Raw genomic sequence first — 64,869 nt, 5'->3', positions numbered from 1 at the left:
TTCAAAGTATAGCAGAACGAATAAGAATAATCAAATTGGGCAGAAAGATAAAAGGTTTCTCCAATCTGAAAGGAAAGGAAAATACTTTAGTATCGTGTTTTATGATCATCCTAATGATTGTGGAACCATGTCACAATTGATCCTCTAAAGACACCTTAGTGCACTTGTATGGCTAAGAAGAGGAACTGGTAATTGTTGAAATGGTTAAATCAAGAAGATGAATCATAATTCATTCCAAAATCAAGATTATAAGTCATAATCTAGTTGCATCAAGTTGTGCATTGAGTAACAAGTTCTAAGTAGGTTTATAACACATCATGACATGTGAAGTAGAAATGTTTTACTTTTGCACATTTGAAAAATTGGTAGTTGTGATGTTTTGGATAAAACAAAGACCAAATAAGACCAATTACATGAAGTGTTTTCTTGATAAGATCTCACACTCTTGAATATTTGATTGTCAAGGAATGTTTCTTGACAAGATAATCTTATATGTCAAGAGGTTAGTGGGAGTCTAAATGGTATTGAATAGTTTCAAGTACTAATCAAGAATAAACCTATTAGTTATCACTAGCACACGACTTGATGTTGATAACCTATCGTGTTGACATATTCTTGTTTCTGTGCCTATTCAAGTTGGTTTGACTGTGCATGTGAGTTCTATGAGTTCTCATTTGAAAGAGTAAGGCAAAGCACCTTGATCAATGGAAAGTACATTGATTTGTATGGGTGAGCCGCTCAATAACGTGGAAGTAATGGTAGACCCTTGTGCTACTAGATGGCAAGAAATTAAGATTAAATAAGTTCAGTCCATATGAGTTTGAATTTTTTATAGACCTTGTCTTATGATAATGGTTGGAAATGATAGATTTATATGGATAGGAACACATACACCATAAAATCTAAGTGGCGTAAGGTTTCTCTCCACTTCATGAAAATGATTGTGAGGAAACGCTTTCACTAGTAGATTTTAAAGGATTAGAGTTAGCAGTTGTGATAATTGTGTTCTCAAAATCGAGTATGATTATGGCATCCCTTTTCATATTTCGAATTGTGAGAAATGGAAAATAGCTTGAACATTCGGGACTTATAGCTATAAGTTTCTGAAAGGTTTAAACACACACTTGTGCTATTTAATCTAAAAGGTGTATGAGCTTGAGAAGTCTAGGCAAGGACTTATCGAAGCACCACGTATCAATAATCTAAACTTTGGTAAGAAAGTCAATAAGTATTGATTTCTAGAAGTCCAGCTGATTTCTGGGTACATGTCAAGGCTAATGAGAGCATAAGGATTGTGCTAAAGTGAGCATAATGGTTGTGCTAGAAAGGGTATAATTGTTAAGCTAGTGGGAGATCAGCTATTATACTAAGTATTGCAAGGTTGTAATACTATTTATAGGAAAAAAAGGTTACAAGTTTGCAAAGTTGTAAGTTTGGATATTGTTTCGCTATAGAAAGTTATAGGGAGAGGATACTCATACTTCATTTCGAATCTAAAGGCTTAGATTGAAATTTTAATAGAACTTAGTCATGGAAATATATGAATGTTATTTTGAATTGATTCAATATAAGGAAATTATATATATGGAAGTATTATACCAAGAGAATAATAAAGTATCATGTCTTTATGTAAGACATTATGTATCAAATCCCATATACTTGGTATATAGGATTGATTACGTATGCTATAATATTAATTTGTTCTAATTTTCCAAATGCATAGGGTGTTAAGAGGGAAAATGGACTAGAACGAGATATGACTAAAGTTGTTAAACAATTGTCAAGGACAATCTGAGGTTCGCCAATGATTGGTTGCTTAAGGACAGTTGGAATTATAGTAATGGATGGACCATGTTGACATTATTATGAATAGATAGGAATTTATTAAGAATGAATTGTCATATGGCAAATATGGAAACATTTCCATAATAGGAGTTGGATATTGAGAATCTATGTGTAGGTTAGAAACTTTTAAGCAAGAAGAATGTTCAAAGGAATGTACTTTGAATTTGAGACTTCACTTCCGTGGAATTGTTTTGTTATCAATCTCCATTGGAATTTTTGTAATATCTTTGGCCAAGTCTCTGTGACTTTTGTGCATAGATATTACAAAAGGATCATTGCATATAAGTTTAGAATCTATCAGATTACAGTAAATGGCAAGAATTTGGTATTCTTATACTTACGATAAGGATTTGGAATTGTGAATTGAGCATCATTGAAATTGTGTTCAATTGATCTATTTCACAAATAAAGGACCATAGATAAACATAGTGTGCATGCTTGGAGCATGGGATAACTATTGTTTTAAATTCAAGTATAGAGTTGATTAGTCGAAACTGTATACAATGAATAAGTCAATTAATATGGTGATTAAATAATAAGTGTTTTCTTTATATTCAAAAGTTTTGAGACCATAGTTATTCAAAAGTTTTGAGACCATAGTTAATTAGATTATTCTTGTGTTTCACTTCGTATGTTTTACTTCCCGAATAATAAGATTATTCAAACATCCACAGTCAATCATACTTTGGAAGTAAGTTATGAGGAAAGACTGTCATGGATCTGACTGTAGATTGTCTAAGTGTTAAGACATAGCACAGGTTTGCTGCAGTGTTCATGAGTTCTCTTGAAATAGGATTTGAGTATTGGATTAGACCCACGCTCATCTGAATCACTTCATGGATTTTATCACGAGTAAGTATGAGACGATAATATCTTATATTCTTGAAACAGATACATATGAGTTGTAGTTTGCAATTTGGTTGCACATTGATGATATGTAAACGCACCAATAACTTGGTGTAATAAAACGTATTGTTGTGTGTGATTTGATAAGTAAATTGAGCAAACATATGAGTCGAAGTTTATCCGTTCCTTTTACCCTAAGAGGGATAAAAGCGATATATGTGGGCCCCTCGATGATTTAGTGATGACACACTAAGTGCTTGGCCAAGCCTGGACTAAGTTGATGTGTTCAATTGTAGTATGTAGTCAGTCGTCATAAATCGGAAATCGGGAAACAACATATGGACAGAGAGAATGATTATAATCCATGTCTCAGTTCATAAGATATCTTGTAGACTGAAGGAATATTTGATCCCTTATCTAAAGGACGCGTTACTGATAAGATCAGAGTTCGACAGCGGCTTTTGAAAGCTACGATTACTAATCAGATTCTGAAGTCGTACTTGCAATAATAGTTATTAGACTTATCCAAGTGGGAGATTGTTGGATTAGGTGTCTAAGCCCATAACTATAATTTGTATGTACTTGACTTGATTATGAGCATGGTCCTTTTGGGTTGCCTTCACTCATTCAACTTGATCAGATGACAAGTGGAGAGAGAGTAGGATTTATTATATGAATAATAAATTGGTACTTAAAATGGTTTTATTAATATATTACAAGATTAATATATTATTTGGAAATCATATTATTAATTAGTGATTAATCAATAATTAATTTAATATTAATTTTGGGATTAAAGGAACTGATTAATAATTGAGGGACTGTTGTGCAAATCATTGATAGTTGCATAACTGGGTTGATGGACTCCATAAAGTGAAGTGGAAGAAATTATGGGTAAGCCCATGATTTCGTCCAAGGGGTCTAAGGAAGCATTCCATGGGCTGCTTGTTGCCTAAGCAAGGTATTAGGGTTTCCACCAGAAAACCCAAGCAGCCACAGCTATATAAGGAACCCTCTTTATGTGATTTTTGGCCTATGTATGTCTTCTAAGAATTGCTTGGCCGATTTCCACCTCTCTCCAAGTTATCCTTGTTGTGTAGAGTGTTTGTGACTCCATTAAAGGTGCAACACTCGGGGCACTAAGCTTTCAAAGGTCAAGGATTTCTTGTTATTACAATATAACAAGTAAGGTAATGTTTCGAACCCTAATTTCATATGAATTTTAATTATTGTATGCTATTCTTAGGGTTCTATGCTTTGATATTCAATTTGCATGTTTAATAGAAGAGAAAAACCTAGATCCAAAACATTAGGGTTGCATGTACACCATAGGAATGTTGTAATGCTCAAAACCCATCAGTTTTAGCATTTGAAGCTTGCATGCACGTAAAGGTTGCAACTTTACGTGGTCATCATGCCCTAGGAGGTTAGATCTACAGTTGGGAGCCTTAGTTTAGCTTAAAAGTGACTAAATGAGAAATGGAATGAAGGAACTCGACGAGTTGGATAGCCAACTCGACGAGTTGAAGAGGGTTTTCCTATTTTCTTGATTCTGCATGAACTCGACGAGTTGGTAGGGTAACTCGACGAGTGGTTAGGGTTTTTCCCGATCATCTGGACACTACATGTACACGACGAGTTTCTAGGCAACTCGGCGATTTGATCAGGTTCTTTTTCACGGTTTCTGAGTTCTGAAGGAACTCGACGAGTCGGTGGATGAACTCGATGAGTTGGGTCAACATGGACTATTGACCTTGACCGTTGACTTTGAATAGGCGTTGACTTTGACCTTGACTTGGACTTTGACCAAGGTTGACCCGTGAAGGGGTCTTGAGTAAGGAATGATATCTAAGTGTTATTTTGGTGCTGATAGCTCGGAGAGTTGAAGGACCAGCAGTTCGGGATTCGCCAGTTAGCAGCCAGAGGATTATCCGGGGGACCTCAGCAGTGCGAGGTGAGTTTCCCATTGTGTGAACGGGTTTAAGGCACCAATTTCGGCACGTATGTATGCATGTAGGATATATGTTCTGGACTAGAGTCCAATGTCGGGCGATGCCCGATGTAGGTTTATATGTTTTCGGACTTCAGTCTGATGTCGGGGCAAGCCCGAGGAATGTTTATAGGTATATTTCCGGATTACGGTCCGATGCCGGGCGGGGCCCGAGGAATGTTTATATGTGCGATTCTGTCGTCGCCGGGGAGCTCTTGGCGAGGAGACCTTAGGATAAGTTGCTAAAACAAACCGGGGGGGGATCGACCCGTTCAGTAGAATTCCGAAGAAAGACTATTGGCAGCAGGTGGAGACATTTCTTTTGCCCCTTCAAAAAAGAAAAAAAAAAGAAATGTGGGCGGGGTGGAGCTCTTGTTGGTCCACATTGTTTTATTTTTAGAAGTGAAACTCATTTTTTCGAAAGTAAACAGTCTTCAATAAAAAAAAGCTAAAAATATTGAGATTATTAAGAACACTGCTTTTCATGGAACCATATACATTAATCCCCTAATCTAATAAAAAAGTATTTTTTTTTTTTGCAGGTGGAATTCTCTTAGCCCCACCCAATTGATTTTTCCCGCTCATTTTCACGCTATGAAGTTCCCTAAATTTCCTCTACATACGGTTTCGTTTTATCTCACAAACATTTATAAGTCAGCCACTTTTAGAGGAAGCTAGGGTTTTGAAACGAAATCATCTCCAAATCAATTCCTACAAACTAGGGCGGCACGCTTCCTTCTTCAACTTCTTAGTGTCTCTGAGACACAATCCACAAACATCAAGATTATGGTCTCTTCATCCGTCTATTAGAAGTGAACGTGTTTATGGTGTTGTTGTATTTTTTTATTCAACCGAAAGATGTAACAATGTAAGATGCTTTGTTTTATGTGTTTTATCTGATACTAAAGCCGATAATGAAATTTCTACATCTGATTTTGAATTTTTCGAGCGTCATAGGATGCCCTCAGGCTTATGGAGATGTGTTTGAGGAATCCATATCATATTTGGAAACTTCAGAGGTGACGAACTTAATCACCTATTCTTGAAGGTAGATTTTCTCTTAAACCCTAATCTTCTTCCCACTAAATGATTAATGTTTCTTTTTTCTTCCTGTTCCTTTCCTCCTGTTCCTCTCATTCTCTTGGTGAAGGGTTATCGATATCACTGTGCTTCGCCATCATGGAACCCGTCGCCATTGCGTCGCTGCCTCACCAGCAGTCAGCCATCTCATTGAAGGCCCATCACCACAACATCACATCAGCTTTTTTGTGTTGTTCTAAGTCCCAAATCCATGAATGAAGAGATCAAGGTCATGAGAAATTGGTAACCTAACCTCCGATAGTTCATCTTTTCACTACTTTACTTTTGAACTTTTGCTTGGGAATTTCAGTTGAATGGGTACATTCAAAAACATACTTTTTGCTTAATATATGATGATTTTTTTTAAATAGCAATTTGAAGTAGTTTACAAAATCAGTATGTTCTAATGTATATTGACTTGAATTCCTCTTACAAAATCAAAATTTAATGGACTAAGGGAGGGCGAGGGGTTAGATTTGTACATATATATGAGCTCATGTCAGATGCCTAAAACCTGTTTGTTGAAATGCTTCAAAGAAGTTCATATCCACGAATGCATTAATTGGTGCATATGCTATTATTAGTTGCAAGTTGTATCATATCTTCTTCTTCTTTGAAATTTGGCTTCTTGGTTTTACTTTCTCATTTATTTTTAAATCTTTTTATTTCGCACCCGAGTTTCATGGAGAGGAAGAGGTTGGAATCGATGATGCAAGTGAAAATGAAGAGTGTTACACCACTTCCGACCCAACTTTGTGGTATTTGTATTCTAGTACTTTAATTATCCGTATAGTGCAAAGGGAATTGGTTATTTGAAATAATCAATTTTCCTAGCTATTGTTGTGTTAATATGATTGTACAAAAAATAAAGTTGGCATCTGTACTTTACAGGAAACATGATTCATTGATGTTGTAGAGGTATGCCTGTTTTTCTATCTTTTCATTTCAAGTCTTTAACAATCAAGATACATGTTACATACTATTTAGAAATTTCATTTTGCCTATTTTTGATAGTTTTAGTGTCTATGCATTTTTTTATCATCACTCTGGATTATTGTCGAGTCAAGATCTAACTTCAGTTTTTTCTTGGTTTCTTGGTCATGTTTACATGATAAGGCAATAAAACATGTGCTTGAGCTTATCTCTAGCTGGTTTAAGAGTAAGATCCAAAAACCATGTGCTTTGATATCATCTTTATGTATATGTAAAAAGAAAAATAAATGAAAATTTTATAACATAAATGCAGAAAAATTATCCTCTTCCCGTTCTTGAATGAAAAATTGTCATTTTGTGTTATTTGGCTCTTTGCTTTCACTATGTTAAGTGTAAACTGTTATGTCTTGATAAAATGACCATTTTACCCCTGCTATATATTTGGGTTAATGATATTGTAAAGCAATAATAATAACAATTTTTAATGATAATAATCATAACTAAAAGAGTAAATTATGCTTTTTTGTCCCGGGGTTAGCTGATTTTTGCTATTTTTGTCCTAAAAAGTTTCTCTTGCATTTTTGGTAAAATGACCATTTTGTAATTATTTTTTTGTCCCTGTTCAAAAGTTCAAAATAATATGACTATATTTTTGGGACCAAATTGAAAAAGTCATCTATATTCCAGGACAAAAAATAATCATTTTACTTGGAGCATTGACGAAAAACTCAAATAATAAGGATCAAAATTGCAAGAGAAAACTTTTTGGGACCAAAAATCAACTATACTCATAACTCATTGACAAAAGTGTCATTTACTCCAAATAGAAATATAAAATGGAGGATAAATCGGTCACTTTATCTGTACTCACCAGTTTCTAATTCACAGAGTTAAAGTGAGGGACCAAAACCTTGAAATAAGGACCAAAAATGAAAACAAATTCATTTTTAAACCCAAAACAAAAGAACATTATAAACCACAAGGACTATTTTTTGCATTTTACTCATTATTTTGTATAAAGAAAATTCAAACAATGTTTTTGACTTTTAACATTGTCGTTTACAGTGCTTTCCTATTCCTATTGGTTTGGTTGAAAACAGTAGCAGATGCAACAAGAATGAGAAAGATGAAAAGGTTAGTACTTAATAGTCATTTTAATATATATATATATATATATATATATATATATATATATATATATATATTATTTTTTTATTTTTGACAATTAATTACTACATCTTAATTTTTTAAGATTCTTCCAAATGGGAGTGCTTAGATTCCCGTGTTTCTGGGATTGTCATTATTAGCAATGTAATAGTCTAGGTTAAACTTTGTAGCCCATTTTGAAATAATAAAAATGTATTATTTGAGTATTATGTGTTTTATGCATAATTGCTTAATTGTGTGGCTTAAATGAATTAAGAATAAAAATAAGCGTGAAAATAAAATGTTAGATAAACCCGATATCGATACATGAAGACGTAGTGGTCGTTACGAGGTTTCCGAAAATATAAAGAATGTCGAAATCCGAGTTATAACGAAGAAGTTATGACCTGTCGAAGTTTCGCGACAGATCCGGTACGACACTGCGGGACGTAATTAGTGAATTTACGTTAGAGCGACATTTAGCGTTAGTGATCTAAACGAAAGTCATAGATAATGTTAAACCGAGAGCGTGCATGAAAAAAAGCCCAAATCTGACTTCGTATGAGGAAGTTATGATTTTTCTAAGTTTCAGCTTAACAGTAGACAGTCCGAAGTTCGATTATGAGATCGAGTGATATTTAGCCAAAACTTTCTAAATGAGAATCGAAGATCTCATCGATAGTAGTCCAACGGCGGAAAGACAGACGAAAAGGGACGTCAGACGAAGGAGTTATGATTTTCTAACGGAGTTTTCCTGTTCCGGCCTACTAAAAATAATATAATAAAAATATAATAAAAATAAATTCAAAATTAGTCGACGGATTCTAAACGAGAGTTGTAGAGCATAATCTCACCTACGCGTGTATATAAAGAACGTCGAAAACGGAGCTCGTATGCAAAAGATATGAATTTATGAAGTTCGGGGCACGAAATCTGATTCTGTGTGAGAGTTCACGACGTGAAACAGAGGTTCACGACGTGAACTCAATGATGATGTCACCTGGAGTCTTCCAGACCCCCACTTGCGATGACGCATGCAATGACGTGTATGCCCACGACGTGAAAACACTGTTCACGACGTGAAAATCGAGAAAACAGCCCTATAAATAGAGTTGAAGGGGCAGCCGAGTTTGGTTGCTCATTCTCTCATCTCTCACCCGTATTGCATCGATTTACGTGCAAAGAAATACCCCCGAAGCCCCGGTATCATCCCAAGACCCGCAGCAAGTCCCGAAGCCCCGAAGATCCCGAGAAGTAAAGTTTTCCCGAGCCAAAGCTCTGCCCGCGAGAAGCCGGTTTTTGTAAAGATCTTCCAGATCTACCAAAGAATACTACTTCTGCAAGCCGTAGTGCTGTCCGATCAATCTTCTGATCATGTGAGTGTATATTCCCTTTCTTCTAACACATAGATACGAAGTATCTCCTATAGAATACGTGTTATGTGTGTATAAATATATGTGTATATATATATTAATATCTGTTTATTTGGAATGAATCTTGGGTGAATATCTTATCAGTTTTAAATGGCATATAAATGCATATGTATATTGTTATCTACAAAATGTTGGGTAGAACTTTGGTAGATAGTTGTCGTGTGATAAACTGATGAGAGGCCTCGTTGTTGTTGTTGATCTAGTCATTCAGCAGAGTATGGATGACGACCACAGACTCTTTCTAGACTGTCCTGTGGGACGCTAGCAGGTTCATAACCTGTAGGTGTTGTGAACGATGTGTTCACCGGTGTACTCTATCCCCCTCATGGTTGCCTTTAGGACATCTATTGTTGAGGAAACCCCTTTGCAGTAATGTCCGTCCCGATGAAATTCCTAGATTAGGTCTCTTGAGATAGATGTTGTTTTAGGGACGTAAAGTGAGGATAACGGGAATGGGTAATCGGGTTATTGTTGATTGGTGAATTGAATATAATTATTTATTGTGGGTTGAAAGCCCTATATGCTCACCAGGCTCCCAAGCCTGACCCACTCAATTTATTTGCATTACAGGTAGTGGCGCGAGGGCATAAGATGGATGAATCATCAAGTTGTTTTGTTTATAAGCCTGTTGTTATATATAACTGTTGTATGGCTTGTAATTTGACGTTTATGCTTTTTGGTCTGTATCGGAACATGACATCCCGAGTTTTGATATCTAATGAAAATACATTTCTTTATGGAATGCTTTGGTAAATATTATTTTATCATGTTTTGTTTTTGGGAACGAATTCCGCAACTCTTTTAAATCAAAAAGATTTACTCTGAAATTATTTTTAAAGCATAAATGAAACCGGTCTTTTCTGGCCGTGATTTTGGGAATGTCACACCAAGCATGGGATATTCCTTTTGATCTCTTCATATTCTCACCGGATAAACACAAGGAATAATTTGCAGCCCTACAAAATACTTTATTGGTTTTGGAACCTAAGGGCATTTTAGTCCATTACTGCGATTAAATATGGTGTAAGTGCATCTGCACCAGTTTTTTTCTTTCCTTTTGGTACAAAAGAGTTAGTGTATTTCCTAATTTGTGCATATATGTGGAATTATGGAAAGATTGATGATTACTTATGTACTTGAAGTGTAAAGTCTAATATTTGCCTCCTATTTATTAATCATTTGAAGGTGGTTTGCGGAATATGATTTGAATCTTTTTTCTTTGATCATCAATTTCATCTGTAAAGTACCTAAGCTAACAAATGGCTTTATTTTTTGTAAGAAATAAATCTTGGATTTCGTGTTAAGATAGAACAAACATAAAATAGAGAAAGGGATCATGGTTGACATGTTCATCTGTAGTGTTACTCCTTAAGTTATCTTTTGGGATAATCCTACAGTATTTTAGGTAACAAAGTGGGTGATTGAAGATAATATATTATTTAAAAACAAATGGAATTTTAGAAGTTATTCATATGATTTCATCCATGTCTTTATCTAACATTTTACTTTAACATTTTTTTTTTAAATTATAGCATTGGACTTTGGATAGTATATCCAATCGTAGCATTCTACCATTGAGTTTATTTCTTATTAACCAATTATACTTGATGAAAATTTTGCATAGTTTAGCTAATACTACTTGCATTTTTTCATAATACAATTTTCTTTTACTGGAATCATTATATTCACGATCAAATATTATGGATGGTTTACAAATAAATTAGTTAACTTAGTTATTATATCATAACAAAATTTGATCTTTGAATGGATGGTCTCTACAGTAAAATGGTCAAATCATTAGTTTGTTTTTGGTCAAAAGTGGTTGACAATTTGGTTGTTAAAAGAGTAATAATACTTTGCAAAGTATATGAGGTACTTTCAAATTATACTAATATTTTGTTAAATGTTGGACATTCGTGTTCACTGATTTAAATTTAAATACATAAACAAATAAAATATGATTTTATTTTGTATGTAAATAATTGTTTGTAAATTTATAGTCTTTATGTTATTTTTTTTAAATAATCAATACAATATTCTTAACAAAATTTATATCTTTTTAATTTAATAAAATTTAATAAATATTTGATATTTTATATCTATTTTGAATTATAATATTGTTTTTCTTTTTGACCAAGGGTTATAACCTAGTTGGCTAATAAGTCTGAAATTTTCAAAAGCTGCAATAAAAGTCAACCACCAAAATAATAATAATTAAAGGGATAGGATGACTGAAAGTGGGGGTAAGAATAAAAATACCCTTTGAGAAACCTTGTTTAAGAATTGTTAATATTTATATTTTCTATTATTTTTTACTCAAATTGAGTGGCTAGTAATTATTATTATTACTAAGGGGTCGTTTGATAACCGGGTTAGAACTGACTGAGTTAGAAGCTGATTAAGTTAGAAGTTTGACTGAGTTAACTTCTGACTGAAACTTGATGTTTGATTTTGCATCTGACTGACTGTGCAAAAAGACTATATTACCCTCAAACAATATTTTTTCTAATAATTCATTTATGATTAACAATTTAATTTATAACATTGTCGTGTAATTTACAAAGTGATGTAATTTATAACCATTCTTCAAAAAAAAAAAGATGCATATAAAAATATAACACAATGACAAAATGATGCAATTTACAATTATTCTTCAAAAATATAACACTAGGATCATAAACAAATGATGTTATTTCACCTCTTTAGTACATCTTTTCGTCAATCTAATGCCAACTTTCCGTAATTATATGTTAATAATACCAGATCCTTATAAGGTACAGTGACACTTTGTTTATGATGGAAAGGTCTTGGCTTAACATCACTTATTTCTTGTTCTTGATCAGATGCTTTTGTTGATGCATTTTCAAACATGTGTGCTACATGAGTTAGGTAAAACATGAATCTTTTCAAGAAAAAATAAACATGAAACAACAACTGTTTCAATTTGAAATTGCCTCTCCATAGAATCAACAATATATTCCAATGAATCAGTAAGGGACACCAACAATATTTGTTTTTTGTCATCACAAATCAAAATCTCCTACAAAAAGAGGGAAACATGGATCTTTATCGTCAACTGTGAAATTGGAATAGCCAAGAAAAAAGCGAACCTATATGATTGGCCTTAATTTCATCAATAGAGCATTAATTTCCAATTCAACCTTATGGGATTCAATATCAACAATATGGTTATCTCCATGATACAAAATAGAACAGATCGTTCGAATGGACGCATACTGGAATCGAGGGTTGAAGAAGAAAGCCCTCACCTGAAAAAATTAAAGGAAACGATTAATTAACATCAGAGGGAAGTTATGAGTTCATGGCTCTGTCATTGAAAGCAAGCCAATTGAAATCTCAGCAAAAACTCATCAATATATCAGCAAAAACTGAGAAAGAAACTCAAAAAAAAATTCATACCAAAGGAAAATGTCATATGGAATCGAGAAATCAAGAACGAGAAGGAAGGAAGGAAGAAACAGGTACCTGTTCGTCAGAAGTAGCTGCTCTGGTTTCTTCATGGGGGGAAGAAATCGACTGGAGTGATAGGCGATAATTGTCTCGGTTTCTCTATCTCTTTAATGGAGGCATGCGAAAATAATAAGGGAAAATGAGTTTTCTTCTTTTTTGTTCCCGGTCCATCGATTGGAAAGCAAGGACCGAATTTGATGATATTCTTGGACCGAGTCCACATGTTGGACCGAGTCCTTTACTCTCTAATCCCTATCAAACATGTCGATTGGCTTTTTCTGGACTCAATCCCACTTTGGACCCAGTTATACACTATATCAAACGACCCCTAAGCGCGGGTCACAAATAACCGCTCCCTCATTTTGAGCCCTTGGATCTCTTCAACTTTTGATCTCAGCCGCATAAACTCCCTATTTTACAGTTATTTTTTTTACAGTTTCTTGCTTCCTCCGCTTCTTCCCACGTTCGCCTAACCCCATTCTCCTTCAACCGGCCACCATCCGTTTTATTGGCGATCGACTAAGGGGGTGTTTGACATTGCTTATTAGCTTATAACTTATTTAACTTATTAGCTTATAAGTTAATAAGTAAGTATATGATAATTTATGAAAAAATGATTTATTATGGTGTGGAACCTAATAACGAGTTGTTTTAAAAAGCTTAGCGAAACACCCCTTAACTACCGGTGATCGGTGATCGGGATAACTTCCCACGTTCCCCTGTTCTTTCGGAACTCTCTATATATAAATAGAGCTCTATCGACATTTGGAGCAAACATCTACGTTCCCGTTCAGTTCCAGGTTCACAGTGGGAGGTTGTATTCTTCCATACCCGTTTGTGGAAGTTTCCTTCAAACTTCAACATTGGATGATTTCTAGAATACCATTCTACACATGTGGTTTTAATTTGTCAAGAATGGGTGGTAGCATGTTTGTCAAGAATGGATGGTAGCATGTTTGTCAAGCTTGGATGGTAATAGACAATTGAATTCATACATTCATTTGCCTATAAAAGGAAATGAAACCAAGCTTATTAAAAACACCACACCTCAAACTACATCTTCATTTTTCTCTCATATTCATACAAATATATATTTGATATATTTGTTTTTCTTTCCTCTATCTCTGTAAACACTGAATATTATAGTAAATTGGTTCTCGGCTTCCTCCGCCCGTGGTTTTTCCCGATTTGGGTTTCCACATAAATATCGCGTGTTTTTTCTTTTTATCGTTCGATTTATTCTTGGTTGATTATTCAAATAGTTTTATATTCCGTTGAATCGCTATCGTGATATTTGGGTTTTATACTTCGATCTTGAAGTTATCGATTATTTATTGTAGTCGATTTGTCTACAATTGGTATCAGAGATATCCGGGTTTTCCGATAACGATTCATAAAAAACTATTTTCAACCATGTCATCGATGAAGTACGATATTCCTTTACTTGACAGAAACACAAGATTCCCTCTCTGGCAAGTAAAGATGAAAGATGTGTTGATCCAAATGGATCTCCACAAAGCACTATTAGGAATGGAGAAAATGCCGGCAACTTGGTCGACTGAGGAAAAGGAGATGAAAGATCTGAAGGCGTCATCGCAGATCCGTCTGCATCTTTCTAACGACGTTCTCTAAGATGTGTTGAAAGAGACATCCGCAGCGGCTCTCTGGCTAAAACTCGAGCAGCTACTTATGACGAAAAGCTTGCCCAACAAGCTACACTTGAAGCAACGACTTTTTAACCTAAAGATGGGTGAAGGTAGTTCTTTGTCTGATCACCTCTCTACCTTTAAAGAGCTTGTAGGAAATCTGGAGAATATGGACGTCAAATACGAAGATGAAGACTTGGCGTTATTTTTATTATCTTCTCTCCCAGACTCCTACGATCACTTTCGTGACACCATTATCTATTCTCGGGACACTCTTGTCCTTGACGAGGTAATGACTGCTCTTGATTCAAAGGAAAAGATGAAGCAGATAGTTGGGAACAGTAGCAGCGATTCTAAAGCCGAAGGTCTCAACATCAGAGGGAGACCTAACGAGAGAGGTAGCTCTTCACAAAACCGATCTAGATCTAAGTCCAAAGCCAATCGCAAGTATTGCAATTATTGCCACAAGAAGGGACATCTGATCGATGAATGTTTCAAGTTAAAGAACAAGGAGAAAGCAAAGGCAATCGTAAAGGGAAAAACAACCAATAACACCGTTGAAGCCGATGTTGCCGAAACTGGTTCCGATGGCGAGCTTCTATCCGTTTCAGACTACGGTTTAATGACCACGAGTGAGTGGGTACTTGATTCAGCGTGTACTTTTCATATGAGCTCCAACCGAAGCGTTTTTCATTCATATGAAAAGGTTAACGAAGGCCACGTTCTAATGGGTAACGACACTTCGTGTCGTATTATTGGACGGGGTACACTCAGGTTCCGCATGTTCGATGGCGTTGTTCGAACGATTCAAGATGTGAAGCACGTATCCGGTCTTAGGCGAAATTTACTAAGTCTCGGTACTTTCGAGAAGAAAGGTTACGAGTTTGTTGGCAAAGACGGGAAACTCCATATTTTCAAGGAAGGTTCTGTGGTCATCCGAGGAATTAGAAAATCCGCAAACCTTTACATTATGGATGGGCAAGTTATCTCCGGCGAAGTCTCGGTATGTTCTAAATCCCTCTCCAACGTTGATCGCTCTCGTCTATGGCACCTCAGGCTCGCTCACATGTCATACCATGGTATGAATGAACTAAGTCGAAGGGGGTTGCTCGGGGAGCACAAATCAATCGAACTTGAATTTTGTGAAGATTGTGTATTTGGAAAGCAGAAGCGAGTGAGTTTTATCGGTGGCAAACATACGACGAAAGGGCCACTTGACTACATATACTCTGATTTATGGGGACCAGCGAAGGTTACATCGAAAGGTGGAGCCTCTTATATGCTCACGATCATTGACGATTTCTCAAGAAAGGTATGGTCGTTCTTCTTGAAGTCAAAGGGAGAAGTATTCCAAACTTTTAGAGATTGGAAAGTATTGGTTGAAAAGCAATCAGGTTTTAAAGTGAAATACCTTCGTACTGATAATGGACTGGAATTTTGTTCTGAAGAATTCAACTCCTATTGCCGTAGGGAAGGAATTACGAGGCATCGCACCGTAGTTCATACACCACAGCAAAACGGCGTAGCGGAACGTATGAACCGCACCATCATGGAGAAGGTCTGATGCATGCTATCTCATTCGAAGTTGCCGAAGTCTTTTTGGGCCGAGGCCGCTTCAACCGCATGCTACATTATCAACTGTTCCCCTTCTCGTGCTATTCAAAAGAAGACCCCATTTGAGTTTTGGTCCGGCCAACCTGCTGATTACACGAAATTGATTCCATTTGGATGTCCAGCATATGCCCGAGTTGATAACGGTAAATTGGAACCGAGGGCAATTAAATGCGTCTTTCTCGGATATCCGACAGGTGTTAAAGGGTTCAAATTATGGAGCCCGGAGCTAAGCAAGGTTTTGACATCTAAAGATGTGACCTTCGATGAAAAAGCCATGCTTCATCCTGTCTCCAACATTCAGACCAGAGAAAATGAAAATTCGGAAAAAGACAAAGTTCGAGTGGAGGTGGAGTTTCCTTTAAATTCATCTTTCGAGGACCAGTCTCATGAAGGTGTCGAGGTTTCTCAACCCTCGAATAATCAACATTCCTCTTCTCATGAGCCAGCCGAAGCTCCAAGCCAACCTCACAGTCCCTCCATTGCAAGAGATAGACCTCGCAGACAAATTGTACCTCCAAAGAGATATGTTCAAGCCAATTCGGTCGCTTATGCACTTACAGTTGCCAATGAAGTTGAGTCTGTTCTGGAGCCCACAAGCTATAACGAGGCCATTCAATCCAAACATTCTAATAAGTGGATGGTTGCCATGCACGAGGAGATGGAATCTCTTCAGAAAAATGGCACATGGGATCTCGTTCCAGCTCCAAAGGGTAAGAAGACAGTTAAGTGCAAATGGGTCTACAAGTTGAAGGAGGCTATCCACCCTGGTGACAAACCAAGATATAAAGCTCGTTTGGTAGCCAAAGGCTACAGTCAAATCCCAGGTATCGATTATACCGACATTTTCTCTCCGGTTGTGAAACACACGTCAATACGTGTCTTGTTGGGATTAGTTGCCTCTCATGACTATGAATTAGAGCAACTTGATGTTACTACAGCATTCTTAAATGGTGTGCTTGAGGAAGAGATATATATGCAACAACCTGAAGGTTTTGTAGCTCCTGGCAAGGAAAGCTACATGTGCAAATTGAAGAAGTCTCTTTATGGCCTCAAGCAATCTCCTCGACAATGGTATAAAAGGTTTGACTCATTTATGACCAGTCACAAGCTGAAAAGGTGCACCTACGACAGCTGCGTTTACTACAAAAAGTGTGACGATGGTTCAATGGTCTATCTACTTTTATACGTGGATGACATGTTAATTGCAGCGAAGAATATAAAGGAGATTCAAAAGATAAAAGACCAGTTGAATGCTGAGTTCGATATGAAGGACTTGGGTGCTGCGAAGAAAATTCTAGGAATGGAAATAGTGTGAGACCGTAGTGCAAGAACTCTATACCTTTCTCAACAAAGCTACATTGAGAAGGTTCTGCACCGTTTCAATATGCATGACGCAAAAGAAGTCAGCACTCCTTTCGCAGCCCACTTCAAGCTATCATCCGCCTTAAGTCCTACCACCAAAGAAGATATAGCATACATGGCAAAGGTACCATACTCCAGCGCTGTAGGATCTCTTATGTATGCTATGATTTGTACACGTCCAGATTTGTCATATGCGGTAAGCATGGTGAGCAGATACATGGCGAATCCAGGAAAGGAGCATTGGGTTGCTGTTAAATGGATTTTTCGCTACTTGCGAGGTACTTCCTCTTTATGTCTGCGGTTTGGAAAAACCGATAATGGAGTAGTTGGTTATGTGGATTCCGATTATGCAAAGGACTTGGATAAAAGACGATCGATTACAGGGTACGTGTTTACTTTGGGTGATTGCGCAGTTAGCTGGAAAGCGCAGTTACAATCTACTGTAGCGTTATCCACCACTGAAGCCGAATACATGTCTGCTACGGAAGCAGTGAAGGAAGCCCTCTGGTTGAAACGGTTGATAGGTGAGCTTTCAAACAAGTTATCTGTTAACACTGTTTTTTGTGACAATCAAAGTGCAATATTTCTGACGAAGGATCAAATGTTCTATGATCGAACGAAGCATATTGATGTTCGTTATCACTTCATCAGAGATGTTATTGCTAAAGGCGATATTACAGTAAACAAGATCAGCACCAATTATAATCCTGCTGATATGTTCACTAAAAGTCTTCCAATAGCCAAATTCAAAGCATGTTTGGATTTGGTGGGTGTTTCAGATCGCATTTGAGCCTGATAGGCTCGTGGTGGAGGAAGTATATTTACTTTTCGAAATCAATTTTTTCTCATATGGTGTTTGCAGATTCTTATAGAGATTTGGAGTATGATGAGCTGTTGATAAACTATTTTGCATGATCATTGTGCAAGTTAAAGTTTTTTCATCCTGTCTCATTTGAATTCAAGGTGGAGATTGTGGAAGTTTCCTTCAAACTTCAACATTGGATGATTTCTAGAATACCATTCTACACATGTGGTTTTAATTTGTCAAGAATGGGTGGTAGCATGTTTGTCAAGAATGGATGGTAGCATGTTTGTCAAGCTTGGATGGTAATAGACAATTGAATTCATACATTCATTTGCCTATAAAAGGAAATGAAACCAAGCTTATTAAAAACACCACACCTCAAATTACATCTTCATTTTTCTCTCATATTCATACAAATATATATTTGATATATTTGTTTTTCTTTCCTCTATCTCTGTAAACACTGAATATTATAGTAAATTGGTTCTCGGCTTCCTCCGCCCGTGGTTTTTCCCGATTTGGGTTTCCACGTAAATATCGCGTGTTTTTTCTTTTTATCGTTCGATTTATTCTTGGTTGATTATTCAAATAGTTTTATATTCCGTTGAATCGCTATCGTGATATTTGGGTTTTATACTTCGATCTTGAAGTTATCGATTATTTATTGTAGTCGATTTCTCTACACCGTTCAATCGTCTTCTCAACCACCTTCTAAGAGTTTGTAGTTCTCCTTCACCCCACTGAAGACTTCGACCGCTGCTCGTGTTTTTTCATGCCTTCTTCGCTTCATCTTCTTCTTTTCCGTATATAATGATCGGAAGATGTTCAATGTTTCTACGTTTAAACAATTTGTTGAATTGTTTCATTTGATGTCAACAGTTATGGAAAATGATATTATATCACCATAATTTTGTGTGATAATGGAAGATGATATCGAAAGGATATGCCCAATAATGCCTTACGCTTCCATTCATGAATTCAGAAGGACTTCAACGGCAGGACAAATTAGGTGACTTATATGGGAAAGTGATATTCAAGGCTTCGAGTTGTGGGCTTGGAATGGAAAAGAGAAAGCATTTTCCTTCACTAGGGTGTCTTTTCTTCAAGCGTAGGTTCAAAGCTCAACAATTTGTTTGTCCATTTCATTCAAATCAATCCATGGGGTCAGCTTTCAAGGTACCTACTACTTTTCTTCGTCATTACGTCTATTGATGTTGTATACTTCAATTTTAGATTACTTGTATGTAATCGGTCGTTTTACCCTACGTTCCCCTTCTGTAAAATTAAGAATCTTTTCAATTTCAATTGGACCTAAGCTAATCAAATGGAAATCCGGGGAGATAATAGAAAGATTTTCAGTTTTATAATGCATTCTATTTTGAGTTTCTGTTCCAATTTCATGTTTTGATCGATTCTTTCAAAAGGTGTGAGAACATTGTCGAGGACTGAGGAGTATTGTAGCAGAGCAATCCTGGCAAACCCTAATGATGGTAAGTCTTTATCAATGTATGTTGATTTGATATGGGAGACACAAAAGGATCGAATTTTGGTTGTTAAACTAATTTTTGTTCATTTGATCATCACACAGTTATGTAATTGCTTCATATGATCAGTTTCTTTAGGATGCTAATGAAGAAGATATAGAAGAAGTTTCCAATATGAATTTATTATCACCAAGTATCTTCTAGGAAGGTTCACAGAGATTTCCAATAAGAATGTATCATCACCAAGTATTTTCCTAAATTATAACTTTAGTAAGAGAGATCTTAATTAGTAACTTTCGGACTAAGTCAGACAAATCTGTAACAGGTGAGAAGATTATGACTCTAGGTGGCTTTATGGCTTTTAATTACAACATTGTTCTCACAAGGTCATTTTTCACCTACCAACTGTCGTCTAAGTGCATAAATTTGCATTGCATGGTTTAGATGCAGTAGTGAAACTGCACTTTCGGTATTATTGATAGTTGGCTCACTTGGTTAACTAAAGATAAGGGCTATGTTTTTGCGATTTTGAATGAAGGGTATTTTTGTCCTTTTTGGAAAATAACAGATTGTTGTGATTTATATGTGTATTGCTGCAAGAAGGATAGGGACTTCATACATAAGGATATCGGTTTGAGTGTAATTCTTCAATTTGTTGGATTCTTAGTTGCTACCTGGTGTTCTTTTGGAAATTAGAATTTGAGTTATGCTACTATATTAATTAGCGAAGGGATTGACAAAAAGATCAATTGATTACTTTTATCTTTGGTTGATAATGGGTACTACTCTAATAAATTCTCTAAAGGGAAATTTGAATGTTTGGAGCTTAATCAGAGTCGAATGTTTATTTTAAGGATGAAGGGGCAATTTGGTCAAAATCTGTTTTGGTTGACTTTCAAACAATTTTTATTTTTTTTGGATACTTGGAGTTTGAATAGCATGGATATGGCTTGGTCTAGCAATTGCATCTTTGTAATTGGACCAATTTCTTCCGAAGATGATATAGTGAAATTTTAATTGAAGGGTATTTATGTCAACATGGGAAAATTAAGGAAGGAAAGTTTTTTTTTTTTCTGGATCTGATTCGATTTTCATTTGCAAAGGAGGCTTTATATATATATATATATATATATATATATATATATATATATATATATATATATATATATATATATATATATATATATAGGGAAGGGTTATTTGGAAAAACAAAAAAACCCTAAAAATCATAAAAATGTATAAAAAAAATACCTAGACATTACAAAACTTTTTTTTGAATTTTTTTATCAAAAAATCGCAGCCTTTTTGACAATTTCGCTGAAAAAAAAATAAAAAATCAATTTTTTTTTTTTTTTTGTAAATTTTTTTTTTCAAAAAACTTTTCAGCGATTTTATGTTAAAAGCTGCGGTTTTTTGATAAAAAAATTCAAAAAAAAGTTATGTGATCTCTAAGTATTTTTTTTATGCATTTTTATGATTTTTATGGTTTTTTTGTTTTCCATAGAACCTAAACCTATATATATATATATATATATATATATATATATATATATATAGAGAGAGAGAGAGAGAGAGAGAGAGAGAGAGCTAGGTTCAGGTATTAAAAGTAAGTATTATGTTGTTGTATGTATCAATGTGGGCCAATCAAAATTAAATTAAAAATTAAATAATTAAATAAATAAATAAGGGTAATTTAGTAATTTGTTTAGTAACTTCCAAAAATAATCCCTGTAATCATGGTATTGATTTATAACCTAAATAAATAAGGACTTTGCTTTCAATAAGTGGATCCGCTTAAAAGATTAGGGTTTTTCAACCAGTGAAGCACCATCAGTCGTTGATACTGATATGCAGCTACTACGCCTCTTTCCTCCCCACTTTCAGACCCACACAGTCGACGGACCAGTGTCGCCGGAGACATGGAAGACATTGAGGATTTGTTGGTAGGCGGTGGCGCTGTTCCACCCGGTTTCCGACTCCCCATTACCGCCGCCGTCAGAATAAATCCAATAAAAAAGAAGAAAAACAATAAACTAGAGCCATCATCTTTGCTTCAAAACTCCTCGACACATCAAGTCCTTGGCACCCAGGTTGGATTTCTCCCTATATTCGTACCCTGGGCGAGAATCGTTTGCATTTTCTGCTTCGCCTTTTTTGCTGATTTCACTCTTCTTTTGTTATCTCTCAATCTCATAGACGATTTTTTTGAAGACATTTGGATGTTCACACAACCAGGTACAATCGGGTGCAGGAATCGTTAGGGGTGTTGTCGATTGGTGGAAGGTCGAGGTCAAATCAATTAGTGTTCCTCGATCGACTGAACGATCTATCGGGAGGAGAATGGTCGTCTCCGGGGCTCGATGAGGCCGAAGACAGGAAACGGGAATCGCAGTGAGGCTGCTGTGGCTTCTGTGGGTGTAGCGAGGACTCAAGCAGCCTCTGTTATCGCCCACTGTTTTACTTTCATTTCCCCCAATTTTTCTCTGTTTATAGCCTGCATCTAGATTTTTACATCAGTTTTTTTGTAATTTCAGTCTGAAAACTAACAAATGATCGTAGATTCGTTGAATTTGTGTTAGTCGGAGGCTTGATTAACTTGAATTATGTGAAATTTCTTTATTTATAACTTGAATTCTGGGATTTTAGAAGCTATAAGGCGATTGAGAATTCACCTAGATCTGAAAGAAGATGAGACTGATTCAACAGTGTATCCAAATCGACCTGGAGAACCCGATTGCATATATTATTTAAGAACTGGAGCGTGTGGCTATGGTAATAACTGTAGGTTTAATCATCCAACTTACAATGCTCATGTAAAAAAAACAACTTTTGTTCTTGATCATAAATTTCTGTTAATTTTAATGAAATATGGATTACGAGATGGGGTTCGAGATTTCTTATCAAATCTGGATTCATATTTCAATTTATGTTTTTTTTGCCTGATTTAACACTTCATTTATGTGGACAGTGCAATATCTTGACAAGGTTGAATTCTGAAAAGGTATCAAGTATGTTTATGTAGATGATTCAATGGATGATATTGGTGGGATTCCAATTCTATTGGAATGGAATGACGAATTCCAATTCTGTTGGAATTGAATGACGAATTCCAATTCTGTTGGAATCACAGAAGTTGATGCTTGAAGAACGGACCACATTATTCTTTTAGAATGTATTAGTCGTTGTTAGATTTTGATGTTTTCTTCCCCGTTTTGATTGTTTTTTAGTTTTATTCTTTAACAATAAATGTAATTCTTAACAATTGTTACCCGTATTCTATAAGAAATAATGTATTTTTGTTTTTATTCTTCAATTGATTGTTCAAGATTTTGTTATTCTACAAGAAGTTGTTATTCTTCAAGAAGTTTTTAAAGTCATTATCAAGAAATAGATTCAAAAATATTTTTATTATTTATTGTTCAAGAATATTTTTATTTTTGAATATACTCATAAACATATTCTGTCAGAATGTCCGAATTAAAAGAATTATAATTCATAAAATCAGATTTTTTTAAATTAATAGAATCTATGATCCCTTAAAAAATGCAATTTTTCTTTATTAAATCTATATTAATTGACTAAATTACCCTTGTAATTAATTAAGATGATTTTTTTCAATTATATTTAATTCAATAATATATATTAATCACTTTCTTAAAATAAGTAAATTTGATTGGCCCACATTTATGCATACAATAACACAATAATTACTTTAAACAAAATAACCTAAGCCTATATATATATATATATATATATATATATATATATATATATATATATATATATATATTTCATGAGTTTTTTTGGTCCTCCTATTCTTGAAAGGATTATTACCAGTAAAAGGAAAAGAAAAAAAAAATAAGAAAACGAATTTTGAATGGAAGTGTAGTAAGATCATTTGGAGGTTTTTAATCACAAATCTTGGAAGACTATTCTTTCTTAAAAACCAACATGTTTGATCGTTGGAATTTGGAAGTTAAGAATTTGTTTTTTCTCTAATTTGGAAGTTAAGAATTTGTTTTTTCTCTCCTACTTGACTAAATGGCAGTTTGGGAATTATCATATATGGAAAGTGTTCAAATGCAATTCTGATATTCATCAAAGTTGGAAATCAAAAGGAACTGATGGGTTTTGATTTAACAATTTTCCTTATAAAATTGCAATGCTTATCAGTGTTATCCTGATTTTCATAAGGTTTTTTACCTTTTGAAGTGTTTTTTATGTTTTAGCAACAAATCCTTTTTTGTCTGTTTGATGATTTTTTTGTTAACTAGAGGTGTTTCTCATTTTGATCGAAGGAAGAATGAGGATAATTGGATTTCCGGGCGGAATTGCAACGGGGAAAAGTATTGTATCTGACATTTACAAAGCTAATGGATTTTCGGTCGTCGATGCATGATGACTTGGTTTCCCGGCAAGATCCTCCTCGCACAAACTTACCTTGATTGTGTTATCTTATTTCTCAATACCAGCTTCGTATTCTACAAAAAAAATAAAGAGCCTTGACCTTTGCTAATGTAACATGTACATATACTAACTTTGACTATACCCTGGTGTTTGCTTGTGCTTGGTTATATGATTGGTGTAGCAAACTAAATTGAAAAATATTTTGAGCTTTGTAGTTCCAGAAGTTAAGTCGGTCAAAGTGAGAATAAAGTTATTATAACACTTCTATTAGCCGATACAAAAGATGCAAAAGTCAATCTTGCTCCAGAAGGTGCTACTGTTGGTTAACATGAATATGATTTGGATCTTGAGCTTTTTGACAAACTTAATGTAGAGGTTAGTAACTATCTATGTATCTAATCTAATTTTGATTTTGTTTTTATTCTTTACTAAATTAATCTGGACTTTGGATATGTAGGAGAGCAAAATAAGTATAGGTGATAGAAATTTGTTTTGTTTTTATTCTTTATTAAACTGGTCAACCGTCCACCGGACGGGTCTTAAACTAGTTTGGCTACGATGATGAAAGGTGGGAAACTACATAAAGTTTCATTAACTCATTAAGCGATATTTGACAAAATGAAGGTTGTTTAGCCAATATTCAGAAATTTCAATTTTTTTACACAAAAAAATTATTTATGTAAAAGTTATTTGACAAAATGAAGGTTGAAGATGCGTCTAATGGTTTATTTACAATCAAAACATGAAATAAGAATAGAAAAGAAGACTCTTTTTTAAATATATTTGAAACATAGAGAATGTCGTGAAGAAATTCTTTCAAATAAAACAACTAAATAATGTTATTTAAAAGGTTATTTGACAAAATGAAGATTGAAGATGCGTCTAATGGTTTAGACAAAACTGCACAAATGGTCCATGTGGTATGCTCAAAATTGCCACTTTGGTCCAAAAAAGTTTGGGCTAGCGCCACAAGTCCAAAATTTTCATTTTCTTGCGTCTTTGGTCCATAGGGTTAACTTCCGTCCATTTCCCTCTGTTAAGTTATGTTTGACTAGTCAAATTGGGGGTATTTTGGTCATTCCCTATTTATGCCCCTTATTTTATATTAATAAAAGAGAGTTTGTATGTAAGCATCGCCATGCGGATAATATCAAGCCTAATTCGCATTTATAGTCCTTATAAAACGTGAGTCGATACAATTTCCCTCCTCATTGACTGAGGATCAAGAACCCTAAACTAATTACCAACCTTGATAGCTTCGATCAGGCGACTTTCTTAGTGAATGCATATACCAATGTGGCACTTAAGGTTGTCAAGCACGTCATTCGACCCAAAGGTGGTTTATGGTACGTAATTTTGTTTTTGATCATTTTCTTCGGCTGCTTTCAAGAAATCATACCTTCTGAAGCTTGTTTTTTGTTCTTGTTTTGAAGGACACCCTACATTGTTTACCATCAAGCTACATCATGGAGGTGAGTTCACAAAGTTTCCAGATGTCAACTACATTGAGGGTACTGTGACGTACGTTGATATGGTGGATATAGATGAGTTTTCTATTCACGTGATGGATGCGATTATGAAAGGGTTAGGATACTCAGTTCCTCCAGTTATCTACTATCATTTTTGAGTGCCGAAGGGAGACATGCATTTTGGGTTACAGGCCCTAGGAAATGATGATGATGTCCTCAATCTTGCCCAGTATGTAAAGGAGCATAAACTGATAAGGGTTTACACCGAACATGGTATTACTAACTTGCTTACTTACTTTATGGCTCCTAAACCTGTAAGAAAAGTTATTATTGAGCAATTAGAGGAGATTAAGGAACATCAAACCCCCCAACTGATAACCAACCCAGTGGCATGCCACAAAAATGCATACCACCTGTGATAGCAAATGGAGGTGCTCTAGCCTTGTCAATATCCCCTGAATATAATAAGAATAGGGAATTTATCAAGGACAAACCATTGTCATCATGTACTAATAAATTGGTCATGGATGATGTTGGTGGGAATAAGGATGATACAGCTAATGATATTGGCCATGGCTTTAATGAATTTGATGAGGCAGCTAGTGACTTTGATCTTGGGTTGTACCAACAGATTTTACAGTCTAATGACCAAAATGTAGATGATGAGGTTCATGAAGGTGAGGACAATACAGTTAACAAGGAAGTCTTTGAAGAAGAGTTTCATGAAAGAAATGAAATGAATGATGAGAATGTAGAGATGAGAGATATTGCAGTTGATGATGGAAGTGAAGATAAGACAAAAACTGTGAAGAAAATCATGAAAGAAGTGATGAGAGTGAGGACAGTGAGGATAGTGATTTCTGGGTGGATGAAGACAACATAATCCCTGATGTAGAAGTAGATATGAGGGATTTTTACATGAACATAGATCTTGAAGCAGAATTTCTTGAAAAAAGATTATCAAAGCAAACAGATTATGAGAGTGATGAGGGCAATGAAGAATTGGATGTTATAGATAATGATCAATGGGATTCACTCGATGAGGGTTCTGATATAGATAGGAAAAGAAGAGCTGTAAGGAATTGGGGAAGGAGACAAGGTGCTCTCAAGGTGAGGTACACAAGGTAACTTTTAGGATAGGACAAAAATATAAAAGTAAGAAGGAGTTAAAGGAGAAGATACAATTGCATGCATTATATTCTTTGTGAAAAACGACAAAATGAGGTTAAGGGCAATCTGTAAAGGAACTGTAGCCTTTAATGATGGTCATGTGGGTGAACCTACCCCTTGTCCTTGGGTGATACAAGGTTCTAGGTCAGATGTACATAGTTCTTGGTTCATAAAAACTTACAACCATGAGCATAGATGCCTCCAGACAAGAAAAGTTAGATCTGCAACCGCAAAGTTTATCTCTAAACAGATAATGGACCAGATTGAATCCAACCCAACAATCCCAGTCAGAGCTCTTCAAGAACAACTTCAAAAGGACTATCAAGTTGGATTCTCCATTCACAAGGCATTCAGGGCCAAATCTACTGCAAAAAAACTTGTCCAGGGTGATTACAAAAAGCAGTATGATGTTCTCAGAGATTACATCCTGGAGTTGCAGTCTACTAATCCAGAAACCACTGTGAAGTTAGAGTTTGATTCAGAACCCAACCCAAGTGCTACCTCAAGAAGTTTTAAAAGGATGTATGTGTGTCTGGGTGGAATGAAGAAGGGGTTTAGAGCTTGCTTGAGGGATTTTATAGGTTTTGATGGGGCATTTATGAAGGGCCCTTTCCCAGGACAAATTTTAACTGCAGTTGGGGTAGACTCCAACAATGGAATATACCCCCTAGCTTATGCCATTGTTGAGACTGAGAACACTGATAGTTGGAAGTGGTTTCTTGAGTGTATTGGAGATGATCTGGACCTATATGCAAACTCAAACTTTACATTTATTAGTGACAGACAAAAGGTTTGTAATTTGTTTGTTTATATTTGACATATTTGGATGTAGTATATTAACTATGTTTTAATTCCTTTACAGGGATTGCAGGCTGCCATTTCTCAGTTGTTCCCATGTGCTGAGCACAGGTTTTGTCTCAGGCATATACATGAGAATATGAGAAAAACATGGAGAACTAATGAGTACAAAGAGCACTTGTGGAATTGTGCTACAGCTACAATAGTCCCAGAGTTCAATCATAGGATGAAGGAATTCAGCTCATATGATATAGAAGCTTATAATTGGTTGAAGCAGATTCCCCCACAACACTGGGCAAGAAGCCATTTCATAGGTATATACTTCAATCATAGTACAAACCCCTTTTGTTGTAGTATTTCTTAGTATATGTTTGATCCTCACATTATTGTGATGTTTTCAGGTAGAGCAGTTTCAGATATGCTTCTAAATAATCTTTGTGAAGTTTTTAATAGCAAATTGATTGAGGGAAGGTACAAGCTACTTATAACCTGCTTAGAGTATATTAGGGAGTATATGATGAAAAGAATATGCAATGTCATAAAGGTGCAAAAAAAGTGTGTTGGTCCACTAACCCCATCTGCAACAAAGATCATGGAGAAGAATGTCAATTGGGCATCTCAGTACACAACTAGGTGGAATGGGTCAGAGAAATACCAAGTGCAAGGGCCATGGCAGGATCAACATGTTGTTGACATGGTTGAAAGAGTATGCAGTTGCAGGAAGTGGGAATTAACAGGACTCCCTTGTAAACATGTCATTGTAGTCCTAAATGACAAAGCATATAATGGTGAGGAAGTTGGAGAGCTGCACACTTATGCCCACAAGGTGCACTGGCTAGAAACATGGAAAACAACTTATGTGTACAAGGTAGAACCTATTAAAGGTAGAGCAATGTGGCCTATAAGTGAATGCCCAATTAAAATCATCCCTCCTCTACACCATAATCAGCCTGGAAGGCCCAAGAAGAAGAGGAGGCAATCTGTTAAGGAGGAAAGCCAGAAGAAGGGAGACAATGGTGCTAGTGGGAGTGGGAGTCAAAGCCATGTTGCTAGTGGGAGTGGAAAGCTTACAAGAAATTTTATCAAAGTAACTTGCAGCAAGTGTAAAACTAAAGGGCATAATGCTAGAACTTGCAAAGGCCAAGGGGGTAAGTGATGTGATTTTGCTGTATGTAGGGGTATAAGTGTTTTTTGGGATAATGTTATGCTTATGTGTATTGTATGTGTAGTACTTTATGTGTTTTGGGGTTTAAGAAATTTGGATGTTATTTTTGGTACTTGATAGTGTACCCCTGTGATGTATGGGAACAATTTAGACTGGATTGATGTAATGGGTTATGTTATGTTTAATGTGTTGATGTTATTCTCATGTTTAATTTGATGTTGTAGAACTTGACCAAGGTACCCTTTTAGACAAAACATACAATTGTCATTGATAATGTGTAAACCACAAACAAAATAGAATGGTCAAAATTTACATACAAAATAGAATTACCATTGACAAATTCTTGCAAAACATGTCTTACATTGCTTACATTTTAACCACAAAAGACTACTACAGAGTACTGCCCAAAAGATTACATTGCTTAAACAAGATACTACCCAAAACATTAACACACTACCCAACCATTACACTTCAATCTACTTCTTATACACCACCGAAACCATTTCACTTCAATCTAGTTCTTATAAACCAGAACAAACACAAACAACATCCAACTACATAACAGGTAACACTTGAGTCTTGTGTTTTGTGACTTCAGTTTGTTGATTGTCCTCAGCAGCCCAGGTATAATAGCTTTTGAACGTTCACACATTGGACCATCAAACCACCCAATAAATCGACATTTGGATCCCCTCAAAATTGAAGAAACAAAAGAAGATTGTAACATGTAATGGGAGATTTATGTTGAAATCCAAAAATAAAAAAAAACATTGCGTACCTCAGTAGGGCATCCCCAGAAGCGTCTCCCTGGATTTTTGTCAGTCCATGCAGTGCGAACTATGGCCATTTTACCACAAAAACAAAGCACCATTTTTGATTTTGATTTCTTGAAGAAATCGAAGACGATCGCTTTGTTGAAGAAGACGCAGCTGTGAGAACGACGACAACGAGGGATTGGGGTTCGTTCATATAGGGCTCTTTTATTAATATAAAATAAGGGGCATAAATAGGGAATGACCAAAATACCCCCAATTTGACTAGTCAAACATAACTTAACAGAGAGAGATGGACGGAAGTTAACCCTATGGACCAAAGACGCAAGAAAATGAAAACTTTGGACTTGTGGCGCTAGCCCAAACTTTTTTGGACCAAAGTGGCAATTTTGAGCATACCACAGTAGGGCTGTAAACGAACCAAACGAACACGAACGGGGCTTGTTCATGTTCGTTCGTTTAAGTTAACCGAACAAATGAACGAACACGAACGAGTTTTCTTGTTCATGTTCGTTCGTTTAACAAATTACATTGTTCATGTTCGTTCGTTTATGTTCGTGAACATGCTAATCGAACATAAACAAACGAACATAAACAAACATATATGAACATAAATGAACATATAATATTGTAATGTAATCAAACACAATTAAACATATATGAAGATAAAAGGAACTTATATGAACGAACATGAACAAACGTAAAAGAAGAACATAAACGAACGTTCACGAACATAATTGAACGAACGAGACCATTGTTCATGTTCGTTCGTTTAACTAAACGAACGAGAATTTGTGTTCATGTTCGTTCGTTTATTAATTAAACGAACATAAACAAACTTCCCGCCGAACGGTTCACGAACAGTTCGTTGAACGTTCAGTTCGTTTACAACCCTATACCACAGGGACCATTTGTGCAGTTTTGTCAATGGTTTACTTACAGTCAAAACATGAAATAAGAATGGAAAAGAAGACTCGTTTTTAAATATATTATTTGAAATAGGGATGTTATTCGGGTCGGAACCGAACCGAACCGACCCGAACCCGAATAAACCGAAAACCGAATAAGGGTAATTGTATGAACCGAAAACCGAACCAAATAAGCAATACGGGTTCGATTCGGTTCGGGTATTATTATGTTCGGTTCGGTTCCGACCCGAATAACCCAAAGAACATGTACAAGATGATTAAGGAGCCGAATAACCCAAATAACCAAAATAACATTTACAAAGAACATATATGGTTGTTTTCATTAAATCCTCTCATTCAAGGTCAACGTCTCCATTGCTTCGACTTATAGAGAAAATGTTAACTGTTAACATAACACATTCAAATTTCAATTGATAACATACATAATAGCACATTGAAAGATTGAGTAGTAGATTACCACATTCAAATTTCAATGAGTAACATACATAATAACACATTTAAAGATTGAGTAGTAGATTAAGATACAAATAATTACTTGAGTTTCTTGATTTGGAACCCAATTTTCCATGACTTGAGTGGAGTTTGATCACAATAGAAACAAGAAAACGAGGATGAGGAGATGATTTTTTTTCCAGGCGCAAGGGCTGATTTTTTTTTCTTATCGTGAATGGACTTTGAACTTTTAACTAGTGATGATCGATCAAAGATTATAGGTTATCGCAACTCGCAAGGATGAAAAAAACCTCAATCGATCAAAGAGTAATGTCGTCGATTTGGTGTAATACGCTACCGGATGATCGATATCGATTTCGTTGATTTTTTTTTGGTGTATTACGTGGGTATTTTGGGTAACGATCGATTGAACACAAGACTGAATATCGATTTCGTTGATTTTTTTTTGGTGTATTACGTGGGTATTTTGGGTAACGATTGATTGAACACAAGACCGAATAATCAATCGTATAAGGGGAAAAAATGCGACTTTTCATATTCGGTTCGGTCCTTTTGGACCGAATAAGCTCTTATTCGGGTTACCCGGACCGAATAACCCGAAAACCGAAAAAACCTTATATAGATACCCGAAAACCAAATCGAATTGTTTATTCGGGTCTAATTCGGTTCGGTTCGGTTTTCAGGCAAATTTCTCATCCCTAATTTGAAACATAGAGAATGTCGTGAAGAGATTCTTTCAAATAAGAAAACTAAAATTAAAATACAAAATCCGACCTGCCGGATTCGAACCAGCGACCTAAGGATATCAGCAAACAACTACAGTCCTCCGCTCTACCAACTGAGCTAAGGTCGGTCTTGCATGTTATACGAAACATTATTTATATACAATATTTTTATTATGAAGAAATATAGAACGGGTGTTAACGTAACTTGTACTTATAGAACGTAGCGTATAAAACCAACGGAACTTGTACTTACAAAACGGGAGTATCTATAACGATAAAATTTTATTTTATTTTTAAATAGACAAAATTACATATTTAGTCCCTGTGGTTTGCAAAAAAGACCAGCCGGTTCAAACATATTTTGTGTCGGGCCTAAACAATAAAAAGGGCCCTTACTTTTGTGTTTAGTTTGCGTGTGGTTACACTTACTCTTTTGATTATCACTACTACAGACAAAATCTTACAGCTCTTGAATATGAAACACAAATCTTGGATAATAACCAATTCTTGGATTAAATTGCAGTCGGGGAGTAATCCAATTGAATGCACACCATGTGTTCGATGAAAGTCCAATGATAATTTTCGTTCTTATATAAAAGCCAAATTATATTCAACTAAGTTTTTCTGTTTTAATCATGAATAAAAAATGATGTTGCAATTATTTCTGATTTTTTTTGTTTTGATGTACCATGTATACCAGGTAGTTCATATCAAGAAGAGATCAATTCAGTGGAGTCCAGGTTTTTAAATTTTGACTTTTGACTTTTGACTTTTCTTTCTAAATTTTTGTAGGTTGAATGATTGCGTATATGTTTTATTGGTTATCTTCAATGCAAAAGAATTTCGGTCGACCTGCTCAAATTCCAGTGGCTGATTAAGAATTGAACCAATAGTAAAAGGGTAATTTGGGTAATATATGTTTGTAGGAAGCTAAATTTGTTATCGTTAGTATTGCTATTCACGATTTGGGCAACTTTTAGCTGAATTTGGAAGATTAAGTTAGGAATCGAGTTTTATTTTTATTTTGACTTAATTTATTTATTCTTAGTGTTGTCGGTGATGTGTATGTACAAGTACAAGAAGTTACAAAATCTGTGTTTATTATGTTAGATGCTTTCCAAGTGATTACTTCGATAATCAGATTACATATCATATAGGAATTTTACATATGCTTTATAAAAAATAAATGAGCTATTTAAAAAAGATAATTAATTTTTTCTTCTTCAGAAATGACCATTTTCTTTTAGATGTCTATAGAATTGGGATTGTTTTTTTAAATTCCTTATCACTATCTAGATTGACAGCCTTCTTTTGAGATATCTTCTCAATGAAGGCTATAGGCATAGCATCATAAAGGTTACATCTTTTTCAAATTATAAAGAAATGATAATTAATAATTAATCTTTTTTATTTTCCAGCTTGCAGGTTAGATCACAGTTACATGAAGCTAAGTATAAATTTTTACTTTATTTTAAGGGATTTGAGTTTATTTATTTATTTTTCCTCTAATTTACTTAAGATGAAGGTCGATGAAGATACAAAACATGAATTTACTTTTGGCTTGGTATGGAAAACCCTACAGTAGAATCCAAATTGAACAGCCCTTTCTAAAAAAAAAGGTGTAGAAATATACAAAGATAAAGGAAACTGGCAAAACATTTGATGTTCTTAGTTTTTTTAAACTTTGATATTTGCTTCTGTTTAGTTTTGTTAACATAATTAACTTTTTATGTTCAGTTTTATTTAATTGTGTGTTTTGTGCAAAAATTGCTATCATTTGTCTTTGAAATGGGTTATATGTCCACTGACACTTTTAATCTCAGCAATTAACTCTAAAATTGCTAGCATTTTTTTTATTTATTTATCCTCACTAAATATTGTCACTAATCAATGAAAGTCCATATACAGTTGTCTGAATATATATATATATATATATATATATATATATATATATATATATATATATATATATATATATATCAATGTTGTAAAAACCGGTTTTTTAGTTAAACCGGTATGGTGGCCGGTTCCCGGTTCAACCGTTTCGACCGCTGGGTCAACCGGTTTTTATAGTTTTCTTGTTTTTTTCTATTCTTTTACACACACACACACACACACACATATATATATATATATATATATATATATATATATATATATATATATATCATGAATTTGATGTTTACAAATTCAAACATTAAAAATACATATAAAAATAAGTTGTAGATGGATCAAAATACATTAAAATAACACATAACCATAAGTTTTAGTATTTTACATCAATCCATATTTGTCAAAAATAAAATAAAATATGATACCGTAACGAAATATAATTTTAAATAAATACAAACAAATCAAAAAACTTTATAACATTTATCATATGTTTTTATTTAGAGAAAATAAATAGATATGAAAAATAAAACAAAAGTTTATTATATAAATTGTTCTTTTTCATGTGTTTTTATTCCGTTTAACCCAATGTTTTAAAAACCGGTTTTTTAGTTGAACCGGTATGGTGACCGGTTCCGGTACAACCGATTTAACCGGTTTGACCGCCGGGTGAACCGGTTTCTATATTTTCATGTTTTTTTCTATTTTTCTACACATACATACAAATATTAATTATGAATTTGATGTTTACAAGCTCAAACATTAAAAATACACATAAAAATAAGTTGTAAATGAATCCAAATACATTAAAATAACACATAACCATAAGTTTTAGTGTTTTTACATCAATCCATATATGTAAAAAAGAAAATATAATATAATACCGAAACGAAATATAGTTTTAGATGTATACAACCACATCAAAAAACTTTATTTACCATATGTTTTTATTTAGAGAAAACTAAATAGATTTGAAAAAAAAATCACCAAATTTTATTATATAAATGATTATTTTATTATATAAACTTTATTTACCATATGTTTTTATTTACCTAAGTTCTCTTTCAGTATACCAAAAATTTGAAGTAAAAAAATGTTCAAATAGAATCATTCAATTGAAATGAAAATCGGTAGAACTAAGGTTTGTAATTACCTCGTGAATTAAGCAAATTAGAAGGTTTAAGAGGCTGATTAGGGCTGGACACCATCAATTTTGTCCCCGAAGCCCTCAACTATTCAACCTCGTCGTCCATGGCCCTCCCCCGCTTCCACAGACCACTGTCGCGGCTCCACCTCCCATCAACTAATCCTTCAGCCTATTAAAGATCATCACTAGCCCAATAAAGCCAATATTACTATCTAGAAGAAGTTACTTTGTTCTAGAATGATCTAGAAGATTCTAGAATATAGTAGAAGCCTGTGGAATATTCTAGAACATACAAGAAGACTAAAGAATATTATAGAATGAGATGGAAGAGCCTAGAATGTTTTGGAACATTCTAGAAGACCGTAGAAGACACAAGAACATCTTATACTTATCTAGGACATTATAGAACATTTTAGAAACATATAGAAGTTTGTAATACATATAGAATACGATAGAAAGTTCTAGAATAGTCATGAATGTATGTGCATATAGAACCTTCCTATATGGAGGTGGAAACACTTATAAATAGGTGTGGAGCTCATTTGCTCCAAACCAATCCCAACATCCATGTATCCAAAAAAAATCCTAAAAGAAAGCAAAGTCTTGTAGTCTCTGAAATTGTATGTTCTTCTTAAGTGTCTTAATAAAAGTATTGTTGCTTCCTATATAAAGAGTCGTGTCCAACAATCTGGTATCAGAGCGAGGTTTCTTGATAATGAAAACGAGTGATTCTCTTTATATCGTGAGTAGTCTGTGACTCTACAAGTTTAGTGACGAAACTAGCTTGTTTGGTATTACCGAGGTACTGCCAACACGATGGGTGATCTCCAAGTCGTCGTAGGAATCAAGAAACTCAACAACAACAACTACAAAATGTGGGAAACATGTATGAAGTCCTATTTACAAGGACAAGATCTATGGGAGGTCATTGGCAGAAGCGAAACTATGCCGCCAGAGGAAGATGTTAATGGTGCTTTGCACAAATGGAAAATCAAAGCAAGCAAATCAATGGTTGCCTTGAAGACCACAATCGAAGAAGAGATGTTGGAGCATATTCGGGACGAGAACACACCAAAAGAAGCTTGGGACACGTTTGTGATGCTTTTCTCAAAGAAGAATGATACGAGACTACAACTTTTAGAGAACGAGCTATTATCAATCTCACAACATGACATGACGATTACTCAATATTTCCTCAAGGTCAAGTTGATATGTCGGGAGATTACTGAACTAGATCCGCAATCCGTCATTGTAGAAGCTCGAATAAAGAGGATCATCATCCATGGACTGAGGTCGGAATATAGAAGTTTCGTTACTGCTGTACAAGGATGGCTCGTTCAACCATCACTTGTAGAGTTTGAGAATTTGTTGGCCAACCAAGAAGCTATGGCTAAGAAAATGGGAGGCATCACGTTGAATAGTGAAGAGGAAGCACTCTACACAAGTAAAAGTCGGAGGAATATCAAGCCACCTTCTAAAGAAGGATACACAAATGCTGACAAAATGAAGAGTCAGCAAGGAACCTCATAACCATGGAGATCTCAAAAGACCGGCGATAAGAGTTCTCGGGGGAGGAGGGTCGAAGACAACTACAACAATTGTGGAAAGTGGGGCCACATGTCTAAGGATTGTTGGCCAAAGAAAAAATTTGTCGAAAGCAATTCGATGAATTCCAAAAAGGAAGTAGAGGATGAATGGGATGTTGAGGCACTATATGCCATAGAAGAGAATAAGACTAAAAGAGGAATGCTAATGTTCGTGGATGCCAGGGTAAATGATACACCAAGGCATTGGTAGATACCGGTGCATCTCATAATTTCCTTGCTAAAGATGAAGCTAGGAAGTTGGGTATTAAATACACCAAAAATCTAGGCCAGTTGAAAGTCGTCAACTCTTTATCCAAGCTTATCATTGGTGTTGCATATGGACTACCTCTTAAGATAGCAGAATGGGAAGGCACCATAGACTTGACAGTGGTGCATATGGATGACTATCATATGGTATTGGGAATGGATTTCCTAGACAACGTACGACCCTGGTCATTTGAGAGAGATGATACCATGTGTATCACTAAGGGTTCAATAATTCACATTGTACCCTTAAAGAGAAATAGGATTGGGTCCCGAATCCTATCAACTATGCAACTCGACAAAGGTCTCAAGAAGAGTGAGACAAAGTTTATGACAACCTTGAAGGAGGAAGTTGTTCACTCAAAGATGGATGTTCTAAAGGAGAATAAGAACATGAAATCACCAGAGTTGCATAAAAAGTCGCATCTTAGACGAAAAGTGGAACATGTTAGAATTTCGGGGTAATAAAGGCACTTGGATATTCTCAGAATTGTGATTCCACTTTCAAATCAAAGTATTTGGGTGGTACTCCCTAATCTTTGATTGGATAAGACTCAGAAGTGAATAAGAGCAGAGAATGGTTTGTATTAATTTCGTAAGTACCAAAAAACTGATCAAAAATTGGTTAAATACCCCCCTTTGTCTAAAAACTGTCATAAACAATTTTTCCAACAGTAAAAAACTGTCATAAATTTGGGTTTTCTATATGGATTAATGCAAAGCCAAAAAACCGGTCAAATATTCAAAATTTGGATTTCTGACGCATTTCCGCGCTGACTTGGCAGCTCGACCCCAACCAGGGGCTCTACCCCTTGGACCCTGCTCCCAGGGGCGCTGCCCTCGGACCCCCGTTCATTCAGGGGCTTCGCCCCTAAATGACAGTCTACTTTTAATCTTGAATAAACTTAAACAAGTGTGCACTCCGCACCTTCCTTATTTGTTTAATATTCATCAAGATTGATTTTTGGTCAACAAGTCAACCCATTACACTTAAATACAATTGGTGAAACAAATCACCAACAGAACATGTGATAGAGAAACTGGATAAGGCGGATCAGAAGAAAATCACATTGATTCGTAAGAGCGAAGTAGAATCTCCCAACCGAGTAACATCTAAAAGAGATTATCAGATCAATAAGGGATCACGTCATAACATGTTAATATTTTGAGAATTTTCCAAGGTATGTAAAAGGGAAAACCCACATGCTTACAAGTTTGCCAAAGGGAGGCATAAGAAACTATACAAGAGAGTTCAACGGGGCCAGAAACAATATTATGGTGCAACAAAAGGCAACCACAAATGTCGTTGTCAACTACAGAAACAATATATGAAGCAACGGGTGCAACAACTAAAGAAAAACAAAGCATGTTGAAGAGAAAAAGTTCTCAAGGAAGAAGTCAATATTAGACATATCAAGACTAATGACCAAGTAGCAGATAGAGTTCACAAAGGGTTGAATAGTGAAAATTTTGAGGAATTTAATTGTCAGGTCAACATGGTATGAAGAATGGGGGCTAGCGCTGAGGGGAGTGTTAAAGATCATCACTAGCCCAATAGAGCCAATATTATTATCTAGAAGAAGTTAGTTTGTTCTAGAATGATCTAGAAGATCCTAGAACATAGTAGAAGCCCGTGGAATATTCTAGAACATACAAGAAGACTCAAGAATATTATAGAATGATATGGAAGAGCCTAGAAGGTTTTGGAACATTCTAGAAGACCGTAGAAGACACAAGAACATCTTATACTTATCTAGGACATTATAGAACATTTTAGAAACATATAGAAGTTTGTAATACATATAAAATACGAAAGAAATTTCTAGAATAGTCATGAATGTATGTACATCTAGAACCTTCCTATATGGAGGTGGAAACACCTATAAACAGGTGTGGAGCTCATTTGCTCCAAACCAATCCCAGCATCCATGTATCCAAAAAAAAGCCTCAAAGAAAGCAAAGTCTTGTAGTCTCTTAAATTGTATGTTCTTCTTAAGTGTCTTAATAAAAGTATTGTTGCTTCCCATATAAAGAGTCGTGTCCAACACAACCTTTCCTCCTCGATATCTCTCTGTTTCTCTCTCATCAGTCCCGACCTCCCTCTTCATCGCGTTTGTGATTGGCGATTGAATACACAGACAATGGGTGTGTTTTTGCCTCGTCCGACATGAATATTTCCAGACGAGGGTTGCGTTATTTTTAGTTTTTCTTTTATTTTTTTAATTCAACAGAAATAACCCTTAAACTTTGCAACTTTTACCTTATTTGGTCCAATACCAAAAAATAAATTTCCTTTCATTTTCTGTTACATCTAATAGCAAAATACAATAAATATATTTAAGATATTTAAATTGAGGCTATTGCTTGTGACCACTACTTTAGGGTCACTACTTTCATTTCATTTTGTAAATCAGTGACCAATAATTTATTGTCATAGTTTTCCCATGTGATGTTCAGACGTGTTTTAATAACAAACACTACATAGTGACCACTAGTTTTGGTCACTAAGCTTCCAATACAGTGACCATTATTTTTGGTCACGAGCCCTCTAATGCAGTGACAATTAATTTTAGTTACTAATGCTTGTATGATATTGAAAAATATATTTTTAAATGTTATTATATGATTTAGTGATCAGTGAGTGACAACCATCATAAAATTGGTCATAAAATTTTTAACATTACCAAAATTTAGTGACGACTTAATATGTTGTGTGACTAAATGATGTTGTTAGTGAGCAGGTCATCACTAGAAAAGGATTTTTCTTGTAGTGTAGCCACATCATATTCATGTGGCTAATTTAGGTCTATGATTTAGACACATAAACAATGGGGGTATGTGACCATATATGTACCTATCCTCTTATACAAAATAGTGACAAACACATTCCAAAAATCAAACAAATACCATTGCAGTTGTTCACATTTACACTTTTCGACTATGGCTCGTAATTGTCAAGTTTTTTTATCAAAAAAAAAAGGCAAGGCTTTCGAAAAAATATAAAATTGTCACATGTATCGTAAATAAATTGTGGCCAAGACTAGGCAAGACTTTCACTAGTGAACTTTAGCCACTCAAATAATCGAAAGTGTGGCAGGGATGTTTTGGAAAAAGTGTGACCGTAGGTCATATGCTTATACTACTGATACTTTACTTGGTTTGCATGTTTTTAGTAGTCATGTTTCTTAACTGCAATTGGCAAATCATATAAGCTTCAGAACACATACAGCCTCTGTAAACTTCTGCATCACACTTGTCACTCTAACATTTGTCATTTCGAAAGTTCTTCATATGTAGAATATTGTCTGAGTTCATCATATGTGAAACACTTGAGATGTGTAATGAAGAATTACCCATGCTTACCAGGCATTTCACCAGAGCTCTTTCATGTACTTGTGCCACTCTGGCCTTAAAAAAGGGAAAGAAAAAAAACGTCAAAAGTTAACAGTGTTAACAAAAAAAATTACCCACAAGATTGGAAGTGAAAAAAAAAAGTTGCACCTATATCTATCCATGGGAGATAAAAATTCCATTCGTATTTAACAATGCAACATCGCTTGACTTAGATACAGGAAAGAGACAAGAAATCCATAACATTATTATATAGAAACCTAAACATTGTTGAACATAACTAGAAAACACATATTTGTTAATTTAGAAACCAAAAAAGAGGTTGCCCAATTGGAACTATGTCTGGGTTTCCTATGATGTATTAGTTTCAGCTGTGGTAAATAGTTATTATCTGGAATAACTACATATGAAGACAAAAATATGCACATATAACACTAATGAAAGGTTTGTGTAAACCAGCGTTTTGCTTAGTCATGGCAAGAAGATACTTACGAATTTTCTGGGTAAAGCCAGTCATCACAATAACGGGCTCTCAATAGTTCTGTTGCGAATTCCTTGTTCTGTGGAATATATTGCTCCAAGATTTTTAGCATATTTGATTCTGAATCCACCTCATTGCAGATGTCAAAACATGATTGGGCAATATGAACCAAAGACATTTTTCCATATTTCATAAACAAATCATCCATCTTTTGGAATTCTCTTCCATTAGAGATTGTTTTCCCTGTTATCACCTCTATGAATGCCATTGTAAAGCCCAAGAAATTGCTTTGTGGTTCACCGCGCTCTGAAAAAATATTCATTGTTCAGATGTACGAAATTGCATCACCACAATCAAAACACAATAGGGACGGGGCAGTTACCGAGCCAGAACGAAAATCAACGGGGTCCATCATACTTAAAAAATTAAACAAAGATAAAAACATTCGAAAATTTCTGAAAATTTGAGATATTTTGGACTTTTAGCAAAAATTGGTAAAAAAGATGGGATTTTCAGCCAAAGAGGGAAGGTATGTATAGGAGATATGTTAAAAGTAACTTACTAAACCCTGGATAATCATCGCGAATACCAAGTTCATAAAATGCTACACCCCAGGGATAGCCACCATGCACTAGCTTAGTAACATCATAATTTGCAAGCTTTACCGTGTAATCCTGCAAATTTATAAAGTTTGTCAAGATCGGTTCCCACATAGGATTCCTTTTGGATTTTTAAGATCATGATTGTAGATCAGATCCAGATCCTTAGATCGTATCAATAGTCAAACATGTGGAAATGGTGACAGTAGGCAGAAATCAGAGCATAGAAATACACAAAGGATACAGAACATGGAAATGTACAAAAGAAGCAGAGTTTTATAAGAAATTAAATAAATATAACGAATTATCGAGTTTTATATCAAAACCAGGATCAAGAAATGAGCAAGGACATGTACAAAACAACCTGTAACTAAAGTTTTAATTTTTTGAGTTGTTTGGTGATTCTGTTCTTGAGAATGTTCTTATTGATTCTTCATTTGATTTTTGAGGGTGTCACTAGCGTCTTTGGTGGCTAAAATTGTGTATATTTTTTACCTTACCCCTTTAGTCCTTTACAGTTCAAAAAAGTGAAATAAATAGAATAAATAGAAGGTAAATATGTTGGGTACGAATGTATTAGGTAATGACTGTTCAGATTTTGATAATATGGTACAATCGGATTGGATCCGGATCCCACGATCCTAATTAAATATGATCTTATGGCAAGCTTGATCCAAATACGATCCGGCTTGTCAAGCTCGATCCAAATACGATCCGGCTTGTTTTGAAAAGGTAGGATGGTAGGATCCATTAGGATTGGGATATTATTGACAACCTTGAAATTTATATCAAATGGAGATTGGTAAAACCAGGAAAACGAGTATTCAAGTTTAATTTAGAAAATTGCTTAGCACTGAAATATGTTATACAATTCAAGAAAGGTAGGTAATCACGCAGAGAGTTTTTTTTAAGTTCCAATGGCACAACTATATATAAATGCTTTGCAAATCAAGACATTTAATCAAAATCTCGGTTGTTATCAGCTATAAGACACAAATAAGACAATATATTACCATATGTACTTTTTGTGTATGAGATTCATTATAAAGGGAAACAACAAAACATAATTGGTCATGGATATCCAATGCGAATAATGAAAGAGCTCAACCATACCTCATCCAGCAATATCTTATCTCTGTGAAGCCGAGACTCACCAAAAACACGTCCCCCTAGTAGATCTTGTGACTTGTGCAAAAAAACAATACCCCGAGCAATTCCTACTGCTATTTTCACCTTTGCAACCAACGGAAGTGTAAATAGTGTTCCTACAACCCATGAAAAAAATTAATTAAATTTGCAGTATTTTTAGATTTGCTTTATGCAAGGATTTATTTGTGTTGCTTGCCGGTATATAGGTGATCCTCAAAGTTTCCCTTAGGCATGAATTCATATACAAGGAGGAGCTTTTTGCCTTTCAAGCAATATCCTATGAGCTTTTCAAGGTTGGGATGACGAAATTCTTTCAACATTTCCAAATCCAACTCAGACTGCATTCAACACTGATCACGTTTCACAATGGTGCTGAGTTCAATGAAACATATATATGAAATGATATAATATGATTCGTATTCAAAAGGAAGTAAATAGAAAGGGTAATCTTCAAGATTGCTAACCCATGCAAGATTTGGGAGGTAAATTCTCCGGTCTACTGTCTTAATTGAAATTGGCAATCCAGTATTAGCTTTAGAAGGGGAATATGTTCTTTTATCGATCCAACCTTTGTAAACCTGCACGAAACACATACCCTTCATGTTTCTGCCATTTCCAAAGTTCTTCGTAGCACGTCTTAAATCCAAATATCGGAACCGTTTTAGATCTGTGACCACTGATTCCTCATGTTGACAAGGCACTCCAACCTGATCGCTGCCATCCTTGTTAGTTGAAGAGCATTGATTCATGTTCATTTCAAGGCTCTTTGATGAACTTGTGCCATTTCGGTCTTAGAAAACAGAGAAAAAAAAATGTCAAATGGTAACAGAGTTACAAATAGTTACCTACAAGGTCAGAAGTGAAAAATAAAACTTGCTTGCATATCTTTTAGTGGGAAACATCAATTGTGTTCTTATTTGACAAAGCAACATCGTTCGACTAAGTTTAAAGGAACCTAAATGTTGATGAACAAAACTAGAACATACCTAACTCAAACTTTGAGAAATAAAAATAAATAAAAAAAAAAAAAGTTGAACAAATTGTAGTTATATTTGGGTATTCTAAGATGTCATATTTCTGCTATTCAAGTGCTAGTTATTATCAAAGATTAATACTATAAACACAAACGTGCACATATAATATCAATGAGAAGTTTGGGTATACCCGAGTTTTGTTTAGTTGTGGAAGCAAGAAACTTATGAATCTTCCAAGTGAATACTGTTATGCCTGGTGCCTCAGCAGAATTGTCATGTCTCCGCTGTAGTTCTAGTAAATCCTGAAGTGTGATCACAACCTCGGCCATAGTAGGTCTTTCTTTTAGAACACTAAGCAAGCAACGATATGCAATTTTTGCAAACCCTCGTAAACATTTGGACAAAACTGTCCCCTGGATATTAGAATCAACCATTTGATCAAATTTCCGTTCTTTCACACACTTTTGAGCCCATCTTACCAAACTGATATTCTCCTCAGCATTGCTTTCATCTACTGCAAGCCTCCCTGTTAGCAATTCAAACAATATAACCCCAAATGCATACACATCTGTTTTCCTTGTCAACCTTCTGGTATAGAAATACTCTGGATCTAGATACCCGAACGTGCCTTTAACACTGGCGTCAACATATGACGTTGACTGGTTTGTTGGGCCTATTTTGGACAACCCGAAATCAGAAATCATAGCTGCCCATTTCTCATCCAAAAGAATATTTGAACTCTTCACATCACGATGAATGACTACGTGTTTAGTGCCCAAACCTGTGTGAAGGTAGTCCAATCCACGGCCGGCACCTATGGCTATCTGGAGTCTTTGCATCCAATTTAAAGGAGTCTCAGCTTTGTGTAGATGATGGTAGAGGGTTCCATTAGGCATATACGCATAAACTAGGATCATCTCTTTGTTATCATCACAATAACCAATGAGAGACACCAAGTTACAGTGGCGTAGCTTTGAAAGCATCTCGATTTCTGCCCTAAACTCAGGTGCCCCCTGATTGGATTTAGAATCCAACCGTTTGATGGCCACAACATGACTAGTTTCTTCGATAGAAATACAACCTTTGTACACCTTTCCAAACCCTCCGTGTCCAATGACTAGTTCATCATCGAAGTCATTGGTTGCGGATTGAATCTCTGCAAGAGAAAATTGGCGACCTGGTTGTACTGAAGTTAATAACAACAATCTATCAGCCATAACTTTGGCAAGTTACCTAGGTCTGTAAGAAAGTTTTTGTGATAGTATAATGGGAGCTAGGATCAGATATAAAGAACCAGACGTCAACATATAGAGGAAATTCCTTAGCAACATGATGCAGGATCCACGAAGTCTTCAAGGAAAAGCATCATCATGTGAATGAAGAGACAAAATAATAAAAGAAGAGGGATTGGATGACATAATTATTAGCAGAAAAAGGCTGAATAGTGTGTGGTCCTGTTTTTTCTATTCTATCCTATTGACCATTCCATTATCAACTAATAAATTATTTTTTCCCCTAATTGCTTCGTAAACTCCATCGGAATCAACCCTAGCAACAAGATGGCCGTCCATAGATGATCCTTACCAGATCCATTCTCCACCGAATTGGTGAATCCAATCAACTTAATTGCCAACTTCAACTCTAATAATCTTAGACCATCTTTAGCCCAGTTTTAACCTCAAAAATAAACTAAAAAATTAGTTATATACTGTTTCAACCCCAACTATATTTTATATTTTATCTCAAAAGATATATTAATATATATTTGTATAAGTGGAATTAGGTATTAGTTTAGAAGTAGTTGATATATTTGTATTTGCCGGTTCAAAAAAAAAATTAGTATATTTCATTCTTATAAGAATATGGGGAGTGTGCACGGTTTGGCCGTACTCTTTGCCACATAGGCAGAGGAACGCCCCCCCCCTCCCCCTTATGCGGTTTTACCACACGTCTCCCCCTCATGGTTGTATTAGGACATTCATTGCTGAGGAAACTCCTTTGCAGTAGTGTCCGTCCTGATGAAAAATCCTAGATTAGGTCCCTTGTAATAGTTGCTGTCATAGGGACGTAAAGTGATGATAACGGGAATGGGTAATCGGGTTATTGTTGGTTGGTGAAATTAAATATAATTATTTATTGTGAGTTGAAAACCCTATATGCTCACCAGGCTCCCAAGCCTGACCCACTCAGTTTCTTTGTATTACAGGTAGTGGCGCGAGAGCATAAGTTGGAGAACTTGTGAAGATGTTTTTGTTTATAGACCTGTAGTTGTATATAACTGTGTAAGGTCTATGTTTTATTGTTTATGCTTTTGTGTCTGTATCGGAACATGACATCCCGAGTTTTGTTATATAATGAAAAATACATTTCTTTAAGAAATGCTTTGATAAACCTTATTTTATCATGTATTGTTTTGGGGACAAATTCCGCAACTCTTTTAAATCAATGGATTTACTCTTAAATTATTTTAAAAGCATAAATGAAACCGGTCTTTTCTGGCCGTGATTTTGGGGATGTCACAGATAAGTCACTAACTAGAATTGTAAGTACACGAATAACCAGAAAAGAGTGTTATCCAAAGACACTTCCAAACTCTGATTAGATGTTGGTCCTAAGATAAGTGATCAACTATTCCTTTGTGATACAAGATATCGTATGGACATGAGACATGGATTAGAATCAATCTCATAGTCCAAGATTCTATTTCTTGATTTTCGATTTATGAAGATTGAATTCAGACTACTAACTGAACACATCCATTTAGTCTAGGCTTGACCAAGCACTTCAGATGTCAGCAATAAATCATCGAGTGGTCAAAAGATATCACTTTTCCTGTTAAGGCAAAAGGAACGGAAAAACTTTGACTAAATAATCATACATTTTACTCACCAAATCATACATGAAGTTATACTTTATAACACCCAGTTACGATATGCATTGGATTAAACCAATGCACAACTTATTTGCAAAATATGACTTATATATCTTTGTTCAAAGAATAGAAGATATTATCATCTTAGAATTACTCGTGATTGAATCAATGAAGTAATCTCTAAGTGCGTGTTTAACCAATACTTAAAATCCTTATTTTCAAGTACTCATGAATATTACAACAATCCTTATGCCATGTCTAATCCCTATGGACAATCTACAAACAATTCATGGCAATCTTAAATCAATACATACTCTCAAAAGCATGACCGACTGTGGCATTTTGAATAAATTAATATTCAGGAAGTAACATGCAAAATGAAACAGGATAATAAATTAATTGTTCTATGGCATCTTACTTTTTGGTTATAAATACTTCTCTATTATTAATTCACCATAACAATTACATATTTATCTATTGTATAAATGTTTCAAGGTAATCAACTTAACAACTAAACTTGTCAACATTTCTTATGCCAATGCACTTAACATGCATCTCATGTTTTCCCTGGTCATCATTATTGTGAATGAATCATCGAAAATATATTCACTTCACAACTAGATCTCCATTCTCAAACCTTTTCTTGGATGAAGTGGAATTTCCTCCTTCTATGCATTGACCTTCTGTAATCTCAAGAATCCTTAGTTAATATGACTGCACTTTCATATAATATTTCTAATGCAATTTGTTACTCAAAACGAATCCAAGGTCAACTATGAAATTTTCTAGTCTAGGTTCACTCATTGGATACTCCACTTGCACTAATGTGGTCTTACCCACATTGTCGAATCTACCATCACTCCAACATGAAACCTTTCATGATACAAATCAAACTGAATAGCCATTTAGAATATGATTCAAAGTCATCTCCAAAATTTATGTCACTATAATTCTTCTCAATCATGTTCTCTACTGTCTACAAGCAACCATTCCTTGGTATCTTTCAATACCTCATAATGTTCTTGACATTTGTCTAGCGATTCAGTCGAGCCAATTTCTGATACACTCTCACAATACTAAAAACGTCTGAGACATCAGAATAAGCACAAATGTAACGTCCCAAAAACAATGATAAAATATTTTATTATTAAAATAATCAAATCCATCCACTATGCGTCTAGAAACCAATCACAATACGAATGTATCAAAATCATCAGAGTGAAATAATCATCGATGCAGAAATCATAAGGGGATGTTGTACAGTCGAGTCGGGTCCTTCCCTCTGGAACTAGAAGTACCTGAAAATGTTTAAGCCATAAACGGTATGCACAAATCTTAATGAGTTCCCCTAAATACCACAAACCGATAAATGGGCCCAGCCCAACATTTAATAAATGGGCCCAACCAAATGATAAATGGGACCAAACCAGCAAACAATAAATGGGCTTAACCCAGCATACAATAAATGGGCCCAACCCACTATATAATAAATGGGCCCAGCCCATCATACAATGCAAGAGTTACAAAGACAGTTAACATCCTACAATATAGTGAGAAGACTTACATGTCTCACGAAATCAGCTACCCACCGCTCACAGTCACGCTACCGGTGCTACAACACACCTATTGAATCAAACAAGGTCCAACCTTAATCCTTACTCTAAAATTGGTACATGACCAAAAGTCAACTTAAGTCAGAGTTAACACCCATATCATTCGGTCAAAGTCAGTTGTCCAAAGTTGACTTCAGAGGGTCGACATGGCGTAACCTCCTATTGGCCACATCATGGCCTAATAGAGACAAAACATTCGCGTGATACCCCATCCGCCGTGTCACGGTACCTAATCACCATGTCGTGGGGAACTGGGTCAAAACAACTTAAAGGGTTAAGCCATTTTCCATCGACCTAATGAGCTCCAAAGCTCATATCTATTTCTTCCCATGGTCTTAATGGATAAAGTTTTTGAAAGGAGCATCCATTGGATCTTTGGTTGAGTGTATGACGTTGTTTCTTAGTGGTCTAAACAAAGTACGTTACATCACTTTTTTTTGCATATTTTTTTTACTTCAACACATTGTTGGTTCTTGTTTACACATTACAAATTTTAATTTAAGTTCGTTGCTTATATGCAACATACATTACAAATTTTAATTTAAGTTGGTTGCTTATATACAACATATGTACCTCTTTCTACCATTAAGGGCACATAACTTTATATTTTACTCATATAGCAACACATTGTTGGTTGTGGTAGAAAATGTAAGTTGGTTGCTTATATGGGTAAAATATAAAGTTATGTGCCTTTAATGGTAGAAAGAGGTACGATATGTTGTTATATGGGTATAGAGTCAATGAGAAAAAAAAGATTGTGCGTATGCTAATAGGGTTCATCCATCCTAATAAAAGGAACATTTATTTAAAAAAATCCTTTTACCTTTCATCATTAAAAGACTTTATTACTGATTGGTTATGGGACTTGGTGGAAACAACAGTTTCAGAGGTGTCTTGATTTACACAAATTGGCTATGTTTCTTGACTGTATGATTTTTTGATTCTGGAACGTTGAACTTTTTTTTATATGGTTGACCTTTTTCCTAATGGTGGATAAGTGGATTCTTAATTGAAGGGAACCAAGACCACTCATTTTGTTGATTCCAACATTTGTTTGATAGTTGAGATCCAAAGGTTTTGCGTATTATCCCCCATCTAAGTGAGGTACTTCCTTTTTTCATATATTCATTTTTTTCATCCCTTCTTTAAAAAATATACTTACGAACCCCAATTTTGCATTCTTGCAACAACGTTCACAAAGGTTCTTTAATGGTATCCATGCTCTCTAATTACAAATAAAGTTCTTAACCTAAAATTTATTGCACATAGCTTACAAGAAACAAAATACGGCAACATGCTGATTCAATCTATGCATCTCACTTCAATAACAACCGGTTTTTGGGCTGATTAAACCGGTGATCTGACCGGTTCCTGGTTCAACCGGCCAGGTCTGGTTTTCAAAATAGTAGTTGTAATGATATGATAGGCTAATCATGTCGATTTTTAGGTTAGTTTATAGAATTTTATACTCTGAATGATTTTTTAGCTTTATACGACACTATGTTGTCCTGGTAGTTCTTTGAATCATTTGAGAGAAAAAATTATGCTGATCTACTTGATAATTTAGTTTTTGTTGTTGAAAAAAATGTCATAATTATCCAAGTCTTGATGAAATTATTTCAATTTTTTGTTACTTTTTGGGGCTCGAGATTTATACTATTTATCTTCTAATACAATTTTTGTTTCAATGAACTTTCTGTGTAAACGTATTTTAATTTTTTTATACTAAAATGGATTATAAATGTAAATTTAATATATTGCAAGTTTGGTTTTTGATTTTTTTTTTATAGATATATAAGCAAACTGAAAAATCACAATATAAGCTTTTATGTTGAATTATAAATAATACTTAGTCAATATAAGCAAACTGAAAAATCACAATATAAGATTTTATATATTTGGAGTTAGTCATGTGTTAATACTTAGTCAATTCACAGTTGTATATTCCTGTATTAGTTCCTAATTTAGTGCTTAGGGTTGTTGTCATATTTTGGCTATATAAGCCACGCTCCTGTACATTTTTATTCAAGCAATAAGATACACAATTCAATATACCCTATTGTTATATGGTATCAGAGCCCTAGCCGCTCTTACATGACTTAGATCCTGCTCCTTACAGCTGCTTCTCTTCATCTCAATTAGGGCTCATCAATGGCCACCAAATACACCCAAATCACCGCAACTACCCACCTAACTACCAAGCTCACATCTCACAACTATCCAGGAAAGTATTTTTATTCTAAGAACAAAGACTAAATCTTAGAATATTTAAACATATTTATTAAAACTTACTTGAAAAAAAAAAGTTTAAGAACTTCCAACTTATATTTCACACAATATGATTCTTACAAGGGAGATAGAGAGAGAAGTGTATATGCTTTTCGATGCCTCTCTATCGGAAAATAAACACACTTATTTATACAAGATTTTAAGTGGACAACTCAATTATAGAGAAAACCCACGATAAGGTAGCTGGACCACCTATTATTCAAACTTATTCACAGCTGGCTTCAATAATTCTCAGGACTGCTGTGAGGTGGGGCAGGTTTCTAGAGAAAATTTGACAAACCAGGCAAAGTAGGATAATAATTTAAACAAACAGACAAACAGCTGTAAAGTGGTCCGAACACGTTGCTTTTTAGAGTCGACAGTATCTGGCTCCACGTATATTGGTTCTCTTCGAAAGAAGGCCTAGTGTATGGAGTATAACGTCATCCCATCCGTCATCTTCAAGAATGTAACTGGTACAGTTACATTCTTCCTCTTTGTTATTGTCTCCTGTGGAATCGTCATCCCTTACGTATCCGAGGCCCGTACGATAATATTTGTGAGTTTCATATGGGCCTAGTTTTTTATTCGTGTCTTGTGATTCATCAGTCCAGTCTCCTTTAGGCTTGTATGCATGGACCGGGTTGTTTCTGAAAATGGGCTTTTCCTCTTCTTCAGTTATGCAGTTGATTGACAGGGAATTGTTAGGCCTTTGGGCTCTTTTTGCCTGATCTATGATTTCTTTTCCTTGGGCTTTGGTTTGGCTTTGGGCTTCAACTTTATTAGCTCGTATTGAGTATGTTCCAAAACGTGCTCCATACCATTCCCATCTTCCGCTATCGTCATGGGTTTCTGCTTCATACCATTGGGTTTTACAATTTTTCTCCTTTTTATGGGCTTCATGAAATTGGGCCAGATTCATGTTTGCCATGCTTTGTGGTTTTAAGGTTGAAGGACTTTCTTGAGTAAATCTTTGGGCTAAAGGGTAAGTAACTTCCTGCGGTTGGTCCTTGGTTTTGATTATGGGTTTTGGTAGTAACTTCAATTCTTCCAAAAGGCTTTGCATTTGCTTGAGTTCTTCCATCCTTTGGTCTTTACTAATTCTCTTATCCTGGATTGCTTCTTCGGCTACTTTCATTATCATCTTGGCCTCTGGCTGCTTCTCGTGATCCTGCAAACAAAAGGTTACCATTCGTGATAAGGAGTCTGCTAAAACATTTTGTTTCCCATCAATATGTTCGATATTGATTTGTACTCCAGTTCCTGTAACTGCATCTGTAAGCTTTAACCACCGGACTCTTGAGGCTTTGTTGGAATTAGTTTTGTTGTAAAAACTAATTATTGCCTTGCAATCAGTTCTGAGGGTTATTTCCTTCTTGTCTAAGTAATGGATCTTCAATTTCTCCAGTGTGTTTATGCAGGCATTGATTTCAGCGTCAATGGTGGATTGTATAGTTTTAAACCTCCCGCTGGTATAGGCGCAAACTTGTTCTTGAGACTTTGGGTCTCCTTTCTTGTTCTTCCACTTGCAAATTCCTCCCCATCCTTCCATGCATCCATCCGTTTCTAGGATTAAATAGGCTTCTTTTGGTGGGATTTGAAGGTCTGGTAACTCTTGAACTTGCCTCTTTATCTTCTTTATCAGTTCGTAATCTGAAGGTTTGAGCCTTTTGTCTCCATGCAGGCTTGTTTTTTCATATAGGGGTCCAAGTAAGATACCAAGCTTTGGGATATATCCTCTTGCGTAATTAAGAATTCCTAAGAATGATCGTAGGCCTGCTTTTGTCTTCATATTTTCTTCATTGAAATCAACAATTTTCTTAATTATGTGTGGTTGGAGTTTAAGCTTCTGCCTTCCAACGACTGCTCCGAGGAAATCTATTTCTGTTACTGCAATCTTCATTTTTGTTGGAGAGAGGACGAGGCCAAATTCTTTGCACTTTTGAACCAATATCCTTAAATGGTGTTTATGTTGCTCTTCGTTTTCTGAGAAGACCAAAATGTCGTCAATGTAAACTGCGATAAAATTTTCCGTTCCTCTAAAACATCGATCCATTTTTCGCTGGAAGATTGCTGGGGCATTTTTTAGCCCAAATGGCATAACTAGCCATTCATATAATCCTCCTGGTACCAGAAAAGCAGTCCATGGTATGGATGCTTCTTCCATTGCTACTTGATGGAATCCTGATTTTAAATCAAATTTGGAATAAATCTTGGATCTCCCGATTCTGTGTAGCAACGTGTTAATACCTGGCAGAGAGTATTGATCTTTGTACGTATTGTCATTCAATGTTCGATAATTGAAGACCATACGTTCCTTTCCTTTTATCTCTTCACCAGTTTTGGTGTCGATTGTTGTGCCTGAGTTGACTAACATGGCCATGGTCCTGTGTCTACTTGAACTGTGTCTTATAACTCCTAATTGTAGTAGAGCATCAATGTGCCTTTTGAAGGCGTCTTCCATGGCCGGTGTCACGTGCTTGAGAGGCTTGTCTTGTATTGTGATATCAGGGTTGATGATATCAATTTTGCACAACTCTCCATTCTTTCGCCAGTGTTTCAACGGTTCTTCACCAATATAGCCTTGTTGCTTAAGCTCTTGGATGACTAGGTTGAAATCTTTTGAGAGATTTAGACTAATCTCTGGTATAGCAGGTGAAGTTACATATGCTTCCTGTAACATTTGATGAGCTTCATCGTCGTACCAGTCCCATCCTTGAACTTCTTCGACTGCAGCAACCTCTGCCTGGGGGAAAGATCTTATTTTTGTAACCCTTTTGTACAAGGTTATTTCGTCCCCTTCAATTCGAATTCCTCCATTCATGGCTCTTGTGAAATTCGTTCCGATGAGCATTTGTATCCCATCACTTATGCTCATATCAAGAACATAGATCAGAGGCATTCTGAATTTATTACCTTCAATCACAAAGTAGCCAGGTTTAATTTTGTGATCTGCAGGTTGCCGTGAGTTAACACCATTGAAATAAACAGTTCGTTCAAGTGGTTCTAAGGCTTCTTGTGGTATGACTGCCTTGCTTACACAGCAAGCGGTTGCACCAGTATCTAAAATAGCATTTACTTTGAACATCTGGACGCCTTGGATTTCGAATTCAACGGTGACATTGTATAGTTTGTTTGTCACCTTTCTTACTTTGGGTTCTTCAACTGTATTCATTGAATGGTGGACTTCTGTTTCGATGAACACTTTGGCTGACTTCTGGGTTTCTAAGGGTGGGAATTGTTCATTCGAGTAAGGATTTTGAGAGTCTTGGTATGGGGTTTCTGGTTCGGGCGTGTTTATTTCTTGGAAGCATCTTATCTCTTCCTCTAAATCTTTTATCTTTTCTCTTGCCATTCTAAGCTGATCTTTAAGAATATGAACATCCATAATTCTATTATGCAGCTGATGTTCATAGTCTTTCTGCATGTTTGCTATTTCAACTCTTTGCTCCATTAGAGTTTCCTTTAAGCTTCGTATTTCATTTTGCAGTTTTAGAGTGTCAATGTCTCTATTTAAGAGCGCATGCCCTTCAGTCCTGAGTCTTTCTGCATATTCCTTGGCTTGATCTTGGAGGGCTTGTTTGAAATTCTTGTCTTTTTCTTGCAAAAGTTCTTTTAGCAACTGAACCTCTCGTTGGGTACTTTCAGCAATTCTTTCTTCTCTTTTGATTGTTATCCTTTTGCCAAGGTAATTGAAGGCACAAAGAGCACATGTTGTGAGCTTACAGTGTGAGCAATGTAACCTGGACCTATGTGTTGTAGCTATCCCACAATAATAGCACATCACATGGTTTGTCAGACCATTTTCTTCCCAATTATGCTGACAATTTTTGCTATTTTGAGGAAGTTGTTTGTCTGGCCTCCATGAGCCCACTTCCTGTGTTTGCTTTTGAATTTGTGAAGAACTTCCTGGATGGAACATAAAACATGTTTCTTCAAGTGGTGATTCATTGATTAATGTCCCAATGTTCTGATTTGTTTTTCCTTGCTCTCCTTCGGAAAAACTATAAACACTAAAATCATCATTGTCGGCTGAAATGACATCCCATTCATCACCAAGTTCCATATTTTGAAATACGGCGGCTCTAGCCATATTCCCTTTTTCACTTCTGCAGTCTCGTGCAAAGTGTCCTTCCTTTCCACAGATGTAGCACTTGCATTTGGAAATCCTGCTCCTATCATCTTTATATTTCCTCTTGAAGACCTTGATGTGGGTTTTGTGGGGTTTACCTTTGTATGTTGTTGATCTTCTGAGGCCGTATTTCTTTGTTGCTTTATAATATCCGGGGATTGGGATGTTAGAACAGAAGTCAAGTGCTCTTAATTCTTTTTGTAGGGCAGCTTCTTTGCACATTTCTGCAAAAAAGCTATGTGTGAACTTGATCGCTGGTAGGACTCCTGATCCAAGACCAGGATATTTGGCTCTAAATAATTCTTCAATTTTCTTTGATAATATTGGTGGAAGTTTGGTGAAGAATTTCTCTGTTGTGGATGGGAAGAACATCCTGCCTGATTTTGAAGCCAAAATCCTGAATTCATCAAGGAATTTCCATAGGTCTTTTGTGTGTTCACAGGTGAGTCGTTCAAGATCTCTGTAGGCTGCATCTTGTTCTTCAGTAGATCCTCGGTAGGGGTCTTCCAGAAGAATAATTTGGCGAACTTGTGAAGTAATGTTTTGTGGGTCGTCCGCTATAGCCTCTAGTGTGGTGTAGGCATCAGGGTACATGGTTCGCCATTGTTGCCACATTCTTTTTTCATTTTCTCCAAATAGATTTTCAACAAATGCAAGTTTTGCTTTGTTGTCAGGCCAATCTTGGTCGTTGAGTCTATTAATTGTTATAGACTCCCATCTGGAGATTACGTCTGCCCATAAGCCTGGATCTGCTGGTAGGATTAGTAAAACTCCTGTGCCGAGGTGGGCTGGTGGTAATGTCCACTGCTGATTATAGTATTCACCATATCCTCCTTTAAACACTCTATTGGTTCTTGGATAGTTGAACCCTGTGGGTTGCTGCTGTTGTTGCTGTCTAGCAGGTGGGTAGGTTGGGAGACCCATATTATGATCACTTGGAGGATCATATTGTCCGCTTTCTTCTGTATTTGGGAAGGCTAACTGCTCTAGGTCTCTTCTGAGCTTTCGGATTCTTGGATATTCCATAGCGTCTTCTTCGGTTGTGATGACAACTATTTTTTCTGTGTTTATCGCACCAAAGGGGTCTTTCTGATCATGTTCATCTTCGTCTTGTTCATCATCCGTCTCCCAGCCGGAAGGTATGATGTCCTCTATTGCAATTGTTTCAGAAGGGGGATCATATTTGACCAGATAGTCAAATTTTCCAGATGGCTCTCCTAGAGTATCCCAATTGTTTTGTTGAATAAATGCCCCAATAAATTCTTCTTCAGGCTCATCTTGCTCAAGGACTTCTCTATCATTATTGTCAACAGAGTATCTTCTAGGTTCTGGCCTTCGTGAGTATCTTGTGAACTTTAAGCTTTGTGATCTGTCAAGCCTGTTATTGACAGCTACTCCGATTGGAACTCTGACTGTTGCTTGAGTTGATGGTTGAAGGTGCCAAATTCTTCCCTCAAGGTCTGATATGCTTAGATTCTCGCCTGGAATTGCTATGATTCCGCTTGTTTCCAGGTGGTCTACTGCATTTTGGACTTCATATTCAAAGCCCATGTAGCTGGTGTTTGATAATCTTCCGGTGAGATTAATGGTTACCAGGAGGTTGCTTTCTCCTCCTTGCCATGCTTCATAGCCATGAGTTTGGATTGCAACTTCAATGTGGTTATGGAAATCTTCTGTGCTTATCATCATATTTGGCACCATATAGATTAACTGCGTTCCTGCAGATAAGTCTATTTCCATTGTCCCTATGATGGCTGTACTGTTTTCCCATCTAGTATCACGGAGTACTGCTAGTGCCATAGTCCCTGCTCCTCTCCTATGGAGTGCATGTATGCGGATCATAATTAATCCCATGTGTAACTCTAGAATCATCATTGTCGGCTGAAATGACATCCCATTCATCACCAAGTTCCATATTTTGAAATACGGCGGCTCTAGCCATATTCCCTTTTTCACTTCTACAGTCTCGTGCAAAGTGTCCTTCCTTTCCACAGATGTAGCACTTGCATCTGGAAATCCTGCTCCTATCATCTTTATATTTCCTCTTGAAGACCTTGATGTGGGTTTTGTGGGGTTTACCTTTGTATGTTGTTGATCTTCTGAGGCCGTATTTCTTTGTTGCTTTATAATATCCGGGGATTGGGATGTTAGAACAGAAGTCAAGTGCTCTTAATTCTTTTTGTAGGGCAGCTTCTTTGCACATTTCTTCAACAAAGCTATGTGTGAACTTGATCGCTGGTAGGACTCCTGATCCAAGACCAGGATATTTGGCTCTAAATAATTCTTCAATTTTCTTTGATAATATTGGTGGAAGTTTGGTGAAGAATTTCTCTGTTGTGGATGGGAAGAACATCCTGCCTGATTTTGAAGCCAAAATCCTGAATTCATCAAGGAATTTCCATAGGTCTTTTGTGTGTTCACAGGTGAGTCGTTCAAGATCTCTGTAGGCTGCATCTTGTTCTTCAGTAGATCCTCGGTAGGGGTCTTCCAGAAGAATAATTTGGCGAACTTGTGAAGTAATGTTTTGTGGGTCGTCCGCTATAGCCTCTAGTGTGGTGTAGGCATCAGGGTACATGGTTCGCCATTGTTGCCACATTCTTTTTTCATTTTCTCCAAATAGATTTTCAACAAATGCAAGTTTTGCTTTGTTGTCAGGCCAATCTTGGTCGTTGAGTCTATTAATTGTTATAGACTCCCATCTGGAGATTACGTCTGCCCATAAGCCTGGATCTGCTGGTAGGATTAGTAAAACTCCTGTGCCGAGGTGGGCTGGTGGTAATGTCCACTGCTGATTATAGTATTCACCATATCCTCCTTTAAACACTCTATTGGTTCTTGGATAGTTGAACCCTGTGGGTTGCTGCTGTTGTTGCTGTCTAGCAGGTGGGTAGGTTGGGAGACCCATATTATGATCACTTGGAGGATCATATTGTCCGCTTTCTTCTGTATTTGGGAAGGCTAACTGCTCTAGGTCTCTTCTGAGCTTTCGGATTCTTGGATATTCCATAGCGTCTTCTTCGGTTGTGACGGCAACTATTTTTTCTGTGTTTATCGCACCAAAGGGGTCTTTCTGATCATGTTCATCTTCGTCTTGTTCATCATCCGTCTCCCAGCCGGAAGGTATGATGTCCTCTATTGCAATTGTTTCAGAAGGGGGATCATATTTGACCAGATAGTCAAATTTTCCAGATGGCTCTCCTAGAGTATCCCAATTGTTTTGTTGAATAAATGCCCCAATAAATTCTTCTTCAGGCTCATCTTGCTCAAGGACTTCTCTATCATTATTGTCAACAGAGTATCTTCTAGGTTCTGGCCTTCGTGAGTATCTTGTGAACTTTAAGCTTTGTGATCTGTCAAGCCTGTTATTGACAGCTACTCCGATTGGAACTCTGACTGTTGCTTGAGTTGATGGTTGAAGGTGCCAAATTCTTCCCTCAAGGTCTGATATGCTTAGATTCTCGCCTGGAATTGCTATGATTCCGCTTGTTTCCAGGTGGTCTACTGCATTTTGGACTTCATATTCAAAGCCCATGTAGCTGGTGTTTGATAATCTTCCGGTGAGATTAATGGTTACCAGGAGGTTGATTTCTCCTCCTTGCCATGCTTCATAGCCATGAGTTTGGATTGCAACTTCAATGTGGTTATGGAAATCTTCTGTGCTTATCATCATATTTGGCACCATATAGATTAACTGCGTTCCTGCAGATAAGTCTATTTCCATTGTCCCTATGATGGCTGTACTGTTTTCCCATCTAGTATCACGGAGTACTGCTAGTGCCATAGTCCCTGCTCCTCTCCTATGGAGTGCATGTATGCGGATCATAATTAATCCCATGTGTACATGTTGCAACCCTGATTCTTGAAGTTGTCTGTAACTTTGATCATTACAGAGCCTTATATTTGTCTGTTGCCCTTCTGTTACCAGTATCCTTCTTTCTGAATAGTGTTGATACACTCTGTGACGAACTGTGGTTCTGTTGTTGGAGTACAGGACTTCTGCCGGAACGAGACTTGCCCTTCTGCTTCTTGAAAGTTCTAGTTGTCTTTCTGGGCTAACCATGGATTCTAAGGTTCTGTTGTACCTTGTTCCAAACGTCCTCTGAAGACTTCTTCTTGTGTTGTACTGAAGTCGTTGAATCTGTTGATATCCTCGTATCTGATCTTCTTGTGTTGGTGGTTGAGTCTGGGTTACAGATTCTCTGTTAAGAACGGCTGCCCTGTGGCTCATTTTCTCGAGTCTTTCTTGTATTCTTCTTTAAATATTATGTTGGGATCTTGGTAAAAGTATATAGGACCTTGTTTTCTTGAAGTGACTGTTTTTTCCGTAATTGAAACTTTGTCTAACCGTTTGGATAAGCTGATGATGGATTCTTCAAGGTCTGCGGGTGTTGCTTCTTTTCCACGACTGACTTCCTTTTGTAGTCTTTCAACCTTTTCTTCTATTTCTGAAAGCTTCTGGTTTTGCTTTATTACTAGATATAATAGGGTGTTGTTTTGTTTAATTATGGCTGCGTTTTGCGCTGCTACACCACTTTTGTAATCAGATGGTTTTGCAAATCCAACTGCAGGTGAATCAAAGTCTTCTGTTGCACCGACGGCTTCTTGATAGTCCGAACTAGCTCTGACACTAGTTAGGCTCATGAGGTTAAGAAGGCTCTTACTTCATGCAGAAGGCGTTCAACCTTCTGGATCTTCTGATTAAGGTCTTCCGTGAGTTTGAGTGCTTCTTTCTCAACCAATTTTGGTTGCTCGGCTATTCTTTGAACTAGATCGAGAACTTGACTTTTAGTGAGGGGTTGATATTGATGTACTTCAAACGAGATTTGCTGTAGGCTTTTTCTGGTTTCACTCTGGGTTTTTCTTATCAATTCCTCACAGGTTTCTAAACGAAGTTGTAATTCCTTTTGATTTTCAAGTATCTGATGAAAACGTTTGATGCAAACTTTTGCGTGTAAAAGTAGTTTATCATGAATACAGGAAATATTATTACTTAAAACTGGCAGCTTGACCTTTTGAGTTTCTTCAAGGTTGAGATATTCAAGGTTAGCAGTTCGGGAATGTTTATACCAATCTGCTATATCTTGTTCAAAACGATCAGTCATAGAAAATAATAACTTCTGTATTTATACTAAGGGAGTTACTATTCTTATTGGACTTGTGGATGCTAAAATTCTTTGAAAAATGTTCACGTTTCCACACATAATTCCCCCTTCTGGGTACTTGATCGCGTGTACTTTGGCTTTTACATTAGTTTTTGAAAACAGGACCCACATAAATAAGAAATCCAATAACAACCGTTTAGGATAATACAGACGATATTACTTTAAATAACCAAAGATTTTTAAACAAAACTAGAAGAAAGGTACAAATATCCTTTTCCTGCAAACCTTGAATGGGCTTTTAAGCTACCATGCTTATAAACGCTTTGTTCATAAGCTCTGATACCAAATAAAAATATTTACCAGGAAAGTATTTTTATTCTAAGAACAAAGACTAAATCTTAGAATATTCAAACATATTTATTAAAACTTACTTGAAAAAAAAAAGTTTAAGAACTTCCAACTTATATTTCACACAATATGATTCTTACAAGGGAGATAGAGAGAGAAGTGTATATGCTTTTCGATGCCTCTCTATCGGAAAATAAACACACTTATTTATACAAGATTTTAAGTGGACAACTCAATTATAGAGAAAACCCACGATAAGGTAGCTGGACCACCTATTATTCAAACTTATTCACAGCTGGCTTCAATAATTCTCAGGACTGCTGTGAGGTGGGGCAGGTTTCTAGAGAAAATTTGACAAACCAAAGCAACAAAGAAATACGGCCTCAGAAGATCAACAACATACAAAGGTAAACCCCACAAAACCCACATCAAGGTCTTCAAGAGGAAATATAAAGATGATAGGAGCAGGATTTTCAAATGCAAGTGCTACATCTGTGGAAAGGAAGGACACTTTGCACGAGACTGCAGAAGTGAAAAAGGGAATATGGCTAGAGCCGCCGTATTTCAAAATATGGAACTTGGTGATGAATGGGATGTCATTTCAGCCGACAATGATGATTCTAGTGTTTATAGTTTTTCCGAAGGAGAGCAAGGAAAAACAAATCAGAACATTGGGACATTAATCAATGAATCACCACTTGAAGAAACATGTTTTATGTTCCATCCAGGAAGTTCTTCACAAATTCAAAAGCAAACACAGGAAGTGGGCTCATGGAGGCCAGACAAACAACTTCCGACTCTAAAAAGCAATGTGTTCGGACCACTTTACAGCTGTTTGTCTGTTTGTTTAAATTATTATCCTACTTTGCCTGGTTTGTCAAATTTTCTCTAGAAACCTGCCCCACCTCACAGCAGTCCTGAGAATTATTGAAGCCAGCTGTGAATAAGTTTGAATAATAGGTGGTCCAGTTACCTTATCGTGGGTTTTCTCTATAATTGAGTTGTCCACTTAAAATCTTGTATAAATAAGTGTGTTTATTTTCCGATAGAGAGGCATCGAAAAGCATATACACTTCTCTCTCTATCTCCCTTGTAAGAATCATATTGTGTGAAATATAAGTTGGAAGTTCTTAAACTTTTTTTTTCAAGTAAGTTTTAATAAATATGTTTGAATATTCTAAGATTTAGTCTTTGTTCTTAGAATAAAAATACTTTCCTGGTAAATATTTTTATTTGGTATCAGAGCTTATGAACAAAGCGTTTATAAGCATGGTAGCTTAAAAGCCCATTCAAGGTTTGCAGGAAAAGGATATTTGTACCTTTCTTCTAGTTTTGTTTAAAAATCTTTGGTTATTTAAAGTAATATCGTCTGTATTATCCTAAACGGTTGTTATTGGATTTCTTATTTATGTGGGTCCTGTTTTCAAAAACTAATGTAAAAGCCAAAGTACACGCGATCAAGTACCCAGAAGGGGGAATTATGTGTGGAAACGTGAACATTTTTCAAAGAATTTTAGCATCCACAAGTCCAATAAGAATAGTAACTCCCTTAGTATAAATACAGAAGTTATTATTTTCTATGACTGATCGTTTTGAACAAGATATAACAGATTGGTATAAACATTCCCGAACTGCTAACCTTGAATATCTCAACCTTGAAGAAACTCAAAAGGTCAAGCTGCCAGTTTTAAGTAATAATATTTCCTGTATTCATGATAAACTACTTTTACACGCAAAAGTTTGCATCAAACGTTTTCATCAGATACTTGAAAATCAAAAGGAATTACAACTTCGTTTAGAAACCTGTGAGGAATTGATAAGAAAAACCCAGAGTGAAACCAGAAAAAGCCTACAGCAAATCTCGTTTGAAGTACATCAATATCAACCCCTCACTAAAAGTCAAGTTCTCGATCTAGTTCAAAGAATAGCCGAGCAACCAAAATTGGTTGAGAAAGAAGCACTCAAACTCACGGAAGACCTTAATCAGAAGATCCAGAAGGTTGAACGCCTTCTGCATGAAGTAAGAGCCTTCTTAACCTCATGAGCCTAGCTAGTGTCAGAGCTAGTTCGGACTATCAAGAAGCCGTCGGTGCAACAGAAGACTTTGATTCACCTGCAGTTGGATTTGCAAAACCATCTGATTACAAAAGTGGTGTAGCAGCGCAAAACGCAGCCATAATTAAACAAAACAACACCCTATTATATCTAGTAATAAAGCAAAACCAGAAGCTTTCAGAAATAGAAGAAAAGGTTGAAAGACTACAAAAGGAAGTCAGTCGTGGAAAAGAAGCAACACCCGCAGACCTTGAAGAATCCATCATCAGCTTATCCAAACGGTTAGACAAAGTTTCAATTACGGAAAAAACAGTCACTTCAAGAAAACAAGGTCCTATATACTTTTACCAAGATCCCAACATAATATTTAAAGAAGAATACAAGAAAGACTCGAGAAAATGAGCCACAGGGCAGCCGTTCTTAACAGAGAATCTGTAACCCAGACTCAACCACCAACACAAGAAGATCAGATACGAGGATATCAACAGATTCAACGACTTCAGTACAACACAAGAAGAAGTCTTCAGAGGACGTTTGGAACAAGGTACAACAGAACCTTAGAATCCATGGTTAGCCCAGAAAGACAACTAGAACTTTCAAGAAGCAGAAGGGCAAGTCTCGTTCCGGCAGAAGTCCTGTACTCCAACAACAGAACCACAGTTCGTCACAGAGTGTATCAACACTATTCAGAAAGAAGGATACTGGTAACAGAAGGGCAACAGACAAATATAAGGCTCTGTAATGATCAAAGTTACAGACAACTTCAAGAATCAGGGTTGCAACATGTACACATGGGATTAATTATGATCCGCATACATGCACTCCATAGGAGAGGAGCAGGGACTATGGCACTAGCAGTACTCCGTGATACTAGATGGGAAAACAGTACAGCCATCATAGGGACAATGGAAATAGACTTATCTGCAGGAACGCAGTTAATCTATATGGTGCCAAATATGATGATAAGCACAGAAGATTTCCATAACCACATTGAAGTTGCAATCCAAACTCATGGCTATGAAGCATGGCAAGGAGGAGAAAGCAACCTCCTGGTAACCATTAATCTCACCGGAAGATTATCAAACACCAGCTACATGGGCTTTGAATATGAAGTCCAAAATGCAGTAGACCACCTGGAAACAAGCGGAATCATAGCAATTCCAGGCGAGAATCTAAGCATATCAGACCTTGAGGGAAGAAGTTGGCACCTTCAACCATCAACTCAAGCAACAGTCAGAGTTCCAATCGGAGTAGCTGTCAATAACAGGCTTGACAGATCACAAAGCTTAAAGTTCACAAGATACTCACGAAGGCCAGAACCTAGAAGATACTCTGTTGACAATAATGATAGAGAAGTCCTTGAGCAAGATGAGCCTGAAGAAGAATTTATTGGGGCATTTATTCAACAAAACAATTGGGATACTCTAGGAGAGCCATCTGGAAAATTTGACTATCTGGTCAAATATGATCCCCCTTCTGAAACAATTGCAATAGAGGACATCATACCTTCCGGCTGGGAGACGGATGATGAACAAGACGAAGATGAACATGATCAGAAAGACCCCTTTGGTGCGATAAACACAGAAAAAACAGTTGCCGTCACAACCGAAGAAGACGCTATGGAATATCCAAGAATCTGAAAGCTCAGAAGAGACCTAGAGCAGTTAGCCTTCCCAAATACAGAAGAAAGCGGACAATATGATCCTCCAAGTGATCATAATATGGGTCTCCCAACCTACCCACCTGCTAGACAGCAACAACAGCAGCAACCCACAGGGTTCAACTATCCAAGAACCAATAGAGTGTTTAAAGGAGGATATGGTGAATACTATAATCAGCAGTGGACATTACCACCAGCCCACCTCGGCACAGGAGTTTTACTAATCCTACCAGCAGATCCAGGCTTATGGGCAGACGTAATCTCCAGATGGGAGTCTATAACAATTAATAGACTCAACGACCAAGATTGGCCTGACAACAAAGCAAAACTTGCATTTGTTGAAAATCTATTTGGAGAAAATGAAAAAAGAATGTGGCAACAATGGCGAACCATGTACACTGATGCCTACACCACACTAGAGGCTATAGCGGACGACCCACAAAACATTACTTCACAAGTTCGCCAAATTATTCTTCTGGAAGACCCCTACCGAGGATCTACTGAAGAACAAGATGCAGCCTACAGAGATCTTGAACGACTCACCTGTGAACACACAAAAGACCTATGGAAATTCCTTGATGAATTCAGGATTTTGGCTTCAAAATCAGGCAGGATGTTCTTCCCATCCACAACAGAGAAATTCTTCACCAAACTTCCACCAATATTATCAAAGAAAATTGAAGAATTATTTAGAGCCAAATATCCTGGTCTTGGATCAGGAGTCCTACCAGCGATCAAGTTCACACATAGCTTTGTTGCAGAAATGTGCAAAGAAGCTGCCCTACAAAAAGAATTAAGAGCACTTGACTTCTGTTCTAACATCCCAATCCCCGGATATTAGAAAGCAACAAAGAAATACGGCCTCAGAAGATCAACAACATACAAATGTAAACCCCACAAAACCCACATCAAGGTCTTCAAGAGGAAATATAAAGATGATAGGAGCAGGATTTCCAAATGCAAGTGCTACATCTGTGGAAAGGAAGGACACTTTGCACGAGACTGCAGAAGTGAAAAAGGGAATATGGCTAGAGCCGCCGTATTTCAAAATATGGAACTTGGTGATGAATGGGATGTCATTTCAGCCGACAATGATGATTCTAGTGTTTATAGTTTTTCCGAAGGAGAGCAAGGAAAAACAAATCAGAACATTGGGACATTAATCAATGAATCACCACTTGAAGAAACATGTTTTATGTTCCATCCAGGAAGTTCTTCACAAATTCAAAAGCAAACACAGGAAGTGGGCTCATGGAGGCCAGACAAACAACTTCCTCAAAATAGCAAAAATTGTCAGCATAATTGGGAAGAAAATGGTCTGACAAACCATGTGATGTGCTATTATTGTGGGATAGCTACAACACATAGGTCCAGGTTACATTGCTCACACTGTAAGCTCACAACATGTGCTCTTTGTGCCTTCAATTACCTTGGCAAAAGGATAACAATCAAAAGAGAAGAAAGAATTGCTGAAAGTACCCAACGAGAGGTTCAGTTGCTAAAAGAACTTTTGCAAGAAAAAGAAAAGAATTTCAAACAAGCCCTCCAAGATCAAGCCAAGGAATATGCAGAAAGACTCAGGACTGAAGGGCATGCGCTCTTAAATAGAGACATTGACACTCTAAAACTGCAAAATGAAATACGAAGCTTAAAGGAAACTCTAATGGAGCAAAGAGTTGAAATAGCAAACATGCAGAAAGACTATGAACATCAGCTGCATAATAGAATTATGGATGTTCATATTCTTAAAGATCAGCTTAGAATGGCAAGAGAAAAGATAAAAGATTTAGAGGAAGAGATAAGATGCTTCCAAGAAATAAACACGCCCGAACCA

The 64,869-nt window shown here is 36.1% G+C and overlaps 3 protein-coding genes, 1 long non-coding RNA gene and 1 other non-coding gene across 5 annotated transcripts; 3 read left to right on the top strand and 2 right to left on the bottom strand.

Annotated features, from left to right (window-relative positions):
* Window positions 1–5,359: 5,359 nt before the first annotated feature.
* On the top strand, window positions 5,360–9,959 carry LOC145126093 (uncharacterized). Its single transcript, XR_013716318.1, has 7 exons — window positions 5,360–5,549; window positions 5,639–5,729; window positions 5,832–6,519; window positions 6,653–6,679; window positions 6,878–6,920; window positions 7,760–7,828; window positions 9,844–9,959. It is a non-coding gene; the product is annotated as an uncharacterized LOC145126093 (long non-coding RNA).
* Window positions 9,960–26,434: 16,475 nt separating this feature from the next.
* On the top strand, window positions 26,435–32,418 carry LOC145126909 (protein FAR1-RELATED SEQUENCE 7-like). The gene is made up of 6 exons (XM_079062187.1): window positions 26,435–26,655; window positions 26,762–27,491; window positions 27,564–27,813; window positions 27,901–28,647; window positions 32,245–32,284; window positions 32,337–32,418. Exons 1-6 carry the CDS (start codon window positions 26,435–26,437, stop codon window positions 32,416–32,418), a joined length of 2,070 nt encoding a protein of 689 aa, XP_078918313.1.
* TRNAY-GUA (transfer RNA tyrosine (anticodon GUA)) lies at window positions 31,588–31,672 on the bottom strand. The gene is given in 2 exon segments: window positions 31,588–31,623; window positions 31,636–31,672. It is a non-coding gene; the product is annotated as a tRNA-Tyr (tRNA).
* Window positions 32,419–35,397: 2,979 nt separating the features above from the next.
* Window positions 35,398–36,111, top strand: LOC145126908 (uncharacterized). Its single transcript, XM_079062186.1, has one exon. The coding sequence runs from the start codon at window positions 35,398–35,400 to the stop codon at window positions 36,109–36,111; it is 714 nt and encodes a 237-aa protein (XP_078918312.1).
* Window positions 36,112–39,317: 3,206 nt separating this feature from the next.
* Window positions 39,318–44,376, bottom strand: LOC145125636 (uncharacterized). The gene is made up of 7 exons (XM_079061069.1): window positions 43,176–44,376; window positions 42,476–42,801; window positions 42,208–42,349; window positions 41,976–42,127; window positions 40,826–40,937; window positions 40,275–40,569; window positions 39,318–39,839 (listed from the first exon to the last, which is right to left on the bottom strand). Exons 1-7 carry the CDS (start codon window positions 44,200–44,202, stop codon window positions 39,803–39,805), a joined length of 2,091 nt encoding a protein of 696 aa, XP_078917195.1. The 5' UTR covers window positions 44,203–44,376; the 3' UTR covers window positions 39,318–39,802.
* Between the last annotated feature and the right edge of the window lie 20,493 nt (window positions 44,377–64,869).

This window comes from Lactuca virosa, chromosome 7, assembly GCF_052849685.1.
Source record: "Lactuca virosa cultivar CGN04683 chromosome 7, Lactuca_virosa_CGN04683_v6, whole genome shotgun sequence".
Classification (NCBI taxonomy): Eukaryota; Viridiplantae; Streptophyta; class Magnoliopsida; order Asterales; family Asteraceae; genus Lactuca; species Lactuca virosa.
Note: the sequence above shows the minus strand (reverse complement) of the source record. Positions and strands in the feature narration are given on the sequence as shown.

Bases quoted from the DNA above. Each gene is read 5' to 3' on its own strand.
- LOC145126909 (XM_079062187.1), top strand. From the start codon at position 26,435: ATGAGGGATTTTTACATGAACATAGATCTTGAAGCAGAATTTCTTGAA. The intron at 26,656-26,761 runs GTAACTTTTAGG...AATGAGGTTAAG, and splicing joins CTCAAGGTGAGGTACACAAG to GGCAATCTGTAAAGGAACTG. The intron at 32,285-32,336 runs GTTTTTAAATTT...AAATTTTTGTAG, and splicing joins ATCAATTCAGTGGAGTCCAG to GTTGAATGATTGCGTATATG.
- LOC145126908 (XM_079062186.1), top strand. From the start codon at position 35,398: ATGGGTGATCTCCAAGTCGTCGTAGGAATCAAGAAACTCAACAACAAC.
- LOC145125636 (XM_079061069.1), bottom strand. From the start codon at position 44,202: ATGGCTGATAGATTGTTGTTATTAACTTCAGTACAACCAGGTCGCCAA. The intron at 42,802-43,175 runs GTATACCCAAAC...CTGTTTTCTAAG, and splicing joins CACAACTAAACAAAACTCGG to ACCGAAATGGCACAAGTTCA. The intron at 40,938-41,975 runs GTATGGTTGAGC...ATAAATTTGCAG, and splicing joins ATAAGATATTGCTGGATGAG to GATTACACGGTAAAGCTTGC.